The sequence below is a fragment of the Watersipora subatra genome, chromosome 5, assembly GCF_963576615.1.
Source record: "Watersipora subatra chromosome 5, tzWatSuba1.1, whole genome shotgun sequence".
Lineage (NCBI taxonomy): Eukaryota > Metazoa > Bryozoa > Gymnolaemata > Cheilostomatida > Watersiporidae > Watersipora > Watersipora subatra.
This window is the reverse complement of record NC_088712.1, coordinates 7,856,777-7,928,865: the sequence shown is the minus strand read 5'-3', so window position 1 is coordinate 7,928,865 and position 72,089 is coordinate 7,856,777. Positions and strand designations below refer to the sequence as shown.

At 32.9% G+C, this 72,089-nt stretch overlaps 3 protein-coding genes and 1 long non-coding RNA gene across 4 annotated transcripts in view; 1 reads left to right on the top strand and 3 right to left on the bottom strand.

Moving 5' to 3' along the window:
* Positions 1 to 593, top strand: part of LOC137397084 (QRFP-like peptide receptor) — a 13,727-nt gene extending 13,134 nt beyond the window's left edge. Inside the window, exon 4 of the mRNA XM_068083370.1 lies at positions 462 to 593. Coding sequence (XP_067939471.1) covers positions 462 to 593 — 132 coding nt within the window. The remainder of the gene's footprint in view (positions 1 to 461) is intronic.
* A 21,049-nt stretch (positions 594 to 21,642) lies between these two features.
* On the bottom strand, positions 21,643 to 26,321 carry LOC137397619 (galactosylceramide sulfotransferase-like). Its single transcript, XM_068083912.1, has 5 exons — positions 26,282 to 26,321; positions 25,770 to 25,916; positions 24,252 to 24,427; positions 23,700 to 23,823; positions 21,643 to 21,742 (listed from the first exon to the last, which is right to left on the bottom strand). The coding sequence occupies exons 1-5, from the start codon at positions 26,319 to 26,321 to the stop codon at positions 21,651 to 21,653; spliced, it is 579 nt and encodes a 192-aa protein (XP_067940013.1). The 3' UTR covers positions 21,643 to 21,650.
* A 12,615-nt stretch (positions 26,322 to 38,936) lies between these two features.
* Positions 38,937 to 42,178, bottom strand: LOC137397083 (ficolin-2-like). Its single transcript, XM_068083369.1, has 5 exons — positions 42,163 to 42,178; positions 40,915 to 41,133; positions 40,589 to 40,725; positions 39,889 to 40,018; positions 38,937 to 39,097 (listed from the first exon to the last, which is right to left on the bottom strand). Exons 1-5 carry the CDS (start codon positions 42,176 to 42,178, stop codon positions 38,937 to 38,939), a joined length of 663 nt encoding a protein of 220 aa, XP_067939470.1.
* Positions 42,179 to 68,319: 26,141 nt separating this feature from the next.
* Positions 68,320 to 69,795, bottom strand: LOC137396920 (uncharacterized). Its single transcript, XR_010978660.1, has 3 exons — positions 69,781 to 69,795; positions 69,560 to 69,644; positions 68,320 to 68,834 (listed from the first exon to the last, which is right to left on the bottom strand). It is a non-coding gene; the product is annotated as an uncharacterized lncRNA (long non-coding RNA).
* Between the last annotated feature and the right edge of the window lie 2,294 nt (positions 69,796 to 72,089).

Sequence of the window (72,089 nt, the reverse complement as noted above, 5' to 3'; positions counted from 1 at the left end):
TTTCCAAGAAACGATATAACATAAAACGGTTGTTTGAAAAGTGAAACTAAATCTGGCACTAACTTATTTTATAGCTTTCAGCAGATAAACTAAAAAATCTTTTACTTATGATTGTTTTGCAGATGAGTCAAAATAGATTTAAATTGAGCAAGAATTTCAGAGAAAGTGCTGTTGCCTATATCATAAATATGGTAATAGACCATACTATTATTATGGTTATAGCTAGGTTTATCATTTTAGCTTACAAACAAATTTATGAAATGTGGCTGATGCTAACCTAACTTAAAGGCTCAAAAAATTCAGAAGTAGAAATAGTGATTTTATCATCGAAGCATGATGTTTTGGCTTTTAGAAAAAACTTTTTGCGTTATTTGTTATAAATCCAAAGCTTCTAAGTTACGTAGGGCAAAGATTTTGTTTAATAAGATTATTATTCAGTTTAGTAAAATTTACTATTTTAGGCAGATGTCAAGAGTCTGGTATTGAAATGTAGAAAAGGAAAAGATGTTAATAAACTCCACACTGTTCAGTCCTCTACCTCAGTATACACTATTCCATCTAATTCTGCCAAGCATGTGCAGTGTCACCATTAATGGATTTGTGACAGAGGAGACACATTTTTTTCCAAAACTTTATTTCAAAAACATCACATGCACAGAAGTGTAAAAAAAGTTACCAAAATACATTTGTAAAGTATTGATAGGTTTTATATTGCATTTTATGTTGTCATTTGATCAAGAGACCTGCCAAATTTTTTAAAATTTTGATCGCAGTTAGAGGTTTTTAAAACTTTTCTATCTAATTGTTTATATTAGCATATTATATTATCAGTATTTGCTTTGAAAGCTTTAATAAATTTATAAAACAATCAAGCTGTAAAATTGGTATCAATATGTCAAGGCTGGCTTTTAAAATAGTACTGTTCTGTAAAACATGATAGGAGAATATGCGAATTTAGGTGTAGGAGATTCTTTTTCGAAACAAATTTATATATTTGCTTCGTTTGGAAACTTTACAGTCGCTTTTGATTACCTTTAAACTTTGTTATCAAAGGTGCTCAAGCTTTTCATCATGTGATTAATTAGTTCAGAGATTGGCTCCAAGATGACACCACTCAATCACTATAGTGCACAGTTAATTAGCTAAGCATGTGTCTGATACGTCTGCTACACATGAATTGTTTCACGTATTTCTGCGGTAAAATTAGGAGAAAGTGGTGTGCAATTACACATAGTGCGCTATCATGCAGTTAAACTAAATATCCTTTGATGAGGCTTGAACCAACATAAAGTCAGAGAGTGCAAAAGCGCTTCGCTTTATAACTGCCCTGCAATTGTCACACATTTGACACATTTGATGCTTAAAATAGTATACGATGGTCAATTGCTATGATTGCTTAAGAGAGCTTTAATATTTTACCTAATATGATACTGTATTATTTATTATGTGTATCAACACTAGCCTGATTGGCATAATTAGCCTAATAGCTTTTTTGAGACCTTGAACAGTTTTAATTGATTTGCATTTTCTGTCATAAGCTAAATATGTATTCTGATTACGACTCAATGTAAAACTAAATAATACAACATAATAAGAATTAAACTTGAACTGAATCTTGAAACTTGAATCAAGCATAAACAGAATCAAACTTGAACTGAATCTTGAAACATGAATCAAGCATAATCAGAATCAAACTTGAACTGAATCTTGAAACTTGAATCAAACATAATCAGAATCAAACTTAAACTGAATCTTGAAACTTGAATCAAACATAATCAGAATCAAACATGAACTGAATCTTGAAACTTGAATCAAACATAATCAGAATCAAACTTGAACTGAATCTTGAAACTTGAATCAAACATAAACAGAATCAAACTTGAACTGAATCTTGAAACTTGAATAAAACATAATCAGAATCAAACTTAAACTGAATCTTGAAACTTGAATCAAACGTAATCAAAATGTAATTGAAAAAAGTAAAGTAAAAATTTAGTACATACAGTGATTTTTCTCTGTTTTATCGGCATAACTCCTTATCTCTATCGGTACCCTGGAGTCACTGAGTACTAATTTTAACTATAAAAAGAGCCTAATCTATCTGTTCTCAGCAAAAGTTTGACAAAAATTGCAACATCAGGGATAGTAAGTAATATATTATATATAATCATGCTACAGAAAGCACTGTTTCATTTATTGAAGCCTCGTCAGTGCAGCTCAGAGCAAGGGAGACACATCACATTGCCAATTGATGCGCATAATTAGCAAGTTGGAGCCAATCTGCAAGTTATCCGCATCATGGAAACGGCATAAATGCGGAAGCTAAGCGAGTTTTGCGATCTGCAAAACTTTATCGAATCCATCGTGCTTGAGAATCATGGAAACGGCACTTGCGATTAATGTGCATTAGAATCTCAATGGCTATTACATTAAAAACATGTTCACGCTTCAGTTGTTTTTATTTTGATTTCAGCAGTCTCAATGCGCCAAATTTTTGAACGGCTGCTGCTAAGCTTAGCTTGACAAGACTAAGTAGCTATTTAAGAGTCATTAATAAGGCTAATACTTGACCTATGGGCTCAAGCGCTGGCTTTAAATTTGCATCAGGAGGTGTGCATTGAAACGCTTGATTGCAAAGTAACTCAACTTGCGAATCACTCGAATTATGTGAATCATGGAAACAGAGATAGAGAGATCACTTTCTGCCGTGAAACAACTAAGTTGCTTCACATACTTTAAGAAAGCTAATTAGCTGAAATAAAAGTGCTCAACTCATAAAAACATGAGCTATACGCAAAGGCAAATAGTGTCGCACCTCTCACAGAGCGCTCAACCGAACCAGAGTGAAGGAGTAAATACCTATGCTACAGACAGTACCGTTTTGACTATTGAAACCTCCTCAGTGCAGCTCAGAGCAAGCAAAGAAAATAAGTCCCATTGCCAGTGAGAGTTGACTTCCTGCCATAATACAACTTAGTTGGGTCACATGCTTTAAGAAAGTCAATTTGCTGACACCATAATGCCTAAATCACAAAAGTGGTAGGCTATGCACAAAGGATAATAGTGTCACACCTCTACCCGTGCACTCCACCAATCCAAATCAAGGGAGCAAATAGTCCTGCTACAGACAGTAACGTTTGGGCTATTGAGGCCTCATCAGTGCAGCTCAGATCAGGCAATGATATATATGCATCTATAAATAAATAAAAAATTTCTTCACCTCGTTTAACCCGTATGGGTGGTAAGTTCTGCTCTAACTCGGTTCTCCTACCAGAGACCTGGGAGTTTGAGCACTCGCCTCAAAATCTTAGCTGTTCCCAATAGCACACTTTTCTGCAACTCACCTGAGTTGATTGCTGTTGGTGTTTGGGCAAACCACATTTTATGTGTCGGTGTTATTGCGCCTGGTGCCCCAATGACTACTAGGATTACAGTTGTTCTTACATTCCAGCATTTTTCAATTTCTTCTCCAAGAGGGAGATATTTCTCTACCTTTTCTTTTTCTTTGCTGGCTATATTGTAGTCATTGGGTAATGCTATATCTATTATTGTAGCCCTCTTGTTCTCCTTGTCTGCCACCACTATATCTGGTTGGTTTGCTAGAACATGCTTGTCAGTCCGGATGTAGAAGTCCCAGAAGATCTGAGCGGTCATTTTCATTGACCTTACCATGAGCTTCCCACCTGTGGTGTGGTCTATTAAGGCCATTTTCATCACATAGACTTCTATACACAATGCCTGCGATATGATTATGCCGGTCAGTGTACGTGTTTTCTGCTAGCTGCTTGCATCCACTGATGATGTGGTGGATGGTTTTAGGAGTATCTTTGCACAGTCTGCATCTAGGATCGTCTCTAGTGTGATAGACTTTTGTTTGGAGTTTCCTTGTTGGGAGCACTTGCTCCTGGGCTGCCATGATTAGCGACTCTGTATTGGCCGTTAGGTTTCCTTTGTTCAGCCACATACATGTCTGGTGAAGATCGCCAACTTTAGATATTTTTTGGTGGTAAGCACCATGAAGAGGTTTTGTGTGCCAGTCAATTTCCTCATCATCAGGGCGTAGGTCCGTTGTAAGAGCAGCCAATTGAAATTCAGCTAGCAACTTATCTGAGATGGCCATGGAGGCTGCATATGCTTTGATGCTTTGCTCCTCCTTTTTCACTGTCTGCTGTACACTTTTGAGTCCCCTACCACCATCTTTCATATCAAGACACAATCTAGTAGTAACAGATTTAGGGTGGAGTGCTCCATGCATGGTCAGCAGTTTACAAGTCGCTATATCTGTTTCTTTGATGGCTTCCTCAGTCCACTTTATTATGTCTGCTGGATATCTTATTACTTGCAGTGCGTAGGTATTTATTGCCATGACTTGGTTTTTGGCATTGAGCGGGCTCCGTAAGACCTGCCGAAGGCGTTTCTTGTATGCGGTAATGGCTTTGTGACATACCTCGACTTCGTGGTTGATGTTGGTTTGCATAATCCCCAAGTACTTGTACCCTTCTTCTATATCTTTGATGGTACCATTTGGCATTCTCAGGCCATCTGTGAGCATAGAATGGCTTTTCTTAAGGATTAGCCTTCCACATTTCTCAATACCGAAGGTCATTCCGATGTCCTTGCTGTATACCTGAGTGAGGTGTATTAGCGAATCAATGTCCCTTTCTTTGTTAGCGTACAGCTTGATGTCATCTATGTAGAAGAGGTGGTTTATCTTGGTGCCACTCTTAAACTGGTACCCGTATTGAGTCTCCTCCAGCATATTGCTTAAAGGGTTTAGGCATATGCAGAAGAGCAGCGGTGATAAGGAGTCACACTTGATAGATGCCTCGCTTAGTTTGTACACTCGCCAGCTTTTTACCATTAGCCTCCAGTTCCGTCTTCCATTTGGTCATTGACATCTTGATGAATGCCACAAAAGCAGGGTGAACATTGTACATACTGAGCCACTCAAGTATCCAACTATGGGAATCGAGTCATAGGCCTTTTTGTAGTCAATCCAAGCCATGGCAAGATTGGTAGGCCTTCTCCTGCTGTCTTGACAGACCGTCCAATCCACCAGTAACTGATGTTTAGCTCCTCGGGTGTTGCGCCCAATTCCTTTCTGAGCACTGGGCATATAGTGACTCATGTGCTCTTCCAGTTTGTCCGCAACTATTCCTGAGAGCAGTTTCCAAGTGGTAGGCAAGCACATTATTGGTCGATAGTTTTTGGGAATCGGCCCCTGCTTTGGATCTTTTATCAGAAGTACAGTTCGTCCTTTGGTCAGCCATTCTGGATGGTCACCTTGTTCTATTAGGCATCCCATCTGCTTAGCCATTCTAGTGTGAAGTGATGTCAATTTCTTTAACCAAAAGGCTTGAATCATTTCATGGCCAGGTGCTGCCCAGTTCTTCATACGCTGCACTTTGCACTTGATGTCCTCTTTGCTGATGGTGAGTCCTTGCTGAGCCACAGTGTGTTGATGGCTCTCTGTAAGCCTCTTCAGCCAATTTGCAGTGGTGTTATGAGTAGTCTCTTTCTCCCAGATGTCCTTCCAGAACTTTGAAGTGCTAGATCAGGGAGGTTCAGACATTGGCCTCTGCAGTTCACCTTTAAACTGGTAATACACTCTAGATGGATTGTTTATGAACAGTTTGTTCATTCTCTTTTTGTCCCGCTCTTTGGTGTACAGCTTCAGTCATGCCAAGAGTGCTACTAGCTGCTGTTTGGTAGATTCTAGAGCTTCTATTGTGGCTTCATTTTTGGATGCTCCAAACTGTGGTTAGATCTCTCACTGAGCCTACTAACTTTCTTGCGCAAGTCCTTGATCTTATTTTGTAGCCTCAGCTGCCAGGATGGAATGGCGTGAAGCCTTATTGGCAGTGGCTTAATATCCATCTCCTCCAAGATGACGGCTGCTGTACTGTAGATTAAGGCATTAGTCTCACTGATTGATTCAGTTGAAATTGACTCCAGTGCCATGTTAATGTCTTCTAACAGCTTCTTAGGTATGGCGTTGCTAACTCTTCGTTGTGGTACCCTGCTTCCATAATCATTAGCAGCTGACATCTTGTTGATGATATTTTCCGCAAGCTCTCTCACCCTTGGGTCAAGGTCCAAGTGCATGTCTTCTTTAGCCCGTGAGTCAACACATGATCGTGTATGCATGACAGTGTGTGTTGATATGCACTCCTCGTTGGTTGAGGTTACTTGGATGAACTGTTCCCTAATTTCATCTACCTCAAGTTCCGATATGAGGTACTGCTTGATTATGTTACTCCTCTGAGCTACAAGTTGCTTAGCGATTAGTGGCAATTCAGGGCGCACGTTTATCCACAGTTGACGCATCCTTCCTATGTAGCCCCACTTTTGAGGTTCACTCATAAAGTAGCACTGCATGAGGTCCATGTTATCAGTCCGAGTCCATTTCATCTGTTTTGAACCAGTAGCCCATGTTTCACCGCCTTGTCCTGGTTCAGCTACAGGCAGCGCAGACCTTGTTTGACCGGGCCAAGTCCGAGCCGGCATGGCTTTGGTTATTGCACTCATCATAAAGGTTGTAGACGTTATACAAGCAAGGGTCTTGTCCAAGGACCACCAGATAAGAGCAGTTGTTGGGGTTTGAATCGAGGACCTAATGATCACGGTCTCGATACCTTACCAACTGCGCTACCTGTCCTGTATATATATATATATATATATATATATATATATATATATATATATATATATATATATATATATATATATATATTTATATATATATATACTTATATGCATATATATACATATGTATATGTGTATATATATGTATATATATATATATATTTATATGCATATATACATATGTATATGTGTATATATATACATCTGTATATGTGTATATATATACATCTGTATATGTGTATATATATATATTATACATTTATATATACATATATATGTATATATACATATACATTGTATGTATAATATAATTAACATATAAATAGAAAAATGTATTGAAATATAAATTATTGAAACCAAATATTCTATAAGGCTTCTACAGATAGTAGAGCTTAGAAGCATATTAAAGTTTTCAAAATCCAATTTTGTGATCCCTAGTGGGGATAAGCGCATATTTTGCGATGCACCATTAATAAAGCGACATGGATAATTTAGAAATATTTTAATGTCTTCAGGCTTTGCTAATCTGAAAATGTTGAGCATATGTCAATGTTGTTTCATTAGCTTTACTCGCGGTTCATGAAATTGTAATTACTATGTTGGTCACAAGTCAATTAGTGAAATAACTAGAGTAGTGAAAAGTAAGTAACACCGAGTTTAGCGGAGTAATTAAAGTGTATTTAATTCCACATGCAGAGTGCAAGAAAATGATTAATCATTTCTTGCAGAGTTTAATGTGCAGTAATACAGTGAAGTATACAGAAGGACATATAAAACACTGCATCTTGTTTGAAAATTTCTATGCTGAAATCTCTCTATCATATCCCATGTCTCTGAGAAAATATTGATTTGTCAGGGAACTGTCAGCATTATCGTCCGACCGACTCAAACGGCTAAAAACGTAACAAGTAGCCCAATTTGCTCTTTTATGACACTGACCTTGAAACTGTGGCCTTGTCATTCATCTGAGGTAAGCTATTAATAAACCTCTGGATTGCTGTGGCATAACACGAGTGCCAATTAGGGAAACAATCTTTTCAATAAAAACGAAGCCATCCTAAATAATTAAAAATTAGTTAATTGCATTTAGAAGAGAGCGAAAGCTTTGCATTTGATAATTAATTTTTGATGGCGATATGTTGTGTCACGTATTCATGTGTATGTCAGCATGTTCATTTGACATTAGTAGAGTTGCAAACTCAAAGAACAATCACTAAACCAAATTGTTTCAGCACCCAAAAGCTAGCACACATATTGTAAAAATAACTTCGAAGAATTTAACAAACTTTTACGTTTGAATGCTATTTTTTGCTAACCCGTTTTCATGAATGTTTGTCTATATTAAACTTTCAGTTGCAAAAATATAAGCTGCATTTTAGCTCTCTGTATTTTGCTGGCTAAGTACCATGCCAGTTAATAAATAGGCTAAGTACCATGCCAGTTAATAAATAGGCTAAGTACCATGCCAGTTAATAAATAGGCTAAGTACCATGCCAGTTCATAAATAGGCTAAGTACCATGCCAGTTCATAAATAGACTAACTACCATGCAGGTTAATAAATAGGCTAAGTACCATGCCAGTTAATAAATAGGCTAAGTACCATGCCAGTTAATAAATAGGCTACGTACCATGCCAGTTAATAAATAGGCTAAGTACCATGCCAGTTAATAAATAGGCTAAGTACCATGCCAGTTAATAAATAGGCTACGTACCATGCCAGTTAATAAATAGGCTAAGTACCATGCCAGTTAATGAATAGGCTAAGTGCCATGCCAGTTAATAAATAGGCTAAGTGCCATGCCAGTTAATAAATAGGCTACGTACCATGCCAGTTAATAAATAGGCTAAGTGCCATGCCAGTTAATAAATAGGCTACGTACCATGCCAGTTAATGAATAGACTAAGTACCATGCCAGTTAATGAATAGGCTAAGTGCCATGCCAGTTAATAAATAGGCTAAGTGCCATGCCAGTTAATAAATAGGCTACGTACCATGCCAGTTAATAAATAGGCTAAGTGCCATGCCAGTTAATAAATAGGCTACGTACCATGCCAGTTAATGAATAGACTAAGTACCATGCCAGTTAATAAATAGGCTACATACCATGCCAGTTAATGAATAGACTAAGTACCATGCCAGTTAATAAATAGGCTAAGTGCCATGCCAGTTAATAAATAGGCTACGTACCATGCCAGTTAATGAATAGACTAAGTACCATGCCAGTTAATAAATAGGCTACATACCATGCCAGTTAATGAATAGACTGAGTACCATGCCAGTTAATAAATAGGCTAAGTACCATCCCAGTTAAAAATAGGCTGTTGGTTAAGTACAACTTATAATTTTGTTGTGTAAAGTATTCAGCAGAGAAACTGTATCTACACCACTGACTGACTATATTTGAGCCACTAACACCTAAAGTTATGCCAAAATTTCATTCAAATAAATTTTTCTTTCATTTGAATGAAAAATTTTCATTTTAGCAAAAGAAGATATAAAATAAAAGGAAGAAATAAAAAGTAAAAATAGTAAAATAAATAGAAATAAAAGAACAAAGACACATGTACATGTATATATATGTTTGTAAAAAATAAGAAGAATTAGAGTTGATTCTACTGATTAAAAAGGCTAATAATCACAGAAAACAGGTAAGCATGACAAACACCAAATCATGTCAGCATTTTATCAAGTTTTGTTATGTTAAAATATTTATCCATAAAAGTTTTAGGCCCTGAATATTTATGCAAAGCTATTTTTGAAGGATAAATTTTTGTTTTGAATTCAGTAAAATGTGTTTTGCGAATTGTGATATAGTTGTCACTGTACACAAACATTTGCACTGTCTTCTGCAAAGAGATAACTGCTCACATTGGTGAAGCGTGTAAATTGGTGAATAGTGTAAATATAGACTAGCATAAAAGATGAAACTTTTGTAATTCAATAAGGACAACCATACAAGAACTACTTAGGTAGTTTAGAATAAACTTGTGCATTTATTGTAAACGTTGAAAAACTTTAACTCATTAACTAAAAATCAAAATATTTTGCTGATCAGAATATAGATCAAATAAACATGCTCACTAGTTTATGCAGTGCACAAACATTTTCCCCTCAATAGATGATGATGGCATTAATACTGTTGCAGAGATTTTTTTCTAATATGGTATAAATATTCACAGCTTTACATCATCTTGAAATTGTTTATTATTGATAGACTGGATGTTCAAAAATGTCAACGTAAGTTATACACCATGAATGATACATATGGTTGCCAAGCAACAGTTAATTTATAGTTTCACTAAAAACACATCAATCAACCTACCGGATTTTACAGCCTGTAGCCTAAGTAGCTTGGGTTATCAGAGCAACCATCCTTGCTCAATGATTCTTATTTTATCTGTTGGCATGTTGCTCGTTATTTATATGTGTTTATGGTTGACTGAAAGATGGCAATTTGCAAAAAGTTTATTATTAGCTAAATTAATGTCTTGTAGTAAACTATCTTTATTTCAAATGACGCATGTAACTTTTGAGGTTATGATTTTCTCATTAAACTTAAATAATGTACATCAAAGGTTCACGTTACTTCAGTAAGCTACTGATGGTTGTTAACATTTTGGGGTCGGCTAGTGAGTACGACTGTCTACAATAGCCAATGTAAGTTCTTAAGAAATGTTTTAGGTCATGTAAAAAAATTGACTAAGTTTAATTAGCAAAAAATACACAAAAAGTCAAAATAACTGCAATTAAGTAGAGCCATGGCTTTTAGTTTAAACTTAGAATTTGTCGATAAGGAGCATACAAGTTTAGATTTTGAAAAAGAGATAAATGCTTCTTAAATCTGAACTTTTGAATTATAGTGAGTCTATCTTCGCCTCAAAAGACTGGAAAAGTAATTGATCAATTCCTTTTCAATTCAGGAGGTGAAGTAGGTAAAAAATCTACATTGAAGATAAAGACATGATAAGTTTAATTTCTTTTAAATGATTAAAACATTTTTTTATTCTGTCAAAGTTTAGGTTGGTACAATGGCCATATTAGTTTTACCAACACAGACATCAAAAACGTTTAAGTATTTTAAAAAAGTTATCTGTTCTAACTACCAAGAATTCTAAAACTTAAAGCGTTCAATTTTTACAGTTACTGCAGTCGGCCCAATCATAAAATGTTTATTCAAAATGGTAAACATGTGTTTTTATTCTTGTTTCAAACTTTGGTAAAACTTATTTTGTGTTGTGTCAGTCACAAATTAGAGAACTTTTTTTTTTTAATTTGAAGCTTTGGTGTAAATAAAACATGCACTTAAAATGTTTATTCCAATATTTACATGAAAATAAAATATAATTTCCTGGTATAGTTGTAAAACGAGTTGACGGCCTCTTCACCTTGTCAAGCATTGAGTCAATTGCTTTTCTACACTGCCTAAAACTGTGTGGGCTATTATACCAAGTTGCCTATTGCACAAGCACGCACACAGATCAGGTTGTTCCTACTGCAGTATTTTTGTTCTTTAAGAAAATCTCAAATTTTTGGGCAACTACATAGACAACCAAATAAAGTATTCAAAACATCACTTTGGGATATAATACTAAATATTTAGAAATCATGCTACCCTTCCTCATGAGTTATATAACTGTTTGTAACTTATGCTTATAACTGATTTATGATCCGTATTGGTAAGTTTTATTTGTAGATTGGTAACTATTTTGCATAACAAAACTGGTAAAAAATGCACATCTGCCATCATTAGTCAAACGTTCGTAATATAATATTCAACTAAACCCTAATTTGCTCTAAAAATACCCAATGATAACACTTTGTTTTAAGAATAGTACTTAGTGTTTCTAGCATATTGATTACACTTGAAAGTTCTGCCTACACCAGAGCTAGCAGATGCCTTCCTTGAGTGGACAACTCTTAAAGAATGTATACTGATATATTTGACAACAGCAATTTTCTATGCAGTAGTGCAATTTACATGTAAGCGTTTTACCTAAAACAACCACCCTCCAATCATCAAACCACCCAAACATCAACTAACTTACAAAACCTCAGCAGCTGAATTTTACCAGTACAGTGTTTAACATACTAACAATTAAATAGGAGAAAACAGTATGTGACAAGATGCTGCAAATATAGTCAAGCATTCTCTACTCTCATACTTCTAGTTGTTTTGTAGCTTGACACTGCATTTGCTGCCAACATAAACTTACACATGCAGCTATTTAACTCAGAAAGCAGACTTTGATAACTTAAAAATTAATACATCGCTTTGGAACGGGTAGCTTAGAAACTTCTAGTTCTACTCACCTTGTGTAGTAGTTGGTAGACTTGCTTAATTTCTCTGATAGTTTTTGTAATTTTTAATTTGTTCAAGATGGCTGCGTTGCAACAGTTAATAAGGATCGATATACTTAAGAAGGTTTTAGGTGCAGGGACATATACTTCTTTCTGAGTTGTTTAGATTATGTCAGATATGCCTAAGTATTCTCTTTGGCAACTCTTAAAGTAGTTCGCCAAAGTTTAGAAACAAAATTTAACGGAGTGAAGTGTTTAACGTTTATCTTTGCTTATATCATAATTAGAATGGGCACAAATAGCTAACTATTCACCAACAATAAATTCATTACGCTGTCGACAAGCCATTTGGCTTTTTTATGACATTCACTTTGAAAACTGCAGTCTTATTATTCAAGTGAGCTGGTCATTGATGAAACTGTTAACAGTCGTATAGTATTTCCAGATTGCCAGTTTGAAAAATAAATCTTTACCATATAAACATAAATATTTTCTGTCAATATAAAATATTTAATTGTCTTTTGAATAAAGCAAAAGCTTTGCTTTAATTGAATTATATTTAAAAACCACATATCAGCTCATATTCTACAGGTACATGTACATTATGCCATGGAATTTATTTGGCATTAGTTTGTGTAGTCAGAAGATACTCACTAAACCAACATGCTTCAGCGCCAAAAAACAGGTAAAAAATGTCTTATACAATAGTTATTCTAAATCATGGAGTTATGTTATAAATACGCTATTGAACATCTACGAGAAAGTTGAAGGCTTCTTGGAAAATCAAAATTGTTTATATAAGTTTTGCTTTAGGTAAATTTGCTTATAGCTGGTGGTAAGGGAAGGGTTGAAAACATTTTCGAAGTTCGAAACTTTTCACTCAGCTAGACTGTTAAAGGAAACCACACTTTGCGCTAAAGGTCCATATAAGTGCAACAAATAACAATTGCAATTAGTTGCTAGATCCTAACTTTTGAAAAATTATCTCGTTTATAGCAAGTCTCATAGCAAACTCTTATAGCACATAGATAATATGAGCCGAGCAACACTTTAAACTGTTACAAAAACAAGAGTTATGACATTTTAATGAGTTTGGTCACTATTCAGGATTACTAGAAATACTTGCACAATTAATAGACATAAACACAAATAGTAAAACCTTAAAGAGTCAGATGAAGTTTATAATATCATGTTTATGTTCAGTTTTTATGTTCAGCTTCAGATTAGAATAAAGAAGGCGTGTGTGTTTTTCTTGTGATGAAAAGCAACCTAAGAGTACAGAATACTCTGAAGCGCAGTAGCTTGTTTAGCTCAGTAATGTAACAAAGATCAATTCTTTGACAGTGTGGCAAGATCTGCTCTAAGACGGATCTAGAGAAACTGTGGAGTTTGCTTTTCTGTAAGGATGTTGTCATTTAATTCTTAAATAAGTATTTTTACTGATTTCCAGGTTTATTGTTTTTTTTAAAATTTATTTGCCATCTATCCATCTACATGTAAAATATGCAAGAAAATATGCAAAACATCTGGTTGTTATTAATCACCTATTGGCTTCCTTCTAACTACGCCATATTAAAATCCAAATCATGGTACGGCTGCACTGGGCAAGATAGTTATCAACCAATAATGTGTAATAAGCTCTTTTGCTTGCTTGCTGGTTATTTTTTTTTTGTCAAGAGCATGATTCAAACAATGGTCACTTATGAGCTAAAAAAACATGCTGTTGAATCAATTGTTTTAGGTTAAACTAGTATATTGTAATCTTCACATTTCTGATAACTAATAACTTAATTTTGTAGCTGAACACCTGAAAAAGGTCATTTTTAAACACGCTAGATCTTTCTTTTTTGTGACATCATTTTATCATTGTCAGTCATCTTGATAGACAATTTTATTGTTAAAAACACGAACTTTTGCAATGAATTTTTGAAAACGATGCTTTTGTTTGCATTTTTTTATTATACTATCAAAACAACACCAAAAAGTACTATTAAACAAAAGAGTAATAATTGTTTTCTACACAGAGAGAAATTTTGATTGAATCTTAAATCATTAATAAATCTAAATTCAGGGTGACAAAACTGTACTCAAAATTGATTTAATAATGATTTACCTATGCCAACGCATACTGTGGCTATTAAATCATATTATGATTAATAGCTGAGCTTTTGTACAGCTTTGCTAGTGCCTTTTCAATCATATAATGATTGATGGTTGAGCTTTTGTACGGTATACTAGTGCTTGTTCAATCATATAATGATTGAAAGTTGAGCTTTTGTACAGGTATGCTAGTGCTTGATAAATCATATAATGATTGAAAGTTGAGCTTTTGTACAGGTATGCTAGTGCTTGATAAATCATATTATGATTGAAAGTTGAGCTTTTGTACAGGTATGCTAGTGCTTGATAAATCATATTATGATTGAAAGTTGAGCTTTTGTACAGGTATGCTAGTGCTTGATAAATCATATTATGATTGAAAGTTGAGCTTTTGTACAGGTATGCTAGTGCTTGATAAATCATATTATGATTGAAAGTTGAGCTTTTGTACAGTTTTGCTAGTGCTTGATAAACCATATTATGATTGATTGTTGAGCTGTGGTACAGGTATAGGGGCCTACTAAGGCGTGTTCAATCATATTATGATTGATAGTCGAGTTGTTGTACAGGGATGCTTTTTGTAGAAATAACCAAAACTAAATCATTCTGTGATTCAGTGCTGTGCTGCTATGGATGCTCCCTGTTCACTCATGGTACTGTCATTTTTAAATCAGAATAAAATTGTAATTTTATACCAGGAGAAGACAATTACACACTTAAGTGAACTGATTACTATGAACTTCTTATTTTTATTTTCATTAAATACTGAGGTTAAATATATGTATAAGCAAAATATATTATGATAACTTTAAAGCTATAATATGAATAAAAAGGTTAAAAATGAACTGTTTTGCAATGAAGTATTTACATGTAAATGTTTACAAATAATTATAAAAGAGAAAATATTTTAATTGAGTACTAGCGACACCAGCCAAGGTACCATCAGTTGGAGTTCTAGATAAGCTGTTACTTGACTATCCCCATCATTTGAAGAAGTCTCATCTGCAATGCAGAGGTTGTCATCAATGATGAGAGCAGCCGTAACAGACATTCCACCAGAGCCCCAACTGATGAATGGGCTTGGATGTGGTGCCTCTGGTTAACCACAAACAAACACTTAACATAGGCCAGACATGCATCTACCTCAGTTGCCATCAGGAACACTGCTCCTGTTGACAAAACCTGGTAGATACATTCCTGTTCATTTGTCAATACAATGGCTCCTCTGCTGGTTTCATCCAAGGTACTTTGCGAAAGTCTCTCCATAAACAGGCTGGTGGCTGTCGACTTGCCCCTCAAAACACATTGCTTTTCATTATCAAGCTTGTCACCTATAACGTCACAAAGGTAAATTGGTAAAAATTGGTACAAAGGTAAAAATCATAAAGGTAATAGCACAGTTCATAACTAATAGTCATGTAAATGTGCTAAAACTAGCAATATAGTGATGTGGGTAGGTAGGATTAATGATTAGGAGTTACCTAACTCTGTGTTAAGGATTGAGTGATAATTATAATACAATTCATAACTAAGAGCTCTGGTTACAACTAGTAATATAGTTATGTGGGTAGGTAGGGTAAATGATTAGGAGTTATCTAGCTCTGCGTTAATGATTAGGAACTATCTAACTCTGTGTTAAGGTCTGGGTGATGATAATAATACAAGTCATAACTAATAGCTCGGCCTACAACTAGTAATATATTTATGTGGGTAGGTAAGGTAGATGATTAGGAGTTATCTAGCTTTGCGTTAATGATTCGGAGTTATCTAGCTCAATGGGGAATACTGATTTACTCAACCTACTCTTACAATTTGAATTAATGTTTTTCAACTTGCTCGTTTTAACTCCTTCTGTTTCCTAATAAGGAGAGTTTGAGTTCTTGAGATCATGTTAGGCTGAAGGTTGGCCAGCTGGTGTTCCATCAGTTCTATAAAAATATCTTCATCGACGCCTTGGTCTAAAATTGATAGAAAAATTTAAATGATATATTCTGGTTGAATATGTGAGCAATTTTTTCATAGTTGTTCTGTCGTTTCTGTGAGGTTAAATATTATATTATATGTTTTAAACAACAGACAATATATATTAAATTATAAAAGATTTGAGATTGTGAATATAGTCTTAAAAATCCCAATGCAGCCACAATTACTCTTGCTCCAAGGGGTGTGCGTGTGTTCTATGATTTTTTGTGATATCCAATGATGTAGTTCTCAGGAATTTTACATTGCTTAGTGGCAGAAACATTAATATGACATTTATTATAAATTTTTGGCTAAATAGTGCCATGTTGTATGTTATACAAACTCACCATGGCAGGCTTTCACAATTGATTATCCAAATGACTGCAGAAAATGTGATGGCACAGATGACACAAGCTCTTCATGGTTACTTGCTTCAATATAGTCTATGTCGTCACTACGATATATTTTTTATTAATCTGAATAGTTGTCAATTGTGTTGTGTATCCTACTAGGTGATCACTTTAACAGTATCAAGAGCAAAATGACCATTGCCAGCTTTAATTCTACAAGGATGATTTGAAAATGCCTTTCTTTGTTTTCATTGGTCAATGCGATGAATAGGCTGTCCAGTGCCTGAGCCGCTTATCATCATCATAGATATTAGGCATTTATAGCAAGACATGGCCAGTTTGTTGTACATGTATTGAGCAAAAATACTGTGAATAATAGTTAACCGTGGAATGCAATGATTTTAGTTTGTATTTTTAAGCTAGGAATACAGAGAATTTAAAAAACCCCAAGATGGCAACATAAGTAAAAAAAGGCATAATTAATATGAGTTAGTCTGGATAGGTTATCTTGGAGGGGGAAAGAACCGTGCCTCTACCCCACCACGCAATATGTGTAGTGTAGCTACTTGATTTGACTTGAAAACAAATAGCTTATCTTATATTGAATATTGTATTATGGATACATTAATCATTTCAGTTGGGTTGAGTATCAGATAGATGTTGCAACAGTTTCGAAGATGTGCGGTGTTAGGAATGCATTACTATCATGTTTTTTTCTTATTACCACGTAAATCAAATTTTGTGTATACACTGTATTGCACCAATAAACAGCGAAATCGACATCTATGTGATACTGTGTATAAATGTCCGCTCATGGAAAACCATGGCCACCCCCTTGGCTCACATATAACCACCTTAACTCCATGTTTTAAGCAACACTTACAAAAGTCAAATAAACATACAGATTACAGATCTTCTGTGCACTACAAATGACGATGCAACTTAATAGGAGAAATCAATCTTCACTCAGTAAAATAAAATACACTAAAGGTTTCTATGTATCAGATTAAGTGAAAACAATTGCCAGATCATTGCTCCCAACCAAATGTTTCACTGGTAATAAGTGTATTTTATCGATATCAGGCAAGGCAAAAAATCCTAAATAAGTGTAATGTAGTAATTTAATCTTGTATTTCATCCTTTTAGCTCTAGTAGAAAGCTTACAGATGGTTCAACTAATACTATACTATTCACTTATATTCGACTCCACAAACTACATTTTGTTTGTTGAATTAGGAAAGTGGAATTAGGAGATTTAAGTCAGACAATGGCCATCGAATGAGTTGTTTGAGGCCATCATTTAAATAGTAAGGTGATGAAATTTTGTCAATAGTACAGCCTCAAGCTTAGATTGCAGCAGTTTGGATACATTAGCTACATGCTACAATTAGAGGAATTCAAAGTCATGTTTATCCTTGCATTTTAACAAGATGGTAAGTTTTCTTAGCTATTGTATATCTGGTGAAATACAGTCATACTAGTGACAAACATCAATTGGCCATTAATTATATCCATGAAGCATTGGTTAAACAACTGTGACTGCATTGCACAATAATTTTGTATGATTAGCTGAAACTTTATTTTTGTTTTTATTGATAATGGGAGAATGGCTTCAGTTGCCTCAAAACCTGACATACAATAAGCTCTACCAAAAACCACTTTCTTCAAAAGGCCACCATAATTGAAGTGCCAAGCCATATAGAAATTTACATTTGAATCATACTCATTTCAAGGCATCATGAGTTTCGCTGTCGGTCAAGGGGTGGTTTCAACTACCTGTTTCTACTTCAAAAGCCCATTACAGAATATTAGTATTAAGACTGCTTGGTATCATAGTGTACAGTGCTCAGCAAAGCATCCTGATAGCTAAAAGAACAAAGTGACCAACAATAATAACTAAATGCTTGTCTATAAAAATGTTCTTCTCAGCTGTGGTTGTAATATTACCAGGTCGCTCTAGTTGTTGCGCTGGCCCATACTGAAAGCAAGCATTCCCAATAACTCACAGCGTCATTGTTTCATATACAACATAAATCCCATCATTGAATTAAGTTATGTAACTCATAGCATCTGTTATTAATGAGACAAGGTATAACCACGCTATAAATAAGCAATCATATAGTATTAGATAATTGTAGTAGAAGATTGTGGAAGATAGCACTTTATGCACAATCCAACAGAGGTTTTAGGGCATTGGCTAGTAGATATTATTGGGCTCGCTGAATTAGGAAGGCTGTAGCATAACAGCCAATGAGTTTACCATCTAGCATGTATATAAAAATATATCAACTGCAACTAACCTGAGACAGGCTGAGCTTAGGCTACAATAAAACAAAATAATAAATAAAACAATAAAACCAATAATATTAGATAGAGGGTTTTTACCATTGATATCAATTATATCTAAAACTGTCTACAAAAGCAATGTTTGGCTGATTGCCCCGTTTTCAACATTCCTTTATTGTAGCTCATTCCAATTTTCTTCAAGTGTGAAAAGGTGTGATACTATAATTTTACTTGGTTTTACATGTACAACTATTTAGTCAAGAGCTTCACAACACAATTCTATGTTTATCAAGAAGAATATAGGGCCTATACAAAGTTCTAATTATTAATATGTACACAACTTAGTCATGCTTGTGAAATTTCAATTGCTTCAAAATGAATTTTTTCAATATCAAAAAAGTATATAATAACTATACTGTTGACATTCCAGGGTAGACCAATAATATGCAATAAGGCAATTTTTCAATTATTCCAGATTTGAAACTCAACAACATTCTGATCATAGCTATTTCCTTACTACAACAGTCCAAGGTTTAATAGAAAATTTAAAACAACTATTGCAAGTTGATCATGTCAGTCCTTGGCCAGCTATTTCATTGGATTCATTAGATAGGGAGCATGCCTAAAGAGCTTTCATTGCTTCTGCATAAGCTCGTTAATAAACAGCTTTGTGAATGACAGCTCAATTTTGTGTTGCTGGCAGAACGTGAGATATGACTTGCTGCAGTCAGTGCAGCTAAGTCGAGGATATGGTGGTCTGGATTTATTAATGAGATCTCAGTCTTGGCCCTTATATTACTAGACTGTTGACATCCAAGCTAAACATATTATGATGAGATAAGTTGCTCGAGGAAATTTCGTATTTTACCATTTTACAATTTTTAGGCAACAGGTTAATGCAATTACCCAATTCTCAATAATTTACTCTGTTGTGTAGTCTTATTCCAGCATTTCATTACCCCAGCGATCAGACAAAAGCAGTCTTGGGCCAAAAACGGTGTTTGGCTACACACCATTTCCGCAAAGTTATGCAAAGAAACCTTAGTTCAGTGAACTCTACAATGCCATGTTGAAAACCTTTCTTGAGAGAATGTCTAGCTAGGTTTGAACAAATTGACGAATGAATATATTTATAATACTCCAAATGTATAAATTGTTCACATGAATCAATCAAGGGGGCAGTGCCCGGATCTCAGCAAGGAAGGATGTCCAGTACTTTTTATTTATTGACTGTTAGTTTCCACTACCAAGTTCAAATCCAACGCTTCTGTCTAGTTCCAATTAGGGAACAGATAATTTCATGAACTAACCCCAGCTTGATGCGGTTCAAAATACAATGCATTACATTTTTTAGCTCAGTTCACTAAACTGCCATGCAGGGCCGTATCCTTCTATACTGCGGTTTCTGCCATGGCAGTACCTTTTTTTGAAGCACAAATTCTGGAATTTACGTCATTTTTGCTTGACTTCAACCCTTGGGCTGGGGAAAGGGTGTCGTTTATTGTTTATCGTTATAATGTCGTTTATCGGTTGTGTGGAGAAACGAACTTTATGTCGCTTTCGGTAGACGTTTATAAAGCTGTCGTCTAGTAGCGGTAAACAAAGGATGTGAATGCTAGTAAGTTTTAAATATCATCAACAAGATATTACTCGATGAATCACATTATGAAACAATTATCTGAGAGACGTTGCTTTGTGATAAAAGCTAAAAAAATCACGCCTTCTTGGAAAAGAATAAAAATTGAAAAACCTAGTCAACATAGGCTCGAATTTTAAAATGGTAAAAAAAAAGTTATTTGATCCTGCGATCGTTAGTGATTTTTTGTCAGATCAAAATAAAAAATAATTCAGATGATAGAAATGATGTAAACTTTTTGAACTTTTATTATTCTTGGAATATACAGAGAAAAACAATTGTTATTTTAGCTCACACGGCAACTTTTAGCGTTGGAATCTAGCAAATTGAATGCTTCTAAGCATTTCATACAGAGACAATTGAACATGGTTGTATTTTTTTGTAGTAGTATATAGATAAATTAATGCTATGTACAAAATATTTTGTTCATAGAAATAAATTTATGTTTGAGCTATGCATGTAACATGCAAAGGCTGTAGCTTTCTGTAGCTTGGCTGGGACTTGGCTACCAGACTATTTGGCATTCAAATCAAAAGATTCAGAAGCATAGCTGGGGTGGGGGATCTCTGTGACATAGCCAGGATCTGGCTCACTCACCCAAAGACCCTGGCTAACTCTGACCCATAACAAAATTAGTACCGACAAGAGGTGGACCAGAGAAAGAGTGATTCATTTATTATTGGGGTATAGAATTTCATTGTGTACTAGTAGTGGCAGCACCATTGTAGTACTTGTAGTAGTACTAGTAGTAATAGAAGCAGTGGTAGGGATATGTGTAACCAGATTAAAGTGGGAACAACTCTTGGTCTAAGCTGCTGTGGATTGTGGAATCAATATTAAATGGGAACTGTCTCAAATTTGATTTATTTCAACAATGATTTAAAACAGATTCATGAGGAAGTATGTGATTGAATTTTGATAGTCCCGGCTGTCAACAAATAATTAGTGATTGTTAATAAATCAATCATCAGTGTCATATGATTGATTTTTTCATTTTGCTTCACTGATTTAAGAATGATCAGTTGTGATTGAAGTTTGAGTTGTCAGTCGAATGTAGGATAGACTCACTATTTACTCCAGCTCTTGATTAATTTGCCATTAATTATCATTATCAAATCATTATTCAATCAATATGGGTATGTGTTATGGGTAACAGTGATTTTTAGATCATTATCAACATAATATTAAATCTTAAGGCTGGCTAAATCAAATTACAATCATTTTTTTCTCTTTGTGTACAAATATGGAGATTTTTTCACAAGCAAGCACATCTGCAAATGGCTTGATGATGTCAAAAAACCGATGGAATCAGTCGTTCCATTACAAACCATTATCGAATCGATTACAAACCTCTTAAAAACTAGCTAAAGATTACCATTTCCTGAATGTGCAATAATTATTCAAAGTTTCAACAAGGTCTGGAGCTTTCCCTTCTCTTATCCTCACTGCAAGACATTCTTCTTCTGCAAATATATTTGTGACAATGTAGCATTGCGGTTCACACTCATCTTCGGCAACTTGTAGAGTACAAAAACTTGTTAGCTTAAAATTACTAGCTAAATGTTGCTAATAGTTTTGGTACAATATTTGATGCTTTCTAAATAGTAATAAAATTTTTCCACAATTTTTTACAATAATTTTTTATAAACAGCTTGTAATTAAATTGCAAATTTCTGAGTATTTGCGTACTGACTGTCCAATTTTTTTTAAGGGTCTGGGAGGCAGTTTAATCAATTTTCAGCTCTAATAACCAATGCTAGGATGAACATTGCTAAAGTTAGTGCATTTTGTTTCAGAACTTTGGCTGACTAAAATTAGAAGTTTCATATGTCAATTTATTTTTTGGGCTATTAATATTGATTTCGCAATATATTTTTATCGGAGTACGCAAATATTAGCTAGACTAGTTAAACACACCATTATTTGAATAATTATTCATTCACTTTAAAAATTAGGTCTTAGATAGCAGTGTTATTATAAAATGTGTTATTTAAATTCAAATTATCTTAAGCAGACAGCTTGTGATATTACCAAGTTTGAAATTAATAGTCTGTACAGAAACATGTTCAGAGGAATCCATTGCCGTTTTCTGTTTTAATCATCTTCCGCTATTATCATAGCTTAAAACTGCTTGCAAAAATATGTTATAAAGCCTTGAGCTAAATTACAGATGCTACATTGCACAGTGTAGTGCTGGGCATGAGTACTGGCCAACGAGTTTTTCGAGTATCGGGTAGCTAGTAGTGCTAGGCTCGGGTATTTCTTTGCCTACGGGTTTTTCGGGTATCGGGTTTGTTGATATGGATTTTATGTTTAAATTTTCTAAACAGACATGTCTTCAAATTTACAAAGCAATTATATTTATTTTCATTTATTTATGATTGCTCACAGTTTTTATCGACTGACATTCGTACTCGCAGTGTTAACAGGCGGATTGTTAAACAGTCAAGATAGCTTGGGGCCACAGGGCATTTTCGCGTCAACAGGCGGCAGAAGATAGGGTCTATGGTGGCTTAATACTTAAGCATGTTCTATGGATCTCTCTGACTTTTTGTAGATGGTGCTCCAAGTCTCATAAAAAGCTTTACATTATCGGCTTTTTCCGTTGGTAAAGCTTGTTGGCTTGGTAAAACTTGGTTATATTGAATTATGTAATCCATAATAGCTAGCTGTGGTAATCAATTTAAACAGAGTATTAAATTTTCACTGCTACTACCAAAATTGACGATAGTTTCTAACAAGGCGATAGCGGAAACAGACTAAGGACCTATGTGTTATCGGTGAAAGCGAACAAGCGCCGTATTAAAAAAGGCATAGATTTGTTTACAAAGCCAATTTGGTTAATTGCGCAAATAACATCTGATTTAAGTGTTTCTACGCACCTTTCAATGACAAGCAATGACTGCTTGACTACAATATCTCCGGTAGGTATGGTAAATAAGGTATGAGATGCTTTATTCTATCTATTAAAGACTCGTTATACCCCATTGTCGTTCCTCTTTAGCAAAATGACACAGTAATGCCCTGTGGCCCCCAGACTAAGAGCGCAGGTCGCAATAGATCGAGTTTATGTTCACAGTACCTGACGAATCCGTGTACCAAAACCCGAACTCAAAAGTCAAAACCCGAACCCGAAAGACCGGAATACCCGAAATCTCTATTACCCGATACTCAAGAGAAGATAAACTCGCAAGTTCAACGAGTATTACTATCCGTGCCCAGCACTAGTACAGTGGTATTATCATTCTACCATATCATTAAATTATATGATGGAATGCCTTTACAGCATCCAAAAATTAACTTGGCAAGTTTCAAACTAATGCAAACGACTCATGCAATCAAAACTTCTCTATTCATGTTTCTTCATCTTTCTTTTTTGTTGACATTTTACAAAGAATATGAGGGGCGCATTAAACTTACCACCAATTGTAAAGATGCTTTTCGAACGCAAAGCAACCTCCATTCTAACATTCTTGTCTCTTTGCAATTCATCACTGAAGCAGAACTCTTCTACCTTTTTGTTTAGTCTTTTGAAGATTTCTAGCTACAGTAACAAACGGGTCTTTGCAGTGAGATGAATTAAAACTGCATTATTCACTTTAAAATAACTAGCATATTCTCTTTAGTAGTTTTTGTTGTTCAAATACATTTTATCCTCCGTAAACTATGTAGTTGTAAACATTGTGATAGACTAAATTGTTGATATGTTGGGCTGTGAGTAATGTTTTGTTCTAAGAATTGGAATTTTATATTCAATTTTAATTGAGTATTTTTATATCCTTCTCAACAATGCTTTCTAGCTAATTTTAGTCTTTTTATGTTCTAAGCTTAGTTTAAAATAAATTTGCTCTACAATAGATTTACAACTGAATTCGTTCTCATTCATTAAATTTTACAGTTGAACCACATACTATATTCACCAGTGCGACAGATACAGCGCGTTTTAAACATAAAAAAGTGCTATTTTCTTACCTCTTCTTTAAAGCCTTGTTCTTTTTCTATTTTTACCCATAAAGAATGATTGAAATGCTTATAAAGCATTTGATCAGCCAAGTTGTGCTCTAGGTTTAGAAGCTTCTCTTTTTCTTCTCCTATAAAGACAGTTCCACTTTTTGTTTGTCCAGCGTTTGAACGCTTGTAGAAAATATCTATAACATTTTACAAACGTCAGAGTTAATGTATACAATGAGAAATACTACTAGAGTAGTCTTGTGGTACTACTCGGTCTTTGCTTGGGCTTGCAAACTCCAGATTAAAATCTTATTTCACAAGGTCAGAAATGGATTTTTTACAAAGTTAGCTAATACGATTAAGTTGTGACCACTACCACAAAACTGAAATCAAAATCGCTTGACAGAAATATTCGAAATTAAAAAAAATGTAGTAGCTATCAAAATTTGTTGATAAAGAGAGCCTTAATAGTCAGTCATTCAAATGAAGCGTGATGACGGTTTACCACTATTGTGCGCTCATCGTAAGTTGAAGATCCATTACAGAGTATTGAATAGTAATAAAACAAAGTATTAAAATCACTGAAAATTTCTGAAAACGGAGTTCTTGCGACGTTGTCTACTCTTAAGAAAGGAGCAGTTCATTCCAAACCACAGTGATAATGGCAACCAAAAACCAGTAGGTAGAAGATACTGTAAGTAAAAATTTGACCAACAAAAACTAGTCTATGGAGCTGATTTTTTCATCAATTGATTTAAGATTTTATCTGTTACCTATTCTTTGGAAATGACATTGCTTTTATAGTGTTTTTAAATCTTCTGATTTCCTAATTTCTAGCATACTTTGGAAAATATTTGCTGCTAAACTTATCTAGCTCTAAGATATATCGAGTAAGTCATTTTCATTATGATGAAAGACTCTCTGAAGCAGATTTTGAACTCCAGACTTCGAACATTTCTACTTATACAGCAAAATTTCTCATCAAAGTAAGTTTTTAAATAAACCCTGTTAAATCATCTCAGCTTATCTTGCGGAGGGAATCACCTTAGCAAAATTAACATGTATGTCTGATGCAAAAAATGCCTTCGTCTGAAATTTTAATAAACCTTTAATATTTAATGGGCTTAAATTATGTCCGCATTATTTCAAATTAATACCTAGGCATGGATGGTTTTATGTTAATCTCTTCAATTGGATCAGTTGCTGCAGTCAAACATTAATAAATCATAAAAAATGGGAATTTAAGAACTCTATCAAATTATGTTTGAGCTCAAAATTAAAGAGAAGTCTTACATTATAGTTGAACCCCATCTTTGCATCTGTTTGAGAAAACTGTTGTAGGTTGAGAAAACACTTCATTAAGTGCAATTCAAACCTAAATTTTCGCAGTACAGATCAAATCTCAACCAACTGCCCCATTTCATACCTAGCATTGCAAAATAATTGTATGCATAATTATGACATTAAAAAAATCTCTCAGCTTTCATGAGACTGGCAGAACATCAGTAATGATAAGGTATTATTAAAAGAGCTGCCTACCTGCCATTGACCAGTTCATGAGTCTCCTGAGCAGAACAAGAGACTCGTCAAAATACTCAGTAATCATGACTAGCAAGAACTTTCTCTCTATGAAATGAATATATTCTTTGACAGCAGTAAGGTTGTTTGACAAGTGCACATCAAAACCTACAACAAAGACAAAGATACAAACAACCTTTTGAAGCCTTTTTTATTATTGTAGGGTTAAGTAGCAATCGGAATGAAATACATTTGATTTATCCACTCAGGTCTGGCCTTTTTAGAACTCCTGTTTTCTCAGAATGACTGTGCTAATGAAAACCAGTTTATATCAGTAGTTGAAATAATTTTTAAAAATTATATGTTAAATTTTTTGTTTTTAAAGTAAAGTTCTTGTAATTTAGTTAAAACAAAATGTGTTATATAAGTATAATTATAATTACTGAACAAGCTTAAACCTACTTCAAGGTCTTGAAGCTTCTTGAGCCTCATTTCAAACTACTTTGATAGTCATTAGCACTTAGTAAACTCACCCAAATACTGTATAAAGTTGTTGTGTACTTGAGTCTGCATTCCTGTCACACTCCTCGTCCTGGTCAGATAGAAAAGCTTTTTGCTGTGTAAAACCTGCCGAGGTGAAAATTTTCTAAAACATTATTTAAACCTAATAACTATCAATTGTACAACTTGCATAGCCATTTATTACCGTAGCCATTTTATAACAAGAATATCAGTTCATTTTTAAAATATAAAGATACAGAGAAATAGACAGACATTTCTTTGCACACTAATTGCAGTCACTTCTTATTTAGCTTTTTTAATCTTTACCTATCCTGTCTATCGTTCATTTCTTACTTTTATCTTTGCAAAAATCTTTATGGTCAATGTTCATATGCATAGTAGACCAATGATAAAATTTAGCTTAGTTTTTTTAAAACTTTTTTGCAAATTATTTTAGTTATTAAAAGTTTTAATTTCAACCATTCTGATAATTTTTTATAGAAATATTTTGATTTTTTGAGATTCAACCAAAAAACATTGACTGTCACAAATTATTGATATAAAACTTCAGTAATTTGAAGCAGCTAAAGATTGACTTGCAAGAAAATTTACACTGCAGTTATTTTGTATCAAAAGGTTCACCATTTCCTACTCTGCTGTGTTGTGAAATGTTGTTGCAAGTGTGATTACAGCTCTTTAAAGCTTAAGAACAAAAAGTTACTAGTAGCAATCATGAAACTGGCGTAGTTTAGAATCTCTTTAGTTTGATGATGTTTTCAATCATTGTGCTTATTGTTCTGACGCGTGATTTTATTACGTGAATTAAAAGGCCAATAAAAGTCTCAATAAAACTGTCTCATAGCACTAGTTTATGACAAACACTTTGGTTCTACCGGAGGGCCCGTTTCAAATATAGATGCTCGCGACTTTACAGTTTTGTTTCGGCTTGGTCCAAACATCTAGTGTAAATCTGAACATGTGACCCATACTTCCTGCCAAATGGAACAAACAGTTTCTGCTGCATTTTTTGACTATCACAGTGTACCAAAAAGCATTTTATGTTTGTCAGAGGATGATATGCAGTACTTTGAGCTGAAGTTAAAAAATAAACAAATTGTCAAGGTAGGTTTTAAATATCATTGCTCAAATTGACAGCATTACAATGATGATGAAATAGAAGCGTAAGGACAATAGACATGATTTTATTGAATGTGTGAAATATATTTGTAAAACAATTTCATTGAATGAGGTTGCATAAAAGTATAAACAGAGTATATTGCGTTCAACTACGTCCCGATTGAGCCATTTTGGAAAAGGATTCAATCCACGGCAATTTTGTGATGGCGGCGATTAGCTGTTCATTTTGGAGCTTTTAGGAGCTGTTACCACATTTCCACATATTTTGAACTTGAAACACAACAGAGTAATATATAATGGATATTTTAATATCAAAAATTTTTGCGTGACAGCAATAGTTTTTCATAAAATCAAAAAGTTTAAATGGTCCCACAGGAAACTATGTTTTATGTTGTTGAGCTATGAGATAATTTCCTGATAGCTTTATAAACAAATCTTTTAATGATGTGATAGCTTTTTGGCTTGCACAATAATTATTGGTCTGTTTTGCATAGATACGTAGCAATATTCAGATACATTATTGTTAGATGTCACCAAAACATGCATACCACATATTTAGTGAAAAACAATTGCAACTTGCAAATTATTATAATCTGTCTACAATTTTTAAAAATAAATAACTTTGTGTGGTTTAGGTTTTTACAATAGAAAAAACTTTGGTGCTAAAGATTCAACAATTATAGCATAATATGGACTAAATTGTTTTTGATTTGTTTTTTGTTTTTGTTTAAATGATTTTTGGTTCCTTCATTGTTAAATGGAGACAGTCTCATGAGTATTCATTCTCCATTGCTCTAAATAATGCAGAAATAAACATGCTCAAGATGTCAGAAATAAATTGTATTTTTGCTGAAGAACTTATATAAGCAAATTAACATGAAAGTACCTATCTTTCTATGTTATTAATTCATGGATCTTGCGCATTGCATTAAAATTTTTGAGTTCTGGTAGAATTGTTCGATTAATTTTGAATTTTCACTGGTTCAGCTCCATTTATCACCTCAAAAATAGTTAGCCTAACACAAGGTCTTTACATCACACAAGGTCTGTACATCACAGAAAGTATCATGTAGTGCATAAATATTTTACTTATAAAAATTATGGGGAAGTGTAGGTAAAGTATATATAAAATGCATTCAAATTTACATTGTATGCAAATGCTAGCATCAATTATACAATATGGCTTTGATGACTTTAACGTTTAAATTCTATACGAGATACTCAAAATAAAAGGTGTTGATTCTTGAAGGATGAAAAAATTTACTAAACTAAAATCAATAGCGTCTATAAGAAATTTCCAGAAATGTAACAATGATCAGTGGCGCTCACCGATCATTGATCAAAGTACTGTGCTACTGATAATATTGAAGTCTTAATATATTCTTGAAAAAATGATTATGTAAAGTAAATTGTACTTAGAGCTAGTGCGCCATGTAAGATATGTCAAGGTGTAGAGCTTGTACTTTCAGTAAACCTAACAATAGAAATTAGAAAAAAATATTTTCTGCAGCTTTGTGCCAACTTAACTATAGTTATGATATTATAGTATGTGCGTTGGTATCAGAAGGGTCTGATCTATTAATGAGAAAAACTGTCATTGCAAACACGTAAAAGTTTAGGTTAATTGATTTGAACCATCTTTCAAATTGTTTTAATTATGAACAAACTCTGTAGCTAAAGAAGGAAGTGTTATCTTTGTTAGTACACTAGTAGTCTTGCGCATGATTATTATCATCTGTGTAGTTACTCCGTATATTTATTATGTGTACACTTGTTTCATTGAGTGGCATGTTGGTCTGATGATGCAAATGGTGGTGTGCATAGCTACTCAATTTGGGTACCAGAATTCTTTTCAAGTGCAAAGCAACTTTTGTTCCCAACACTTTTTACTGCTTTCATTATTTTAAAGATTGTGAGTGCTATTCTTGAGTTGCCTTCAATTAGGTTTTATTAGTAGAAAACTGTTAGAAGCAATCTTACCTGTATATCAGCATCGCATCTACAAAGGCTATGAACCAGCTAACCGGCTCTCGCAAAGATGTCAGGTACACCGTGTTGTTAGGAAAATGTTTGTCATAGAACTCTGGTCGATATCTCGCGTGCTGCTCCATTATGTGAAGATTACTTCTATTGGGACAGATATCCCAAGATTCTCCAACATTCATCTTTCTTGTGTTAACTAAGTTTGATTCTACAAGCAGCATTCAATTTAATAAATTTACTGAACAACTTAACTGAAAGAGGAACTTGTGAAAATAGATATAGTTAACTTTATTAAAAGGATTATTAGTTTTCTTTCCATTGCAGCCGTTTTCGAGGTTTGAGGTGATCTGACTGCCAGGCTGTTTCAAGATTAAAATAAAAAAACATGATGCCAGTTAAAATGCGCAGATAGGTTGCAGCACAATTATAACGCCTATAATTACAAAAAGACTGACAGAATAGATTCGCGTAATGATTCAACTTGAACACAACAACAAATATTTTTGAACCATAGACATTATTTCACTCTCATTTTCTGAGTGGTTTAACTGCAATCAAGTGTTGTTGATTTTAGTTTTAATACATCTATGCAATTTAAAATCAGTTTGAACATCTAAAGTATCACAAATTCAGTTTAACATGCTAACCGAAGTTCAAAGAACGGCTTCTGAGGCTTCTATAAACTTATTTAAATTGTAAGACTTACACTCAAACCCAAGTGAAGTCTATTATCATATACATAACTTGGTTTATGATGAACCCAGTTCAAGATCCCTTGCTAGATTTATTGTTTTGGGTACTCTTTCAGTATTTTTTCATGAACTTTGCCTTTGTAGAAATAATATATTACACTTTTCTTTATATATTTGTACGTATTTACACACAGTCTATCATATATATAATATATTATTACATGTTTATACATTTATAAGATATATGCAAACATATTTATACATATATGTTCATATATTGTTATTTATATAAAATTTAGAAAATATATATAGTAAATGAATAAAAGAAATAAATCTATTTACAAACAAATTTATTTGTTTGTTTGTCTGTGATCTTTCATTTGTCTAGTTATAACAATTAAAATCCTAGAGCAAGAAATTTTCTATGCACTGGATTTAAACTCAGGACCTCAAGTTCTTGCAACAGATAAGCTAACCTACTTATGAACACCTGGGGATTTGGGGGCGGTGTAAGCCCCCAAACCCCCAGGGGTTTGTTTGGCAAAAACTTCCAGGTGGCAAATATTTTCTTTATTCAACAAACGATATAAAACTCATGACACGAAAGATTTCTCTAAGAGACATTTACAGAACATGAGCTATCACTTCTTTATTGCAATAGCTTTTGTTCTGTTAATGTGACCATGGCAGAAATATTTTACAATTAATTCTGTAATTCCTATCTATTTCAACATCTTTATATATGTAAAATATTAAAAGATTATTTAGATGCACCAGAAAATATGGGCCTGATACACCTACCTGTATATTATACACCTTGTTATACTGTATAAAATAGGCGGTTTAACCATGTATCACTATATATGATGTGTTTATGATATTACCCTAAAATGTAAGCAGGGCTAACTGTGCTGAGAAAGAATAAGTTACACTTACTTGTGTTTTTAGACATCATCAAGTGCAGTCTGTGTCTGTAGCCATACGAAGAGAATATGTTTGAAAATGTGGTACTGCCTGTTTTCTCCACCTTTACATACACAAAGTGATCTTGCCTGGCCTTCTTTTGTTTACCTTCTACACGGGTCAACCCATCACTCTGATTTTGAGTTACTGATGAGAAATTAAATGTTCGAGTTTGACTCTGTGCGATTGCAGACCGTTCAGTTGCAAAAAGCGTTGGCTGACCCTAAAATTTACAATGGAAATGACGACAAGCAAGATAGAAAAGATCGGCTTTGTGCCTTTTGTTGCAGCTTTTTGAACAATGCTACTGAAACATACATCTCAAAAGTATGCTCACTTTACATATTATTATTAATTTTAAATCTTTAGTTTTACTATTTTGCAGTAAGTATCATAAAGAATCAGGTAATAAATTTGCTACACTTTGTATTCAATGCTAATGAGAATTTGTGAACTACGATAGAACAACTCACATAACTATGTGCTATTTGTTAATATACATTTACAGTGATTCAAAGTAGTCACCCTACTGTACTTTTGTTGAGTAAATATTTACTAACTTTATTTAGGGCATAATTTGCTAAGAAACCCTTCTGACCGCACCATTACAAACAAAAAGTAGCCAACAGCAATACACTGACTTGCATGAAAGTTTTGTTAAACAATCAAGTGAAACGTACCTTATAACTTTCCCGGGCTGTATTTCGTGTTTGCAGCCAAATAATCAAGACCGCAAGAAACACTGTTCCCCCATAAATCAACTTCCACTTGCGCTTGTATCTGTGCTTGCTTTTAAGATGGCTACAAAGCAATATGGTCTGCAATAGCCTAGTTGTTAAACTTTTTCTATTTTAGTTGTCCATATCTTATTACTGGCTCATTATAAAATTTTTGGTGAATATGCAAAAATTTTTGTTGTCAAACTAGCAATAACCAAGTTGTTTGTAGGAAACAAACTTTTGAAAAAACTGATATGACAAAACATGAAAAAGATGAGTTAATTAGTTTACATCTTATTTGCATATTTAATATTGATGAAAATGCAGCACATGATTAACTTATCAGTCACCATCTCAATTTTGAAAATCAAACTTCAAAAAATATTCTACTTTTTAGACTGTTGATAGGCCCACTTATACCAACAACACCTTATATGTTTATTACAAGTAAACTGTCAGTCTAATGAAAACTTGCTTTCAGGTGATTTTTTCTAAATCAATAAGCCAACCCCAAAGCAACTGAATGTTGACTAATTAGGCTTTGTTTTCTAGTTACTACATGTACGCTAATAATCAGAATTGCAAATCTATCCTGTTACTTACAATGCAGAAAGTAAATTGCTTTTATCGACAAATAATTTCATATATTTATATATATTTCATATATATAATATATTTATATATATTTCAGTTTGAGAATGCAAATAAAATGGTGTTGATCTGATGCCAACAAAGTAATGCTGTTTATGTTTTTGAAAAGAGCATTTTGACATAATAAAAATTGGTCTTTTGAGGATATTCTTCTTTAGGTTCTATAGAAGGGACAGCGAAACCAAAACAAAAAATATTATTTTTTCATGGCTTTGCCTACATTGTTGATAGAAGAAAATACAGTGAAGCTGACCACATTGAGCTTTTCGAAAAACCCTATCTTAAAAATGATGCTTGCTTTTTTATTTAGAAGTACAAGTTTTATTAAAAAGCAGGTTTGGCGAGAACAATTAGGCTTATGCACATTATTTAAACAATTATATATATATATATATATACATATATATATATATATATATATATATATATATTTGAAATAGCACTGAATTACATGATTACCACAGCGAGCCCATTTCTGATATTTTGGCACATTCGGTAAAGCTTTTCATTTTAGTACAATCGCGTCTGATGAGTGCTCCGCACGAAACAAATTTGTAACTTTTTAATTGCACTTGCTTTTAGTTAATATATATATATATATATATGTATATATATACACCGAATTAAATTATAATTTATTGTATTTTACAAAAAAGTTGTGAATAATTCTCTTTGCAGTTTTTATTGTAAAAAAAACTGTGTTTGTAAATTTGTCTGTTTGAAGCCATACTAATAAGAGTTGGAAAAAATCGCCGGGTTTTGGATTTGCACTCAGGTAATCTGTTTTGCAGACCCGCGCCCTAATTGTAACACCGCTCTGCCAGATTGCCACTTCACGGAATAGTTATGCACATACTCACTACACATGTTGGTCTTTTTGGTGCACCCAACTGCAGACGAGTATAACTGGAGTGGCTCAGAACCTGGTCACGTGACGAGAAATTTTCTGTTTTTGTCTAATATTTAATATCTAATGCCAAATCTTACCAATTTTTTCGAGATTCACATGTATATTTTTTTATACATTTCTCTATTTTTCTATACAATTTCCAAATACCTATCTGTGTACAATAATCTTATGCACGATTCTGCAACTATTTATGCACATTTTTGCATAATATCTTATCTTATATTTCTTAACAGTATTAGGTTGTTAGTAGTGGTTTATTGCAATATTGCTGTGATAGAATATAGCATTGTGGCCAGTGTCTAATATTAATTATGATTAACTGCAACTGGGCATGTGCAAGACATGTGACAAAAACAGAAAATTCCCCCGACAAGTGACCAGGTTTTGAGCCACTCCAGTTATACTCGCCCCCAACTGCAAAGCGTACTAGCAAACCTAAAATTTTATGCTAAATTTTTTGACAGCAAGATCCCCCATACAAATGTTTGCTCGACAACGTATTTGTTAAGCCAAATAACCCAGACGCCAAATGTCTATATGCTAACTTCAGGTCTTAAAAATGGTACGACCAAAAATGCAATGATGTAGCAGGTGGTAACACAAAGTGTCATTTAAAAACATCTTGCTCATTTTCTCACATAAAAAGTGGGCCCACAATAGACATATTGCCCTATTTTTCGTGCCATGTTGAGCAGCATAATTGAATTGTCTGAACTCTGTTTGAACAATAAATGCATCGGATTGCTAAACGTTCTATTCTTACAAGGTTTGCTAAGCTTAAAAGATGAAAGGTTGTTAATATTCGTTTACATTACAAGCGATTCATAGTCTATTCATTCGCAATAAAAGCTTTTAGGTTATCAATCGAAAAGACAATAGATTCAATTTTAGCTCTTTCAATACAGCTCATTGTCTTGTTCTTTGCTAAACACAGCTTAAAGCCTGGTTCACACTGTATCACCAAATCTCAGTGTGGATGCCACAATACTTCAGTGATTCATGACAATAACAATGTTTACCTTATCACAAACCCATTCATGTTTGCATCAGCAAAAAGTTTGCAGCTGCAATGCCATTTGTTTTTGGTTTACAAAATTGACTATAAACCGCGAAACGAAAAGTCTGGCATATGGTGATATAGTGGGAGGCTGCTTTAATGAAATCTAAGTTTGTAGTGTAGTAACTTATAACAGTGTATGAAATGCAAAGCCTCAACTAAAGAGAAGAGGATTATCATGTTTTTGTGTAAAGATAATCAGATGCATCCTATCTTGTGAAGTGTTCCATAGACTCTTATAGCAAAAAAGTGGATAGTTCAAATTGGTTAAGCAAAAGGTCGTTGCTCTTTGATAGTATGTTTCAAATATGCTTTGAAGCACTGTAGTAAACTCATGATGGGTAGCAATGACCTTTTTGGCTAAAACCTCTGGCCTTGTTGGAATGACGCAAAGTGGTTTCCAGTGATTCTCAATTCAACTACAAATATCCTCAAACGATGAATTTATTTTTAGAAAGCTTTCACAAACTAGTTTTGACTGTTAACCCGCCATACGAATATTAGTGTTTACAAGGGTACCGTAAAGGACAGTTTAGCTGAGATAGTCTGGATATTGTCACCGTGATTAAGGCTAGATAAATCTGTCAGTTTTGCTGACACTTACTTTAAAGCCTATCACACTTTGAGTGTATAATTTCAATTGGAGTCAAAAAGTAAAAAAAGGAAATCTTTTCAAAAAGGATTCACAGTGGCCTATAGCCAGTACTAACAATAAAAGGATTCACAGTGGCCTATAGCCAGTACTAACAATAAAAGGATTCACAGTGGCCTATAGCCAGTACTAACAATAAAAGGACTCACAGTGGCCTATAGCCAGTACTAACAATAAAAGCATACACATTGTATATATCAACTTAGTCCTGTGTGGTCAAATGTTGAAGCTGAAAATAAAACATGCTAAAAAGTTAAAAACATTGTTTTTCAAGTCTGAGTAAACAAAAACCACATAAGCATAGACGTAATAAATAACATCAAGTTTATCTTTAAAAAATTTACAGGACTTCTGGATTACATATATTTAGTGTGAAATGCAAAGTAGGATTTTCCTCGAAAGGTTTAGAAAAAACTCAGCATTTCAAAGCTTATTTTAAACTGGGATGTCATAGTTGCATTAGAAGGTGTAATTTTGGTCATTTAGATTATTATACCTTTAATCTGCTTTATTGATATCTCAACTAGTCCCTCACCACTACAACAGCGAGCTTAAGTGCTTCATTTTTTATAAAATAAACATGCACTGCGTGTTTTAGTATTTGTTAAGTATAGGAATGTTAAATATGTAATTAAAAACTGAACTCTTACAAACATGACCCCTGAGCAACTTGAAAATAATCTTTGACAAAGTTTTTACTATATTTATCAGAAAGTATGGATATTATTTTATCATTTTAATTGTTTCTGATATTGATGTTGAATTGATTGCCATGATGTTTTTAGATTAAAATTGAATAAACATCATAATTAAAAGCATCAGATCAAACAAAAGAGCAATTATTATGTCTGGTATTACTAAAATAGTACATACTAGTGACACAGAATATTTCAATTTTAACACAATATAATTTCGACGTCAAATATCACCACTATAACAACTACGGATGTCATTTTGTGTGTATTTCTTTTCTTAGTGTTTAATCACAATGAAGTTCATTGATTTTAATCTCAAAACATATTGACTATCAGATCAGCTCAACAATGAAAGAAATTGTCTATGATAGACAAATGTGATACTTTCTGAAAATAATTATCATATTTTCGCATATGCTCATTTTTATAATTATACTGCTCAAAAGGCAAAGTGTGTGAATTTTACGTACCTGATCATTGCTAGTCCATTTGCCCGTTCAAACGTTCTGAAAGAATGACTGTCACCTGAACGGTGGAAAACACTATATACACTGATAGCCAGACTCAATCAAGCTCAGACACTGAATGAATGCACTGCATTGTTTGTAGATCTGCAGCATCAAGTTTCTCTTTATGTAATTCACAGCGCATTCACTTAAACTTGTGTAGGCAATTTTTCAATAATTACAAGCACGCACTTAAAAATATATTTATTCACATTCACAAGCATTGTTGTGCAAACAATAAGTTTGTGATTTTTGCTAGCCATATCCCAGTTCAATGACTAAGTAAGCTTGATGACTGACTGACAGGGAGCAATTCAAGCTTGGATGTAATTCCAACCACCGCTGCTGGTTATTGTGACAATTTACGTCAGCCTGTTGCTTCCGGGCCAAGCATTCTTGACAACTAGACCAGAACTGGCTCTATAGGTGCATCAACTTCAGTGCTGTTTCGGAAGCTGAAAACATTATAATAAACCCAACCTAAATTGCATACACTGAAAAATCATTTATGCATTCCAAACAGAATGATCATATCAAATGAGAGTTATCATGTAACAAAAACTAGCAAGGATGGACAACTCTAGGACGTATGATGCATAAAAATTTGCAATGCAATGTTTGGTATACCAAAGCAGGTGGACTATGGCCTATAGTGTTATATTGGTATTGTATTTAGTCAGCCTATCTTAGTTATTTTAGCTATTTTATATACTGAAATGGAACGATAGATATAATTCTTACGCATTCTGACTAGATCGACAAAACGGCTGAAAATTTGTGCACTACCTTCAACGATGTTGCTTAGCACCTATATTGCCAAAGATATTATTAAATTTGTACATGCATACTTATGTGGAGCAGTTGTACATGAGACAAAAATTGTTTACAAGGTTAAATGGTTCCCAAAGCATAGCTTTAACTCTGTAAAAAAGCTGCAGGACAAGAGTTGGAATGATGCATCTGAGGTCATAAGATAGTAAGCTAATCAGAGAGTAATTCATCACAAGGAAAAAAGCTTTTAGCAGTGTTTGTCAACCTAATCAGAAAACATAATATATCTATCGTTCCATTTAAGCATATAATATACATGTAGCTCGATTTACTAGAATGAGATTATTGATACTTGTTGCCTCTCAATACAACTATGACGCTATTGGCCAAAAACCAACTAGTTCAGTATGCCAAGCATAGCTCTGAAAATTTTCCAAAACTAGAGTCTTAGAGTTGTCTGTCCTTGCTAATATTTGGTAAATGATAACTCGTATTTGATATCACTGTTTTGTGTAAATTGCATATATGAAATGCATCTGTGGTGTTATAATTCACCAGCAGTTGCTATTAATGTTTAGGATTGTAAATAAACTAAGTAGATACAATACTAAGAATAGCTCATATTTTAGTTATTTATTCCGATCAAAAAGCTCCCATATTTCCATATAACTGCTAACATACTTAGCATCTACTTACGCATATTGTATTTTATAGTGGCTGCCAGATAATACTTACAGCAAAAAAAATTCAAATAAAAGCAGGAATAACTTTAGAAAAATTGTAGAAAACTCCACAAGGTATTCAAAGTGGGCGGTTAGTAAAGGTCACATTGCCTAAAGCTTGTTTTCTAAACATGCCACAAACACCCGTAGCAGCGTTGAAAGGCTATTACCGCCGGGGTTTTGCAGTCGATATGGGAAGCATGCTTCATGTAAGATGATACATTGCCATCAAACAAAATTGTCAGTGATTTCCTTTTGAACGCAAACATTAAACTCGACTGATGTATTCTCTTACAAGCATTGTATTTTATTGACAAAGGTCAATATATGCAGTGGTGTCTTACACCTGTGCCTATAGCAAAAAAGTAGATGCACTTCAATGTGGCTATGATGGCATTATTATGCATTTTCAGATTAATTGCTCTGTAAGGTAATAGCATTCGTCTCATGCAATTGTTTATGTAGTAAATTGTCGATTACTTTTTGCTCCTGAAATTGTCTCGTCTCCGCCATATGCAAGTATTTCTACAATAGAAGTAGCCTTTAATATCCCTGATGCAAATGCAGCTATTAGGGTTACGTGAAGTAATAACAATAACTATCTTAAGTAACTAGCCATTAGCAAACGAAACATGAAAAGAAAGATGTCACATCAAGTAGTGTCAATATTTTTGTTCTAATCAGAATATTATTGCAACAATACCCCATTGAAACTGGTCATCGAATTCTTATGCGTAAATCAATACTTATTACTTTGACGCAATTAGCTTATGAACACTTACACAAGTGAACGTAATAACCCTGAACAAACATTAAATATCATACGAGCATAAACGGGATGACTGCCTCGCCAAGGCAGAATCACACCATCAAGTATACCTATGCAAATATCGGTGCATAAAATTATGATAAACCATATTATTCAATATCTTGTTTTATTGTTAATTCAAATTACAAATCATTTTCTTCTAGCAAAGAAAAAGCTACAGCATAAAGTTATCATATCTGGCGGTAGTTATACATGTAAATCAAGAGCTTCTTATTCTGTTTAAGAGAAAGTCATAATCTATGGTAGAAATGGGTTATCCTTTGGGTCAACAGTTGTTCTGAGGCTATACAGCTTCTAAACAAAATATTACGATTTTCATCTACAATAAAGAATATAACATTAGCGTTATACTAAAACAATTAGGTCTATTGTTTTACAATAAAATCACTCAGGAACTTTATCAATCCCTCGTTACTCTCATTATTGTCTTCAGCAAAGAGTCGGAGTGCCCTTTCCAGTCGCAGCACCAGTTGACACCTGCGGCTCCACTGTGTGACACCCCATTAGATGTGTAAATGCCATTCAAATTAACTGTATGACAACCGTTGTACCACCAAGCACCTGAAATTTAAACAAATTATTACAAAAAACAAAAAAACAAGTTCTCCAAGTTTATTTGTTTATATTTTTAGCTAGGTATTAAAGTTTACAATGAAAGTGAGCAACACAGTTCCTGCTGTAGTCTCAATAATATAATACTGTTTTGCTCAAAATAGAATCTGTGTCAAAAGATTAAAACAAAAGGCATTTTTTGATCATAACAATTTTTGGCTATCTCAAAATTAAGGATTTTCTTCGCTTTTCCATTAAAAATCCTAACCTCAAAACTGCAACATTGTAAAAAGTATTTCAACCCACTTCTAGATGGAGTAATATATCATATCATAACGAGACTTATTTTGAAAATGTTGAGCAAAATTGGTCGTTTGTCAAACTTTGTCAAACAGTATAAGATTGTTAAATTACTTAATTGAAAATATTACCCGCTATTATTATTTGTTTTTTATAGCACTTTCATAGGCTAAACTATTTTTCTTTTCATTTTCATTCTGATGATTGAACCACTATAAGCAAGCATACTATGCCTCATTGATCTCAATGAGTGCTCAAAAGGAATAACCTTGCAAATGAGTATCGACTTACAATCGTAATCAAAGTTATTGACATCTGCAACTGTAATAACTAAATCACAAGTAATAATTAAACTTACAACTAAAGATACTTATTTTGATATATAAGTCATTGCAGACAAATATCTACAATAGGTACAACATTTAATGCTATTAAAGGCAGTGATTGCTTTGATATTTCACTGCTGATTAATTAATGTAATTAAGATAACTTCAGCTAACCTGTGTAAGTAACCGCACAGTTTCCACTTCCATGGTTGTCATAGTCTCTATCTCTTGTTGAGAATCTCATGCCATTGTGATTTGATGTCAGACTTTCTTCTGCATCTCCACTGTAGCCCTCAGCTGACACCTATAATTTTAAAATTTATCAAAATAATTTTATTAGTTATGGAAAGGCCCATCAAATAGTTTTGCAAAGAACTTTTTTATATCTTCAAGGCCATAAATATATGATAAATGTCAAATAATAATTATAAAATCCATTTTAGCAAATTTTTGTGTATTTCTTATAGCCAATTTCAAAATTTCTGCGCTTTCATATAAAGTGACTCTATTTAATAATTTAGTTACTTGCTTACTGCCTAGATATCTTGGTCTCTTAAAACGCTAACACTAATCTTTTATCTGAGTGCTTGCATAAACGTAAAGGTTAAAGGTTAAACAAATCTTGTTACCATTTTTGTTACTATTTTTGTTAAAATTTACTTATTTTCTAATTTTTATTCTAAAATTAGACTATTAAACTTTAAAACGACTACATTCATTGTAATTTTGAGGTAAACTTTGTTGTGGTAATAAATATTGAAGCTTCAAAGTATTATGTTACTTTGCAGTGTGATTTATTACAACATCAGCGTTCTCTCATTTCTTCAGGCACACCATCTACTGATGTATCTGACAGGTGTTGGTGTGAACTTACAGTAAGTCTGTAGTAGTCAGATTCATCAGAGATGTAGAACTGACTCCAATATCCATTTCTGTAGGTTCCGTCAGCAGCCTCCAAATATATGTTTAACTTTTGATTTGTCTCAGTCAGCGCATGAATTCTGTCATTACCTGCAACATTCAGATAAAATAACTTTGACGATGCGGCACACTTTAATGTCCAAAATTCAAAACTTTATGGTTAAAAACAAGTGCAAGGAATTTTAACATTGCTTTAAGAATCCAAGCTTTTTGCTAGCTGCTATGCCGCGCCAAAACTTGGAAAACCAACTGAAGTCGAGCTTAACTAAAAAATCTCACCCATCCAGTGCTCTCCATCTATGTTTCCAAACCCATTCTTGTAGTTATCCCAATAGATGTAGAAGTCTACGGAGCCATCCATTCTTTTCTGTATGGTAGTCCATCCGTGCCCATCAAAGAAATCACACCAGACTTCAAAAGCGTCAAGGCCACTGTTTGGAATTTCTATTGTGTAGACACCGTCAGCAGAGTATCCCAGTTCATAATAGCCTTGGCAGTCTGGAATAATTTAGAAATCTTGTAGAACTAATAGGTCGGTGCAGCAAAACAAAAGATAACTTTATCAGATGCTAGTAAAGTCCTCAGACATACAGAGAGAAAGAGAGAGAGAAAGAGAGAGAGAAAGAGAGATAGAAAGAGAGAGAGAGAGAGAGAGAGAGAGAGAGAGAAAGAGTAAGAGAGGGAGAAAGAGAGAGAGAAAGAGAGAGGGAGAGAAAAAGAAAGAGAGAGAGAGAGAAAGAGAGAGAGAGAGAAATAAAGAGAGAGAGAGAGAGATAAAGAGAGAGAGACAAAAAGAGAGAGAAAGATATATATATAAATATATATATATATATCTATACATATATATATATATATATATGTATATACTGATGAAGAAGAAGGTTGCAGTTCACTAGAAGAGAGTGCTCAATATTAAAATAGAGCATTTATATAAACTATATTAAGAACTGAAAACTTTTAAAACATTTTACAACTTAAAGTTTCATGGTTGCTACCATTCATCAGGTAAAATTAAAATGATTTGAAGCTCATATGAGCTTCAAATCAAATGATATGAGCTTCAAATCATTTTAATTTTACCTGATGAATGGTAGCAACCATGAAACTTTAAGTTGTAAAATGTTTTAAAAGTTTTCAGTTCTTAATATAGTTTATATATGTATATATATATATATATATTTATTTATATTTATATATATATGTATATGTATATATATATATATATAGTAGCCATAAAGTAGCCATAAAAGAAAAGGTAGCCATAATATTTCAAAGATTAGCAAACAAATTTACTACCAAGTTAGTAGTCACTCGGTGGTATGATTTATCTTGGGCAGATCAAATTACGATTTTGGTTCAATGAGCAAAAAATACATAAAAAATGGGAATAAACTAGAAAGAGAGTGCTAATTTACATCAGAAAAGCTTTTAAGAAAAAAAAGTTCATCAAGAGCTGGTATTAAATTAATTTTATATTTTGGCAAATAAAGGTTGTGATCCCATTTGTTAGCTACATTATGCAGTTACCTTGCATGGTTGGCATTCTCGCCTTGCCACAATAATCTGGTCTGTTGCTCTACAAACAGACAAATTAAACCTTATTTTGGTTTCCACAAAAATAATGTGAATTCTCATTACTTAGATTATCTGTAAGTGCTATCCTTTACCAATTAACTAAATGTTGTTAATCTATACTCATAAAAGCTTTAAGCTATGTTTACCACTCTAGCAACCCTAATTTCTCTGATTGCTTTTCATGTTTAATCCCAATTATTCTTTTGTATACCAACATTTGAATTTTTGAAACCAATCAATGATATGAATGCTCGTTGATTAATGTGTCAATAACTATATACATGTACTACAAAGCTACAAAATATGACAAAAGTGCCTCGTGTTTCATAGAGTTAGGCGACAAATATGTTATAACAGGGGCATCATTACCCATGGGCGCATAGTATCAATTAATGCAGGATTTAGTGTGCGCAATTGAAAAAAGGCTAATTGTTATATTATAAGAGCCATTCATATATGACATGGACACTGCAGCTTAGTGGTTGAATGGGGAAGTGGACAATTGTGACTGTAATCTTTGGGAGTTCAAATCCAGCACAAAGTGAGTCTTTTTTTCAAAACTTTATTAGCTATAATTGAACAGACAGATAACGCCATTCGACAAACCTTGAGATTTGTATGTATATAAATATTATATAAAAAGTATATGTATTATAATACAAAAATTAAATATAAAAATTATAACATAATACTTGCTATACAACGAGCTGTGCCCCTCCGTCTGAAGCCATGCTAAGAACATTAAGAAAAAATGATCTTTGCCACTTATTTCTGAAAAAACGCGTTTCAGATTTCAGACCAAATCTGAAACTCCAATTGCCAACTTCTAAGCCGTAATCCCACAATAGCTTTTGTCTCCCATTATTCATTTACGAGTATTTGTGAAATGTTGTGGTTTTGTTCTAAATTAAAGGGTAAACTAAAGAAATCTAAAACGATTTAAAAATTAATCGAGCAATTGAGTTCGAAGATCACGGTTTGCGAAGTCTCCCATTTTGGAATAAACATTAAATATTTAATTGAGATCTCATGGTCTGATGTTGGTGCAAAGATTTTCCCTTCACTATAGTGAAGGCAAAATCATTTCATTGGTTGTTATCTGTTGTTTACGAAGAACACACAAAACTTTTAAAAAAGTTTCGACATTTATCTATCATTTCAGATCATTTTGATTATTTCAGATCATTACTGTTAAAACAATAAAAAATAAATACTTTTTAAAATGACTTCACAAGTTGCCATCATTGCTAGAGTTGATATTGGCTACGACGTTGAAATGGTACAGTTGTGCGTCACTATATTCTGTTGGTCCCCTTTTAACTATAGATGACATAACAGCTCTTTTCCGTTGTGTGAAGGTTTTAACAACAATTACATGTATGTTTTGCCAATTTTTATTTCAAAACATTCCGACATTCAGATGACCTCAAACATCAGATACAATCGCTAAAAACAAAAAATACTGATAAATACTAAAATTTGATGGAAATTAACTTTAAGAATAAAAACTATTCTCTTCATTTGTCTTTTTACAGTCAGTCAAAAATATTTCTAGAGGCTGTACTTACAGAGAGGCTGCCACATATGCTTTCTATATAAGCAAGTCCATTTAGGGTAGTTGAGCTTGAAGCATCTCTCAATGAGTTTTGAAAAAGCAGACACTCTGAACTTGTTTGGTTTAGTATTGCAGCTTGACACAGGTCGTACCTTATGCAATGGCTAGAGCATTCTTGTAAGTCATTTGCTGCAAAATAAATATAGTTGGGCAAACTCACAACATAAGTTATTAGTGGCCTTACTTAAAACTTAAGGATTTAAAATAATGTGTGCACCCTAATTGCACACATGAAAAGACGCTGCGTATACTTGCTCTTAGGCCTGGTTCCTATATCGATTGCGAAACTCTGGCGGTAACTTGCGGAGCTAAACACTTGCGACGTTAAGCTCGGTGGTATATTTTCACATAAAAGCTGCATCGCTAAACATAATTGATTAATCAAATGAAATGTTCGCTCACCATATCGTTTTTATAATGTTGTCTTTCTCCCAAATGTGCATTTCAGGAAGGTTTGGCATGTGGCCTTTTGCGAAACTTGAACAGCACTAAACTATTGCGTTGCCGACGGCAACTACCAGCGGTCCTCATCGGTACCCAGCGTGTAGGTTCTCATTTCACCGCTAATCGCCTGTGGTACTGTCGTCGGTGCTTTACGACATATACGGGAACCTGGCTTTAATGGCTGATTGACTTCAATGTGAGCAGCGAAAGTTTGGCATGCAGGATATAGAAAGATTAATATGAAAGGGTAGTAGAAAAGAGCACTGAAACACTTAACCCTTTCTACAAGTTAGTTGGTGTTTCAATGTTCACTATTGTATGTTATCACACACCAGATGTGAGCCTGGCATTTCTCAAGCATTTTGTTGTTTTCTATTACATAACCTAAATCCCAAATCAAGATTTTCCACACAAATGGCTACACTGCCTTGAAAACCAACATTTTTAAGCAGAATGTACTTTCGGAGGCTAGTTCTTAGAAGCCAGATTAAATTTTGAAAGCAAGCTTTTGTGGTTACTTGGCAAAAGGCATGAACATATATGTATTCATTTTTATGAAATTGACAAAAATATGTGTTAATGTGCAGCACTCGCATAGCTATATAGACGGACCATTACGAGTGTAAGACCAAATGGGGTTTATTAAAAAAGATAATGCATCTAACTTCAATGACACTTCCATTGCAAAACAACTTCAATAACACTTTGAACAATGATTTGAATTTTAACATTGATTAGCTTATGCATAGTGTGCTCTCAAATGACTAGGCTCTATATACCCATATATTGCAACTTTGATAAGACTTTGCTAATAACAAATGGTAATCGACTTTCAAGAGATCCTTCAGCGAGTAATCCGGAGATGTGATTTTCACTAATCAATGATAGCTACATTACAAGTGACTGCAATAATTGTAACAACGATAGCTATAGTGCTAAGGTTTACAGTTGTAGCAACTCTCACGCTAGAAAATCATGGCGAACAAGAACCAACTACCATATACTATATTCTTTTAGATACAGAATTAGAATGAAGTTTTGAAGTTTTCAGAATTTAATGATATTATTTTCTTACATTATTGCTTTTTATGTTACAATTGTGCTGGTAAAACCTATTTAGGGTGCAGGTTAAGTGTGGAAAGTGAAACATTTGGCTGGCGAGTTTTTCACACTTTTATTCTAATGCATACCTAATGTTTTTTGGTGCTTCAAGTTTGAAGCTGTGCTCACACCAGTCAAGTTACAAAAAGAGTCCTATGTGACCAATAACTGAACAATTTTACAAAATTTATTCGCCCAATTCTATTTGTGTTCAGCAGATTGAGTTTGTACCAAAAGTGGACAGCCATCTTTGATTTCTAATGTTGGATAACTTATATATTATATAATAATATTAATAACTTATATATTATATTTCTAATGTTGGATAACTTATGCTGATATATTTAGTGAGGCGATAGTTACATTTTATTGACCGTTTTCTACCGAATTTTTCATGGTAGTTTTTAGCATGTTTACCAAATAATTTGCACTGCTTAGTTTATCACTAATAATGGACAAATATAGGAAAGACAACCGTTTTCTAACATCGTCTTTTCATTTACTATAACAAAGGCATTATCATTAAAGCAGACACTTTATATCTCATGCTTTTGCATCAAGAATTGAAAGCGAGCCATAATTCTGTTGATACCACCTTTCAGAAATGCTATCAACACAATTCTTACCCGCTTTTGAAGCCATGATAAAAATGTGGACAAATGTGAAAAAACTGTTGTTCACTTCAAATAACAATGTGTGATTTCATTGACTACTGAAGTTGGAAACTGGTGCCAAATAATCCACCAGTTGTGCAAAACTTGCTAAAATTTCTATCTGAACTAAGTCGGTGTCAGCTTCGTTTGCTGTTTTCATGAAAGGCAATTCTTAGTCAGACAGCCAAATTGTCCAAACAATCAGCATTGATTTGGCTCTTGTGAATAAAGCTTTAGGTACTAAATCAATAGTCTTCTGATAATAATTTCCATTGTCTTCTAGCCGCAAGTATAGATTACAGAAGTCAATATTGTGTTGCCAAACAAATGCTTTTGTTAAAGTAACAATAATTCATAGCAGGTCAGAGTAAACAAAACTTCCAACAAGAAAAGGCTTTTAGCGTATTCTTCGCAGGACACTTTCAAGAGCAATAAATAATCTTGTTTTAGATGCAGCTAGATATCGAAATACTTTTAATAGAAATATGCAGCAAAAATTGATGTGAAATGATATCACATAATTTTTGGATTATTCTAATAAATTGATGACAAGTTTCAGGCATATCGGTAGCATAATAATTTAGATATTCTTTCAACATTGGCTTTTAACTGAATATTTGCTAATTTTGGTTCTAAAGCAATGAGCATGATGCAAAGAAGAAGTTACCAATGAAAGTTGAAACAAAGAACAGATTTCTATATAATCGAATAAAATATTTCTCATGTTAAGAAGTTTTGCTGACAAAATTAAATATTACTAAAGATGTTTTTGCTTATAAAATGCTTAAAAAGATTTTATAGATTAAAATGTGATAATTAGGTATGATAAAAGAAAATCTCAGAGTTATTTTGAGATTATGTAATTTAATTGATAGTAGTATTCTTTCCATAATGGCGTAGCAAATTGTAAAATCAGAATTGAAAAAGTTAACTCAAAAAAGTTATTTCACCAGTTCTATAAATTAGGAGAATCCAATGCAATGTATGTAAACTAGCAAAGTAAATGGTTGGGGTTGCCATAGCGTGTCTCATAGCTGCAAAGAGATTTACACAAATATTAAACAGATCTATTGTGACTGTGGAATGTAGCTATAATACCGTTACACAATACTTTTAATTCATAACTGGCTGTAACATAGCATGCAAACGTTTACTGATCTGATTAATTTCAAAGTATTTTTTCATTGGTTAGTCTTGAATTGCAACTCGAATGAATTGATCCCTCAAACTCACTGTGACATGAGCGATCATTTATTGCTACCTTTCACCTTTTAGAGTTTGAAGGATAAAGTACTTCTAGTGATATGTCAATAAATTGACTGAAAAGTTTCCATTTTAAAGCAAACATTATATTAAATGTTGTGTTTGCTTTAAAAGAAATACCATTTACACATTCACACAAACAACCCACACATGAGCACACACACTTTTACTCACACACACAAATGCACCTACAAAACACACACACTAAACAAGCACACAATCCAGACACACACAAAACACACACACGCACGCACACACGCACAGACGCATGCACACACACACACGCACACACGGGTACACATGCACACACGCGCACACGTACACATGCGCACACATGCACACACACACTTAGGCACACACACATGCACACGCACAAAAACACACACATGCACACACACGCAAACACACACGCAGACACACACGCACGCACACACCCGAACACACACACACACATACAAACACATCCACATACACCCACACATATATACCAGACGCATACCTTATACATACATGTATATATACATACATTATATTGGTTTTTACATACTATATCTTAATATCATGTATCATAACGCAATAGGTTATTACAAGGAACTCATCCTAATTTTCACATCAGACCAACTGCGGTCTAATACAGAATTATAATAATCTGCAAAAATATTATGCCATTTTAAAAGTTGTAAATTGGTTATGATATGGCCATGATATGGCTTACATGTATTTGCATTCTTCTAATAAAAAGTTTGGTTCTTCCATGAGCTCCACCCAGATTAGCATTCATTATTAACCAACTAGCTGAGGTTACTTTAATCAATTACCTCTTCAAGTGTGACTTCTAATAAGTTTGCATGGTTTATCATAATTAATTGTTGTGCATGAAAATGAGAAAAAAAACTTTTGAGAGCTTGTCTGAAACAATTAAGTAACATTTGTTTAGCTTCAATTGTTACTATAAATCATCATTACAATGTTTGAGCGTACTCACCTTGCTCTTGCGCAAAATTTGTCTTGGCATATGCCTCCGGCAAGTCGACATCAAAAAGAACCTTGTAAAGGTTTTCATCATGTAGTAGACTTTCAGTCTGACCAATTGTCAAGATCAGCATGGACACCAGCAAGATAACTTTTTTCCAAAACTTTAACAGAATGTTGTTAATATCAGCAAGTCATATACATGTAGCAGACTTTTTGTAGTTGAAAGGTTCTATAAAATAATGTTATCAATTTCCTTTTCGATTTTCTTTCTTTTGAAGCATTATTCTGATTGTTTCTTTTGCAATCATACAACATATAATTTACTCAAAGTTGTCTACACCAAGATTTAAATTTTAAATAAAATTAGTCTAATAAATCAGGTTCAGAGTACTAATTACACTGAGCTTTCCTGGATATGTTAATTGAGGTAACAGCAACCAGCTGATGCTTGTCACAAATCTTTCCAGTTACTCTATTAAATTACTAGGTAAATGCTCGGCGTTGCACATGACTTATAACTGTTACCTAATGAAACTAAGTAACTTACCTAGAAAACTAGAGGTTTGCTGATATATTTACGTAAACAATATCATTGTTTTGGATGAGCTTGACAATCATCAAGTGTAATGGTGCATATTGCCAGTTATTAACTCTGAGTAAGAGCTTTATGCAGAGTCATCTTAACTAATACAATACCTATTTGCTCAAATAATTGTATTCCGTGCAGCTTAATGATTAAGTTAACTGCTTCTACATCTAAATGTCTCGAGAACAAATACAGTGCTGTGTAGATTTTTCATTGCTAAACTTTATTTGCTGTATATCTGTAAACAACAATTAAAAAAGAAAAAATAAACATTCCAAACACTGAGATTTCTATATATAGATACTGTACTTCATATTATATTTAATATTAATGCATACTATATTTCAATTTTTTATACTTCATGTATTATTATATGTAGCATATTATATCATGATCTAAGTTAATCAATCTCGCTGTGTCATTGTCTGTCTTTTAGTATGGCTTATTTTTCACATTTTTGCCAATTTCTTTCAAGTTTTGCACAGGTATGTTTCATGCCTTCTTCATTGAAGCTTACAATATTTGATCTCAAAACCTCTACTTAAGTTTTGGGAGCTCAGAAATTTACTTGCTATACCATTGATCATTAAAAAGGTTTAAGCATTGCTGGTTACAATGAACACGTCATAGTAGCCATTGCTACAATGCTACAATGACGTGTAGCATTGTTACATGCTTAAAGGCTGTAAGCGTGTAACAATTCTCACACTTGAAGCTGAGCTCAACAAGCTTAAAGGCATCCGATTTGCCTTTTCAAGTTCAAATTATCGTGTTCAAATACCAAAATAAAAGTTTACGATACTGTTATTACCATCTATACTAATTTCTCAGTATGATTTTTCTAAGCAAAATTATGACACAAACAGATTTTTGCGAGTATTTCATCATTGTAAAACAATTTTTACTTGAATAAAAGTGGTATTCCGTGACACCAAAAATATTCATGCAGAAGTGAAAAAATATCATACTGCCAGATTTCTATGCACTACCTAAAGCTTATTTCATGTGCAAAAACAAGCTGACTTCAGGCAATACCGGAAGCAATTTACAAACTTGAAACTTGTGTTCTCTATAGACATAGATATATAGATAGATAGACATATGCCACAATCTATCGGATTAAAAACTAAAGAGTGTAACTTTGTAAGTGTTAAGGACACAGGTGATTACCATAAGCTCCCATGTTATTTGTAGAAGTAGTGTAGCAATTTACGTTAAGAATTCATGTGTGTGAAGAGGGATATCTAAGACACTATGTTTCCATGACTCGCATCATGCATATTATGCAAAGTTGGAGGTGCGCGTAAGTTGCATTACAGTTTGAATTAAGGGTTTCTATGAACGTTTGCATGATTCAGATGAGCTTCGGCATATTGTTGAAAATGGTAAGGTATTGTACGCTAGAAGTTAACATTTAGCAACGCATGTGTTAGCGATGCAAACGGTTGAAACTCGATCGATAAATGAAGAGAGCGAGGTGTTTTGTTGTGCCTCATTCGCAGGTGCTGTTTCCATTATTCGCAACCATGATAGATTTGATAAATTTTTGTAAACCATAAAACTCGCTCAGCTTACGGGTTTATGCCATTCCTTTGATGCGGTAACTTGTGAATTGGTTTAAATTTGTGAACCGTGTGCATCATGGAAACATAGTAATCAAAAATGAGAAGAATCCTAGTCAATGCCTGGCAGCAGATATTATGTTATAACATATAGCCACAGACAGTGACACACAAAAGAAACGCTTGTTGACACAATGTTTTGGATACATACAAACAGGCAAATGGTTATTAATCATTCATAAACAATGGTAGTCATCCAAACCAGTTTTATGTAATTTGATGACAAGACAAGAGCTGTTCATGATGGCTGTTCCGATTGTGCTTTGACCAAAGTTTCTTCCAAGCAAATAGCTAGAATTACAGGCTATTGACAGCTAACACACTAGCTACCTACTGGCCTAATGACCTGAACTACTATCTCTAATAATAGGCAGTGTATCAGGCTATTGCAACACTAATTTAATACTCAAAAAAACTATTTGGTCAGTAACCTACCAATGCATCAGCGGTTCATATTTTAACATATGATTTTTCTACTAAACCCTCTTATTTGATTAAATATTTATGAAATAAAAATGGGTGCACTGGCACTTATTACTGAATGTAGCTAAAATTTTGCTTTCAGCCATTAGGTCTTTCAACATCATCTTTTTCATGTATTAACTGTTTAGTCATCTAATCCAATTACTTAAATATAAACTGAATGAAACAAGTTTGTGCGAGTAAAAATGTTCAAGCCTTTCTACCGATTAATTTTAGATTTATAAAAGGCAAAAAAAGTAATAATCTAAACTACATCTAGCTATTATTATAGCTTAAATATCACGTTATGAAAATAAACATGCACAGAATTTGAGTATCCTTTGTTATTAATTGTCAATATTTCCCTATAGTTTTGGATTTTTTATGGTTGAAATGGTTTGACTGCTCAGATGTTTCAACATTGAAATTGGTAAAATTTGTTTAAAGTTAAAATACTCGGGTGAAGCGAAGTGTTAGTTACAATGTTTATAGTTGCAAAGAGTTAGCCAGAATAGAGACTTTAACACTGCAACTTGAATATAATAGCCTATGTCAACTATAGCTACAATAATTAGTGACATAATTTTGCCCATATATTTCTTTTGAGCGTTTGAAATACGATGATGTGCTGTATATTAGAATGTTCAAACATCTTGTCAGTCAGATCACTTCAAGTGTTCATAACAATTGCAAATAATAGAAAATAATAATTTTTTTCTGATAACATCTAATAAAATTGTGCGTAAGTTATTTTTTATATAAATTGCCTTACCATCTTCTTTCCGGTTCGACAGTGTTTTGCTCAGAAATTTCTTAGGGCTATAGCTTAGGTTCTAACAAGGTTTGGTCAACACTACACACAATGCATTGCTAACATTGTTATATTTCATTGCAAGCATCATTCGCCTGGCTTGTGTAAACATAGTTGGATGAACCGCGAATAATCAATGAAACATCTATGAATAGAAAGCCTGCATACTAAGCATCTATCTATTCATGCTTTTCATTACAACATTCTATTAGACCAATACGCCTCTGACAAAATCAATGCGATCAACCTGACAACTACAAGTGTTCATATGTCAATAGCAGATTAGGGGCCAAGGCCAGAATCTTGCAAAGTATTCGTAGTTTTTTTCAAAAACAGCTTCAGCCTACAGTTACGACCATTCATAGTTGCACTATATATAATTATGTAGATATTTTTAAAAGATGTGAAGCTGGGTGAAGTACATTGGTTTTAATTACTAGATGTAAAGAACTTATTTCATCATCGTCGTATCTATCATTGGCATGCAAATATTAGTAAAATAAGGTCAAACAGAAACAGTAGTGAATAATAAAAAATTGCTTTTATAGCAGAAACCTACGTAGTTGTGCGGTTAAACTTTTTATCTTTACTGTAGAGAGCTCAGCTGAGCAATATCAATTTAGGTTCATATGCAGTGAGAATTTTTATGATGTTCGATAGTACTTTTGCAGGAAATGTTTTGTACAAAGGCAACAGAGCAAAATGCATTAAATGCATTCAGATTTCAGCATTTTTGGGAGTGGAGCCAACACTAAATGTTAAAGCATAGAAATGCAGTGCATGAGAAAAAATGGGTTAGATTTTGCAATTTTCGTGTTTCAAAAAACATAAAATGCTCAACTATTTTTTGGGTGGTAGTACCAATTGGTTTATATGATGCTTTATAGCTAAGGAAAAACACTGCAAACATTATTATCAAATAAACAAATCGCTTTTTAACTAGCAAAGAGAATAGTGGATTGCTATTTATGACAAAGTGTCAAAATCATAAGTTCTGTTAACTCACACGAATGATGATGAGTCATGATCTAATTATAAGTCACGTTCCAACAACTGTACCAACAAAAATGACAAGCTAAAGTTATTAAGGTGCGACAAAATGATAGTTTAATAAGACAAGAAAATTATGCGCAGTAAGATCAGTTAAATAAAAGATGCACTAAAAACTTAGTTAGAAACCTGTACTCTGATCATAAGCCAAAATAAATGAAATATTTCTAAAGCATTTATAAAGACCATGTAAAAAAGCTTTGAAATAATATAGTAGCAGGCCTAAAATATACTCAGCTTTACAGCTATAGCAGGATTGGTATAGTTTTAGTAAAATAGTTGTGAGTCTTTTTATCAAAATATTTTCAGTCTGTAGCTTTGTCTGTAGGTCCATTGTGTGCGAGAACATATCACTTGCAAAAAACAATTAATTTTTAGTTTTTTCGGATATTCCTAAAAATGGATAAAGCTATGAATCGGGTGCTTTGCGTTATCATCATCATGTCTCTGTCCTATCAGCTGATAGGTTTTCTTTGTTGAAGAAAATAGGCCCACTTTTGCATAAACTCATGATGAAAAGATTTTTTCCAAATAATATAATATTTTAATATCTGTGATAATTATTATTCTTTTCATTATCATAGCTTACTGAATAAAGATTGCTAGATTTTCATACAGAAGCATCTTGCAATATAGAATTTTTCTGAACATAGTTTATGTCTAAATCACTTGGTTTGCTGCTAAACTGTAGTGCCATACTGACACTCATCATTACAAACAGCGACCAATGTGATACGTTGTAAATGTTTATTTGCAATCCAAACCTTTTCATGAATTTCTAGCTAACAGCTCTATATTCCTGTCGCAAAATCATGAACAGAGCTAAAATAAACTTCCATTCAGTTTGCACAATATTTTTACCATCGGTAAACTGCTACATCAATTTCAGTCTCTTTGAAGTAGTCCCATCTGTGAAGTAAAGTAACAATAACTGAACAGACAATTTCAGAAAGATAATATTTAATGAAATAATGAGAATAACATGAAAAACTGATTCTAAAAAGCAAGCAAAAGTGGTAAACTAATATTTAGGGAAGTCATTACTAATTGAATCAAGTCACACTTTTGTGAGAATTTTATGTCAATTTTTAGCACAGGTTTGTTGCTTGGTGCACATAGTTTGACATACATGTTTGTAAGTAATAATTTTTCTTGATGTTATGTAGAAGCATTGCAAAGTTGTTGACATCGTTCCTCTTGCTCGTATTGATCAAGCCAATTGATGCCTTCTATCCCTTCCTCGCACACACTGAATTACTATTAGGTACTTTCTTTAAAAGATTTTTGCTGCGGACGCTTGAAATCATCACTAGGATTTGTCTCCTCATGCTACTTTTCATTATTTAAAAAAGCAGAAATAATGAGAAAACAACTCACTGTATTGACTATTGAGCAAGCCATACATATGTATAAATGCTTGGTGATATTTTAGAATATTCAGAGTTTCTTAGGGAAAGCATTACTTTATCCATTACTTTGGAGCACAGGGTAATGATGGTGGTTATTACTAGCAGGTAAATATTCTTAAGAAGTTTTATTTTCATGTTATAGTAACATTCTTAGGTTGATATTTAAACATCCATATGCTGTGACTGTCTGTTCCTGGCATTTCCTTGCCTCATTGCAAAATGACTACTCTGCTTCCTGGATGGGCAGTACAAAAAACAGCATTGCTTAGCTTTGCAACATTTTCTTATATCAGTTGAAGTGACAAGCAGCAGTTTCTAAATAAGAAACAAATTGTTTTTCTTTAGGTAAAGGATTAATTGTTGATTTTTTCTATGTCACAATGGCCTTGAAGCACGCATTTCATCTCTGTAACTTTAGCAAATTAAAAAAGATCTATTTTTGGAAATAAAAAAAGTTTTTACATTTTACCAAATATATACATTCCAATACAAATGGGGCCAACAACTTTAATGTAATGAAGTTCCTCATCCTCAAAACCGATGAGGAAGCAACTACTTACTTTGGTAACATTTAGTAACATGTAGAGGTTACTGATAGCCTCTTCCTTTGGTAATTTATTAATCCCAATTAATGGTTCTATACAAAGGCTATTAACTTTTTACCATCATCCGTTATCTTTTTCAATTTATGATGTAATAGTATGAGCAACATTTTTTAAAGTTGCCTTTTTAATATTTTACTTTTTTTGTATCAATAATAAATTATGAGGCCAAGAATAATGTCAATCATTGGAACTCAATAGAGTGCAACGGATGTAGCACTTGTTTTTTGTGTTTTTAAATATTGCAAGTTTTGACATAGCGATGCCAGCTGGCAATGTTCGTTTTTTTAATGGAGCCTTAGAATTTTAAAATAGTCAAGTAGTCGGACTTGTAAAGCTCAAATTTTGCGAATCAACAATTGGGAAGAGTCTTTATAGAATCGTATTGAAAGTTTTTTAACAAAGTTGTATTGAAAATATTATACTTAACATTTTTTATGATTTTAATTTTGGTTTGAGAAAAGTTTGATAGATTTATGCACATTGGAGCTTACTCAAGCCCTGCACTATTTCAAGGCTTTGACTCAAGAACATCTAAATGTGGCGGTTTACCTCGATAATCTTATCTTAGTTGGAAACACAAAAAAAAAACTTTGCTTAAAAAAAAGTTGAATATTTAATAAATGCTTCTTCTACATTGTTCCAGGGTGAGAAATAATAGATCAATATAAAAAACAAATTTTAAAAATTTTGACATTTCTATCCTATCTTCAGTGTATGAGTATATTGTACATCTACGCCATATGTAAGTTTTTATGTCTCTATTTTGTGTTCATCAGTGGTTGATAGGTGTGGATTACCACCTTAGGCTGACCATGAGGTTAACCTAAATCAGGTTCTAGCAAAACTACAGTAATTTTTTTTGCGTGAGGCTTTATAATTGTAATTTTTTTCAAAAGCTTTGCGAAACACCTAGGCTCTGTAATCGACAAACATAGTAAACCTTTTTTAACTTCATTTATGACTGCTCTTATACAGTTATCATTCATGCATTCATTCATTCATTTATGTATTTGTTAGAAAAATAAATTACTATGGTCCTGTTTTCCTTAACATGGCAGAAAAAGCATCATCACTGCATTATCTTTTTAGAAAATGTACCCTATGTCTGGAATAACTAAGGACTCATTATTGAGCCTTCATCAGGCTCAAGAACGATGTTGTCAGTGTGACTCACTTATCATTTTATGACTATAATAGAATCTTAGGACTTGCAACTGATGCATCTTTAATAGAGTAGTTGCTGTAATTTTACTACAGGACACCAATGATAATGGTGAAACTCTAATAGCCATTGACTACAAAACTCTCACTGCAAAACTCTCACTTATCAGAAAGAATACTCACGGATAGAGCCGGAAATACTCTCCATTATGATTAGCCTCACAAAGTTCCGTCAAATTCTCTACGAACAAAAGGTTCTTTTTCAAACAAATCATGTGCTTGTGGCAAGCATTATTTACCAAGCAAAAGTCTTACTGCCATGATTTTTTAATGCCTTCAAAGATAGAAACTGGTTTTTACCGGCTTCCAGTACGACATAAGGCACAATCACATAATTAGAAATGCTAATTACAATGCATTGTTTGACTACAACTGATTACTGACAACCAGTTTTATTCTTATGAAGTTTTTTTTGTGCTGAGAGAAACAGTAAAAAAGCAACCAAGTGACTAAATGCGGATCAAACGTTGGGTGGTTTGAGGAGGTTTCTACAAAACAGGATCCTAAAATTCGAACTGTCTCTTAATGAATCTACAAAAACTAACGTAAAAACAAACCTAAAGAGAACGATCCCAACAAATTTTTGGCGCACAGAGATTTTCTTACCATACGAGACAGTATGGTTCTTACTCAAAGAAGTATAAATTTTAAAGCTGTATTAACGAAGGCACTTTTATCTGCATCACTAGAGACTCTACTCAAATTCCACCAGGAGTTCTATAATTTTAGAAAGCTGATTAGGCGTTACATATGGTGCAAATGAGTTAATTGTGGCGCTGAGACCATCACAGGCTCTTGTGGCATTCTTAAGCAGATGTACCATGCAGCTGCCAAACACTAAATTTCAGAAGAGCCCTAGAGTTGCATTCACTTGATCTTTGCTGGGCAGTTTAAAGGCAAGATGTGACTTTCAAATATTTACCTTTCTTTGCTTCAGCATAATAGATACTACACAGAGCATATTGCCAGAACAATTCATGCTCTTAAAGATTTATTTAGGCATATCTTTAATAATGTTTCTGGATGTCTATTTTAACATATTAAAATTAGCTTGGAAAGCCTACCAAAAAACAAAGTTACGGACAACAAGCCAAAATTTTAACTTAAGTAATTTAAACAGTTTTGCAGCCATTTTTCCATCAATTATATTAGCTCATTTGTGTTCCAAACACACTCTAAATGAAAGATTGAACATTTTGTACATAAATTAAAAAGGCTGTAGAACAAACCTGTGTTCTGGAGAATTCACTTAAAAGATGACTGTGATAATTTGATGTTGTTTATTATCATTAGGTTACAATGTTTGGTGTAGAACAAAAACAAATTATAAAGTTTTTGAGCGTTCATACTTCAAACACATAATGTAGCAAATGGTTATTAATACAGCGAGTGGGAAAAAACTGAATATCAAATAAATACCTCTTCTACAGTGTTCCATGCTGAGAAATAAGATACCAATTAATATAAAAAACGGATCTCTAGAAATTAATTTTGACAATTCTATTTTATAATCGGCATATGAGTATGGTGTGCATTCAAGTCATATGTAAGTTTTTATGTCTCTAATTTGTGTTCATCAGCAGTTGATACTTTTGTAGATTACCACTCTTGTGAAATATCAGCCCAAAGCTCTTTTTATTTAAGCTCTAATGAACCAACCTTGCTACCTTTAAAAGCATCAACTACAGCCACAAAAGCACAAAGTAAGTGAGAAACTATAAATAAAATGCAAAGTCTTTAGGAACTTTTTTTTGTTTTTTGTTTAATTTATATTTTCCAATCAAAACGTATCTTGGCCACAAATGGTCGAAACTATCTAATAGAAGACTGGTTACAATATGTAAGATTATGTATTTTGATGGGCTTTGTAAAGTCGTCTCCCACCTTTTTCCAGTGTCTCAAATACATAGCCAAATAAGTTTATGTTGTGTACTTTAAAATTCCAAAAATATTTCTAGAGGTTCAACAAAATATTGAAAATTTATTTTCTTATCAGGCATATCATTTAAACAAAGGAGCAAGCAAATATTAACAAAATAACATCAATGTAGTTCTTTGTAATCTGATCAAAATAGGTCTAAGGAAGGGTATTGCAAGATAAACATCTTGAAATTTCATGAAGGTCAGTAAAACTTGGGTTTTACTTATATTTTATTTGTTTATAAAATGTATGTGCCACTCAAGAGAAATAATTACCTGAATAAATAACCTGGAAACACTTTCAATAAAAATACTTCTAATAGAACTACCAACCATAACTGCAGATAATATAGCTCGCTTGAATGTTCTAAGTTAGAAGGAAAACAAACATAAACAAAAAACAAAAACATAGGATTTTAATTATTAAGCAGAAACCGGCCCAGCAAATAAAAACACTTAGAAAATGATAAGAATAAAATGTGAAAATATAGTAGCTTCTAATTAAAAATAATCTATGATGACCATAAACTATCCCAAATTTACATTAAAAACCTCCTGATACATTTTTCTGAGTTAAGTGTTGCAACTTTATTATTTCTACTGTAATTAGCCTGTACATCATGACTCGGTATAAACTAGGCTATTGTGTATAGAAGTACTTATAGATCAAGTCAGTATTTAAGTTTATTTTGATTAGATCATTTTCAAACATGCATAATCCTGAAAACCTAAACATAACTCAAATAAAACAAAATTAGTGCATCAGCAAAATGCAGTGACTGCTTTACAGTCTAAACAACAATATATTCTGATCCTAATTTATTATGTATTAAAAGTGAAGTATTTTTTTCCTTAAGATAAAATGGTTCGCATTGAAAACAACGTTTCCTACTTCTAAATTACGCTTTGTGATGAGTGAATGTTGATGATTTAAAATGCAAGCTACTTTAAACCATGCAGAATTAATAACAATATTTACATTATATAAACACAAACTGACAAAAATATCTAGGTTTTTATCTTTATAAAGATTTTAATCTTGTAGCAAAGAGATTTGCCAGTAGACTCAAAGCATTTGTTTGTAGCAATCATCAATTCTCATTTAAAAATAAATTGGGCACACACGTTCTTTTGTTTAGCTAGGAAACCTTGAGCAACGATTATGCATAGTTAATTAGAAAGTGAGCAAGTATAGAAGAAACTTCGGCATTAGATCGGCGGATGTGTTACAAATATGAGCAAAGAAGAAAGCACTTTTCGTCATTTTAGTTTATATCAGAAAGGTTTCAACTTATTCACTTATTTCAAATGTACTAGAATTCTGTACAAAGCTGTCTCTAGAATGACACTAAGATTGTGGTATTTTATTGGTGTGGGTATACTTTTGCTCGTCCATTGAATTTTACATATTCATCCTCCAATGATAAAAAACAATGTTTAAACATTTAGTTATCGTTTTTTCATGTTAAACAGGCTCATAAGAATATAGAATCAAGTGAATAAATAAATTACAAAGGTAGCAAAAAGTTTTAGCAAGTGTTTAAGAAAAACTTTCACCATAAACAAATTATTTACATACCTTGTATATTTCTTTTTTTCAAAACAGAAGCAAAAATTATAGCATTAATTTAACAAATAGCTTATAAAATTTACTGATAATTTGTAATTAGTTTAACTTTTAAATACAATTAATGAGGCATCTCATTGTTGTCTGTATTTATCCACAGTTAAAAACATATTTCTAAAGTTTGTTAGTCTTTCTGCAATTCTTCGTTTTTCAAAGTATGTAAATGTTTTTCAAAGATGTAAATGACAACGCTTAATAAGAAAGTCATTAGTAAAAAAGTTTTGGCTGTTTGAGTTGAGTGGCTCAATATTTCATGAAACAAAAAAAAACCTAAGTTGACATAAACACATAAGTTATGATAAACCACATCATATGTGATCACATAACACCAGGTAAACTTAAATCGAAATAGTACATGGCGCAGCAAATTAATCATAATGCACAACAATTAATTTGGAAGCACTATCATTTATTTGATGTAGGAGAAACAAAAGGTTTGTATTACCCTGAACTACGAGTTGTGAAGAGCAATGTTAATATTTTAAAAACCAATTTGTCTGTTTTTGATAATGGAAAAATAATAGAATGGGTTCAGTTCACTGTAACAATAGGTTTAAGTGAAAAATTTCAGAACCAATAAATTGTTTTGCATATACTAAGGTAGTCAATTAGATCTCTCAAAATTTTGCTATATATACTTGCTTTTGCCTAATGCATAATAAAAATCAAAGATAAATCGCATTCAGAAGAAAAAGTTTTGTTTATTAGAGCAGAAAAAATATTTCGACATATTTTTAAGTTTATTCTTTATCCTCTGTCTTTCAAAGCATACCAAACTATAAATCAAAACACTTGTTAAATAAACCATAGATACCAAATCAGTGAGTTTTCTAGAACAGCTGTGTATTTCACACATAATTTTGCTGAATCTTGTTGGCACAAACACATAATATAAAACTTAACACACAGTAACAAGTTTCTGTGTGTTTAGTTACTATGTGTGTTAAGTTAACACATAACGAGAAGTAAACTTTATATCATGAGGTACATTGCAGATCAGATAACTATGTAGAACAAAGACAAAGATCTTGTCTCATTCTGTGAGACAAGATCTTTGTCTCACAGAATGAGACAAAGATGACCAAATTACTGCTTCATTTACAACAAAATAAAAATTGTTACTTAAATCGCAACACACTCTATATACAAAAAGTAAAAATTTAGCATCAAATAGACTAATAAGCAGGCAAACAATTCAAAAATTGTTAAACACTTATTAATATATATATTAGTAATAATTAATTTACTGAGAGGAAAAAACTCCAGCAATGGAGCCAAATATTGAAGTCGCATCGGTGCAAATTTTACACTAAATTTTTGTCGTAGCATTGTCTTGAAACCTGTTAGATCAACCAGTTGGCAAAAATTCTTGGTGAGTTTAAAATGAGCTCACAGTAAAACTAGGCCAACTGGTTTGCTTTAACAGGCTTCAAGATAATGTTCAAAAACAAATTAATTATAAAATTTGTCTCGATGCAATTTCAGTTTTTTGCTGTTTTGCAGGAGTTTTTTCCTTGCGGCTGAAGGTTTTGCCTTGTTAGCTAAAGAACAATTGTTTTTGTTTTATACATTATATGTATGGTTGGCCCAGAGTTGTCCTCATTGCAATTAGGTATTGTTTCATTACCTTGACTATGTCAGTTCTTACTTTAAATCTAATTTTGGCATAAAGAATGTGGCTTTTTGCCATAGTTTTTTCTTTCGTCATTTTTTCTACCACCAGCAAAGAGTGCATAACCACTGTCCGCTAAATATACTAGAGAATTAGATGAGGCTCAGACCCCAAATCAAAACATATACACACTAGAATATACTAACTAGCAGAGTACTTACTAATCAAAGAAATTGGTCTAATAGGTATAAATAAGTCTTTTTAAATTGTAAATTTGTTTTTTACCTAGTTTGTATGAATTTTCAGCTTAAATGTTCAACGAATGCAGAAAAGCATTTTGGTGGATGGTGACGGTTTACATAATGACTGTTTAACTTTTTATTATAGTTTTGATTAGAGGAAAACCAATTGGAAAACAAATGTGAAATGCATTTTGTTCTTTGTTGATTGCTGTTCTGATTATGTAGCTCAGCTCTGCTAAAGTTGAGTTGAAATTTTCCAAAAATTGCATTACTCAAGTTTCTATTCTCAAACAGATATTTATCTCACTGGTTTGAAAAAAATAACAGGTAAAAACTTTCTGCGAAATCTGAATTAATCACAATCTAATTCAGGGTTGTCAACTTGTCATGAGAAGAACAATACATTAGCATAAGATAACAATGAAATGCCTTGCCACAATCTCTTGATATGAAGAATCTAACAAAATTAAATATGTTTCTTTCAACTTATTCTACTAGAATCTCGTGAATAGCTAAAGATTAATTACATTTCAGCTTCTTCAACTAGTTTATAATTTATTGTCTTATTTATTAATTTTATTATTAATCTTATTAATTAATTTATGAGCTTATTTACTAATTTTCTACTTAGCAGCGGAAAATCCCAACAACACCATTAAATACAATGTCTAAGGTACTAAACTCAGGTAAAAATGTTAATTTATGCTTTGATTCTTGATGAGCATAGTGCCAGAATATTTCCAGTGTTATACCGATAAATTCCCACATGAATGTGAAACTTCCTCCGATTGTGGAGGAATAGGGACATGCGGTGATTGTAAGTGAAGGGCTAGTTTTAACAAATCTATAAAATACAATATATACAATATATCACATATAATATATGTTACTTCCATGATTGTTGTTTTTGTACACAAAGTGCTTTAAGAAATAAATTATGTAGATACGAAGGATGTATATTTCATAGCAACTTTCAAAAATGTCAATGGCATTGCAAATGCAACAGATACCAAATTAGGTTTCCTAATGGAAATTTTAGCAAGAAAGCAGATTTTGTGAGCAGAAATTGTGGCGCCTTACGGTATCCTCAAAAGAAAATTAGTTAGTTACAAAAATAAACGGGAAGATTTTAGCTTGACAATTCGTTGATCTGTATTAATTCAAAAACCAAAAGAACATCATACAATAAAGATATACCGTTTGTCCTTAAAATCTAATGTTTCACTAAGAATAGATTTTAACAAAATTCTTTATTTTATGTTAGGTGCATAAATCATTGGGAATAAAGCGAGTTAATAACTCATTTCGGTACAAAATCATAAAAGTTATTTGCCATAATTCAACTGGTTTCTCGTAGCAATTCTGTTTGTGGAAGCATGTCTAAATATCTGCATGGCGATGTGAATCAGAGTTGCTCTAGTCTCTTACCAGAAATCTTAATGACTTTGTCTTCTAACAAAATCAAAGCTTTGCTGAAAATTTTAGCCGTAAAATTTAAAGAGACTAGACCATAACTTGACTACGAATATTGCTTTTATCAATATCTGTCATGTCGTTTATCTATGGCACCTCTATCGTTTTCAGTAATTATTAGCACTATTTGCATGAATTTATTGCTATGGTAAGATTAGTAAGCTAATAGAGGTATTTTTGTCAGGCATCGAAATATTCATGTTTAAGAGGTTTTTATTCCATTGTTTATTTTGGGGTAGCTTTCTCGCTTATGATTACTTAACTGGCCTAAACAAGTTACTTCAGAGTATTCTGTACTCTTAGGTTGCTTTTTATCACAACAAAAACACCCACACTCTCTTCATACTAATCTGAAGCTGAACATAAACTGCACACTCTCTCTTCATACTAGCTGAGCATAATCATGATATGAGAAATATTATCTGGCTTGTACAAGTTTTACTATATGCGTTTATGTATATTAATTGTGCAAGTATCTCTAATACTCCTTTATAGTGACCAAACTCATTAAAATGTCATAACTCTAGTTTCCGTAGCAGTTCAAAGTGCTCATTGACCCATTTCGACCTATGTAGTAAACGAGTTGGTTACCAGTCATGCTATAAACAATACATTTTTTTCAAAAGTTAGGATCTAGCAGTTAATTGTTTAGTGTTTTTGTTACACTTATCAACTGTTAGCGCAAAGTGCGGTTTCCTTTAGCAGTCTGGCTCAGTAAAAAAGTTGGGACTTTGAGAATTCGGTCAACCCTATCACCCACCATAAGAAAATTTCCCTAAAGCAAAACCTATATAAACAAGTTTGATGTTTGTAACAAGCCTTCAACTTCTCGTATATATTGAATGTCTTATTTATAACATGCCTCCATGAATTAAAATAACTCTATTGTACTGGACAATGTCTAACAGCTTTTAGGTGCTGAAACATGTTGGGTTAGTGAGTATCTTTTGACTACACAAATTAATGCCAAATAAATTCAATGGCATAATGTACCTGTACAATATCAGCCGATGTGTGGTTTTTAAATATAATTCATTTAAATCAAAGTTTTCGCTCTGTTCAAAACACAATTGACTACTTTCTCATGATAAATAATAATTATACACAGCAAGGAAGTATTTTTCAATTTGGCAATCTGGAAATACTCTATGGCTGTTCACAGTTTCATCAACGACCCAGCTCACTTCAATAATAAGACTGCAGTTTCCAAAGCGAATGTGATAAACAAAGCCAAGTGGCTTGTTGACAGTGTAATGAATTTATTGTTGGTGAATAGTTAGCTATTTGTGCCCATTCTAAGTATAATATAAGCAAAGATAAACATTAAACAATTCAGACTGTTAAATTTTGTTTCTAAACTTTGGCGAAGTAATTTGGCGAGTTGCCAAAGAGAATACTTAGGCATATCTGACATAACATAAACAACTCAGAAAGTAAAACATGTTGCTGCAGCTGAAAGCATTTTATGTATACCGATTTTTTATTAAAAGTTGCACCGCAGCCATCTTGATCAAATTAGGAATTAAAATATTGTCAGGGAAACTAAACAAGACTACCAACTATTATGCATTGTGAGTAGAGCTAGAAGTTCACAAACCACTAGTTTCAACGTGATGTATTAATTTTAAAGCTAGCAAAGTTGGTTTTCTGCGTTAGATAGCTGTGTGTGTAAGTATTCGTTGGCAGCAAATGCAGTGACAAGCTGCAAAACGGTAAAGAATGCTTGACTCTACTTGCGGCATCATGTCATATACTGTCCTCTCATATTTGAATGTAAGTATATTAAACACTGTACTGGTAAAATTCCACTACTGAGGTTTTGTAGGTTTATTGATGTTTTGGTGGTTTGATATTGGATGGGGAGTAGTGGTAGGTAGTCTGTCAAATATATCAGTATAAACGCTTTAAGAGTTTTAGCCCACTCAGAATGGCACCTGCTAACTTTGGTGTAAGCAGAATTTTTTAGTATAAGCAACATCCTACAAAAACCAATTACTATTCTCAAACTAAACTGTTATCACTGTGTACTTTTCAAAGCAAACTAAGGCGTTTTGTTGAATATTACATTGCAAAGGTTTGAGTAATGATGAAATATGTACATTTTTACAAGTTTTACCATGAAAAATTGTATTCAATATGCAAATAAAACATCAATACTGACAAATAGAAGACAAATCAATTCAAACCAGTCAAGCATTCTGTACTTTCATACTTTTAGTTGTTTTGGAGTTTGACACTGTGTTTGCTGCCAATGAATACTTACACACACAGCTATTTAACGCAGATAGTAAATCAGTTATAAACACAACTCATGAGCAAGGAAAACATAATGTCTAAAAATCAAGTTTTATTTCCCAAAGTGATGTTTTGATTATTTTATTTGGTTACCTAAATGCCAACAAATTTTCATATTTATAAAAAAACAAAAACACTGCAGTAGGAGCCACTTGATCGGTGCGCATGCTTGTGCAAGAGGCAACTTGGGTAATAGCCCATGCAGTTCTAGACAGGATAGAAAAGTGATTGACTCAACACTTGATCAGATGGGTTGAAGAGACAGTCAACTCTTTTTACAGTACCAAGAATTGGTATTTTCTGTTTACGTAAATATTGGAATAATCATTTTATGTGCATGCTTTATTTAGGCTAAAACTTCTAATTTTTTAAAAAAGTTTCTTATTTTAGGACTGATTCAACACAAAAGTAAGTTTTACCAAAGTTTGAAACAAGAATAAAAGCAAATCTTTTTTGAATAATAACTTTTTGATTGGCCAACTACAGACCTACTTGGTAACTGTAAAAATTAAACCAGTTAAGATTTTGAATTTTTAGTAGTTAGAACCAATGCCTTTCTAAAATACTGAAATGCCTTTCTGAACCAATGCCTTTCTCAGTATTGATAAAATTAATATGGCCATTGTGCCAACCTAAACTTTGACAGAGTCAATAACTGTTTTTATCATTTTTAAATAAACATAGCATGTCTTCATCTTCAATGTAGATTTTTTACCTAGTTCACATCCTGAACTTAAAATGAATCCATCAACCATTTTTCCATAGTCTGTTGAGGCGAACATAGACTCGGTATAGATCAAAAGTTAAAATTAAAAGAAAGTTTTGTTTTTATCTAAATTTTAACTTAGATATGCTCATTTTCAACAATTTTGAACTGAAAGCTGAGGCTCTACTCAAATGCAGCTGTTTTGATTGTTTGGTTAATATTTTTAAGAGACGAAATCAGTAACTTTTATCCACTTGACACAATGAAATTCTTAAAAACTTATCTTGGCTGCTGTAAACAATGACACTCGATAGCTGACCCCAGAGTGTTAACAACCATCAGTAAATCACTGGGGTAATATGAACTTTTTATGGAGAGTATTTCAGTTTAATGATCAAATCATAACATCAAAATGTGTCATTTGAATTAATTAAAATTTAATACAAAACATTTATTTACCTAAAAATGATTTTTTCAGAAATTGCTAATTTTCTGTCAACCATAAACACATATAAACAACAATCATCATGTCGACAGATAAAATCAGAATCATTGAGCGAGGATGGTTGCTCTGTTAAGCCAAGCTACTTATGAGGCTACAAGCTGTAAAATCCGGTGTTTTGATTGAAGGGTTTTTGGTAAGAAACCATAGATTACATGTAACTGTTGCTTAGCAACCACATGTTTCATGCATGATATATAACTTTTGTTGGCACCTTAGAACATCCAGTTCATCCTTAATAAACAATTCCAAGATGATTAGTGATGTAAAGCTGTGAATTGTACCATATTATAAACTTAGCTCCACAACAGGATATACACCATCAACATCTTTACTTAACTGTTAGCACCGAAATTCAATGAACTGTTAACTATTTTTTCTTTCACTGACTATCTAAATTAAATTATATTAGAAGCAGATGTAGCTGTCATTGTAGCTGTGGATATTTAGGCATTCCAGCAAATCCTTTGAAAACATTCAGAAAAGATGATTGTTATTTTTAGTATAAACTATAACCTCTACAAAAATTAATTTCATGATGTAAGGAGTTTTTAAGGAGAGCTAATGAAACTGTTGACAAAATGGTCTTGATTTTCCCAAACCATGAAAAGCCGGGCAAAAAGTATTTGAAGAATATTTTCATTTTCTCACAAAATACGCGACCTAATTTTTGGCTTAGAATAACCAAATGAAACAAGTATATGTCTAGTTTTAAAGGTTATCATGTCAGATTCACAGATGTGATATTAACAGCAGACCAACGGTGAACCACTCATATGTTAACTCTGCATGATTGCGGTTTAGAGCCTTATTTAGCTTTTTTAGCAAGGCTTCATTCTATATAATTACTCTGAATGAAAATAGTTTCATAATAACAATATTTATTCACAAAACCTAATTATACTTGCTCCATTACTACTCTCTAACATCAGATGCAAAAAAATGGCCATGTTTGACTGCTTGAGATGCTTGACTGCTACAACTGTTTTTGGTCTTCAAAATATTTTTTGATATGTTGCTCTGTTTATATTTTTCATTGTGTGTTTGAGCCTTTCTAAACATACAGTTATTAAAATAAATCATAGTCATATATAAAAACCAAAGTATTCTTTAGCAGGCGCTCTCTTCAATCATTTCTTTTTACATAGTATTTGTTCTTGTGAATTTAAAATATTGTATTGAATAATTTTAACTTTAATGCTGTATTTGGAAAAAAACTTTTTCAGGACAAAAATTTCACTAAAAATTGCAAGGAGATTAAACTGAGGCATGACTATGAATGCATAAATCTACGGTATTTCCATTAGTTATATCTTTGCAACTAGTCGTGGCTATTTTCAGCAAAAACTAAGAAGCTAGAATGTTTTTAAAGTTTCAACATTGTATAAATTTTGCTGCATTTTTGTTATACCTAATCATCAGACTTTTCCATTTATTACGAAACTCTTTAAATTGAAAGAAGGACTATTCCACGAATAAGGGTTTCTCTAATTTTGCATTAATAAATATGCAACCTCTGATTACTTAAAAACAAAGTTGGGTTATGATTTATAGAAATATAAAGTTTGTTTGTCATGTTGGACACATGTGTTGCTAGGTATCAGTGCGTATAGAATAAGTGAAACAAGTAATGATTTCCCCTGCTCTGAAGTTTAGTTACCATGAGTTTGTTATAGCCTAATTATAATTATACACATAGCTTATGATTTGGTCTTTTGGTAAGAATTTGGTTTGCAACTTACTATGCACATCAAGTATGCATGTTTTTCAGTTAAAAAATAGATTATCTGTGCAATCTAAGTTTTTGAAAATTATTATTTGATAACCTGCTCCCAAGTTATTGTATTGGACTCTAAGTGAATATTTGTGGTATCATCTTGAAATGAATACAGAAATTAGAGTTTGCAAAAGTCAATCATTTTTATCTCTTTATTTTGTAACTGGATATTTCAATTTTTACTAGAAAACAGTACAGTAAAAAACAGTAAGAGAAATTTTTTTGTTTCATTTATGACATATTTTTGTGGCGATTTTAATACCAGAAATTAAAGTATCTTAACAATCAGTAAATGGTTGTATTGGTAAATAACCAATCTTAGTCCAGCACAAATGGAACATGTGCATATTAACACATTCTGCAGCTGCAGTCATCGTTATCATTAATGAACCCAAAGAAACATCCTTTCTGTATGCAATTCATTCGACATGACCTCCAGTCACCATTGTGACGGCATCCATCGCAGTTGCAGAGATTATTTCTTGGATCGCCAAGTGACCTTGTGCACATGACTCCGAGACGACATACCTCATCGCAAGTTTTACAGGCGCACATGTTGGCCATGCAACTCCTTGTTTTACGCTCACCACATGTGACCCGCCCGTCACAATCAAATGAAGTTTCACAAGAAATTACCGCCGCATTGGAATCAACTAAAATCAAACAGTAAAGTATGAGTAGCAAAACTGAGATATGTCTGATTGACAGTGCTTTACCTCCTTGTTTGCCAAATTTATGCTTTCAGCTTGTTTGCTACTAAAATATTTACAAACCACTTCGATAGCCAATAATTGCTTAACACAAATTAAAAAAATAAATGTCTGCAGCTAATAGAAAAATACATTATTTTATAGGCAAAGTACTAAGAGCTTGTCTCTTTTAACGAGCCGAAAGTCATGGTTCTCAAAAAAACTTATTGTCACACTAGATGAACAACTGTCTGAAAAAATTTTTACTTTTAAAATGATATTACAAATATTGCTCAGGTAATGTCTTTATGATATTTGTCTACATCTCTTTGCATAAATATATAATGATAAATTACACTTGATAGATGCTACATTTAATGAGCAAGCGCATGATGAAACAAGATCAAGCTAGGTAAAAATTATATAATTTTTGACTAAACGCAAAACTATAATTCAGTTAAAAGTGATAACTATAGCTTGTCATGCTTTTGTATCTCTACACGTGTAATGAGTAATAGGATGAGGGTATCTCATGATCATAATACTATTTTGAAACCATCAAAATGAACTTTGCTGAATGATATTTAATAAATAGAATTAAATATATTGTGTTAATTACGGTACAATGATGAATATTAGTTACAAATAAGAGCCTCAAGTAATACAAATTTATATTGACTACCACCAACCTCTTGCAGAAAAGAACATTGCGATCATAACAGCGATGAAACAAGGAGCACACTTCATTTCTGTTAGTTTGTCTGCCAACCTCAGCTGAAATTACAAAGAGTAAATTATCTTCAAAATAATGAAATTTCTTCAAATCATGCAAGACTGAAATAGAAAATGGTTTTCTCAAGACGTACTTTAGCTAACGTGTATTTAAACACAATAGTTTTATAAAACTTACCTTTTAAAGTTCTTCTGTGATATGAATTATACTAGTCAGTGCTCGAGTTAATATACGAATGTTGTCCAATCACAGACAGCTTAGAACTCTCACATGGTGAAGCTCACTTAACCAATCAAGAATAAAAAAATATAAAATTGTTGGTGTTGCATTTGATGTTACCAGTCAAAAGTATTTTTAGGTAGATGTTCCAGCAACCAACAATTTTATTTTTATGTTTTATTGGTTTTGTTTGACATCCTCAAGGAGGCTTTCTATTTATGTCTCAACAATCTTTGCTCGGTGGAGAGTTTACTATTACGACCCTTATTTGTAGCCATAGTCGCAACAATTCTGAACAATGACAAAATTTTGGTATGGCAAATGTATCTATCAATTAGATTAATTGCTATTCCTTTCATTTTTATGTGAAAATATATGGCAGCATACAAGTGTAGGTTGCATAAATCCGTCATATCTGATTTATTAGCTATCGAGAGCAGTTTATTTCTGCGTTTTGATAATAAATTTTTTTAATTTGTTGTTTTACCAGTTTGGTTTATCAAAATTATATTTATTTATGTGTAGTTAGCTTTGCATGTTGTTGCTTTTGGCTGTACCTACTACAACATGAAAAGACAAATTTTTAGGTATTTTCTGTATCTTATGTTGGTCGTTTTTTCAAGTTCTTTCATTCATATTATGTCTTTGTGTGTCTTACATGTTGTTATTAGTTGAAGTAATATTCTTATTTTTGTTACCTTGTGGTTAATTTCATGAGTCCTCATAGGTGATACATTATTATGTCAACTGATGATTTATACCATTTACAACTATTCATTGCAATATCTTTACAAATTACCGAATGTAGTTTTAATTAAATTTGATTTTCAGAAATGGTTTGATTTTAGCACAGGTTGGTTGTCTAGTTTTTTATGATTAACCAATTAAACAACATTGTTGCAAAAGTTAACTTTACCTTTACTTTTTTTTTAGGTTTATCAGTTATATTGCGTTGTATTGTAATATTATTTTAACACTTTGTTATCTAATCATTTTATCTCCTTGATTGACCTCACTATACACAGTCAATAATGTTTTAAGTGATCTACTTCATCAAACAAAATGATTTTACACATTCAGTTTGATGCTCACTAGTGAACAACTACAAGTTTGCGTTATCACTAACTTTTAGTTTTGATTATTAAATTACCCAATTTTATTTAGTGTGACATTGTGAAACAGACCATGTGGAACAAAAAAAAAGCAGAATTTTGAAGTTCATCAAAAGGACATATGGTGCTGCCTTAGCTGAGCTCATATTAGACAGTTTTAACTACGTTGGATGAATCAAATTTTTGTTGACGTTAGTGCTAATAACCTTGACTCAATAGGACCTAAATAGAGTGGTTCTGTGTGTTGGCATGCCTTGAGAGTGGCGATTCACAACTATTCATATCGGTCAACCAAATACCTGAGGGACCCAATTTAGATGCATAGAAACTGTGTAATTTGGTTGATATGCAAACTATACTTTCAATACTCTTATCAATATAAGTATAAAGTGTCGATATGATGTCAAGATAAGTTTTTTTTAAAATTGTTTATTCATATTGATCAATGATAACTCAGTTTTAAACCTGGTTACAGAAGCATTTATTGAGTATCCAATTACCCTATGATTTACAGTATGATAAGCAGTTTGCTCTATTCAGTCACAGCGAGTTACAGTGACATTGTCGATGATTATCTATTACCTTGCTCTTAAGTATTTCTACATTCTATTAATACTTTGAGTAAGATTTTTTATGGTATTTGTTTGGTTTTTTGTAAGTATAATTATGTCCTTATTTATCATCTGCAGCATTCAAATGTGCATAAAAAATGTATACCAGATGGCCTTGTTGTGATTTTAAAAACATCTAACATAAAAACACCATTTGATGAAGCCTAATTACATTATTGGTGTGAAGTTGTTTGTGTGCATCGCAGCTACCAAGAATGTTAAACGCTATATGAAGCATGCTTTACGCGTTAATAATGCTCTTTAAATAGAAAGACAGACAAGATTATTGACCTGTTTTACAAGTACCTCTGTACTTGATAACCTACATCTCTCTCCTTCTCTATCTCCAAACTAAATTATTATACTAAACGTAAAAAAAATATTAAAAGCTGTAAATCGACTTGAAGATCCTATTAAAAGTGTTCAAAAACACTGCACACTTGCAATACTGAATCCCTGTCATTTATGAGTCTCGGTAATTTCTAAATTAATATCTAGAGATCGGTTTATTTTTTTATCTATACCTACATCAAGATTGTTGTTG

What these genes read in the sequence shown, in the direction of transcription:
- LOC137397619 (XM_068083912.1), bottom strand. Translation starts at nt 26,321, where the DNA reads ATGCAGACTCAAGTACACAACAACTTTATACAGTATTTGG. An exon ending in CAACTTTATACAGTATTTGG is followed by an intron (nt 25,917 to 26,281) that starts GTGAGTTTACTA and finishes TCTTTGTTGTAG; the next exon opens with GTTTTGATGTGCACTTGTCA. An exon ending in AACAAGGCTTTAAAGAAGAG is followed by an intron (nt 23,824 to 24,251) that starts GTAAGAAAATAG and finishes TTGTTACTGTAG; the next exon opens with CTAGAAATCTTCAAAAGACT.
- LOC137397083 (XM_068083369.1), bottom strand. An exon ending in AGATGGAGAGCACTGGATGG is followed by an intron (nt 40,726 to 40,914) that starts GTGAGATTTTTT and finishes TGAATGTTGCAG; the next exon opens with GTAATGACAGAATTCATGCG. An exon ending in CTGACTACTACAGACTTACT is followed by an intron (nt 40,019 to 40,588) that starts GTAAGTTCACAC and finishes TTAAAATTATAG; the next exon opens with GTGTCAGCTGAGGGCTACAG.